Source organism: Saccostrea echinata, unplaced genomic scaffold, assembly GCF_033153115.1.
Source record: "Saccostrea echinata isolate AGI-Se365-2 ecotype Australia unplaced genomic scaffold, CSIRO_AGI_Sech_v1 ptg000006l, whole genome shotgun sequence".
Taxonomy (NCBI): Eukaryota; Metazoa; Mollusca; class Bivalvia; order Ostreida; family Ostreidae; genus Saccostrea; species Saccostrea echinata.
In genome coordinates this window covers 13,621,719-13,693,807 of record NW_026889755.1, presented here as the reverse complement: position 1 = coordinate 13,693,807, position 72,089 = coordinate 13,621,719, and the positions used below count along the sequence as shown (strand labels likewise).

General features: G+C 33.4%; 1 protein-coding gene and 1 long non-coding RNA gene across 2 annotated transcripts in view; both read left to right on the top strand.

Moving 5' to 3' along the window:
- Positions 1 to 26,265: 26,265 nt before the first annotated feature.
- Positions 26,266 to 62,864, top strand: LOC133180118 (uncharacterized). The gene is made up of 7 exons (XM_061314693.1): positions 26,266 to 26,358; positions 26,534 to 26,565; positions 26,661 to 26,758; positions 43,155 to 43,385; positions 47,719 to 47,970; positions 55,345 to 55,482; positions 62,722 to 62,864. Exons 1-7 carry the CDS (start codon positions 26,266 to 26,268, stop codon positions 62,862 to 62,864), a joined length of 987 nt encoding a protein of 328 aa, XP_061170677.1.
- A 7,929-nt stretch (positions 62,865 to 70,793) lies between these two features.
- The window catches only part of LOC133180541 (uncharacterized), a 4,946-nt gene continuing 3,650 nt past the window's right edge, over positions 70,794 to 72,089 (top strand). The window contains exons 1-2 of the long non-coding RNA XR_009720357.1: positions 70,794 to 70,873; positions 71,057 to 71,092. This is a non-coding gene — a long non-coding RNA (uncharacterized LOC133180541). The remainder of the gene's footprint in view (positions 70,874 to 71,056; positions 71,093 to 72,089) is intronic.

The window sequence follows — 72,089 nt, the reverse complement described above, 5'->3', positions numbered from 1 at the left end:
TTTATTCGAGGCACGATAGAATTTTCAAATACGAATAAAATATATAGTTAACTTTTTCCCGTCATAGTCTTTTTAATTATAACTTTGATAAATTAGCAGTCGTTCAGTAGTTTTTGTGTCCGAGATAATTAGGCAATGGCTCATTATTATTTTTTTTTTAGATAGAATCGTAATAAACTTTGCTTTATGGCATCGTATCTGCCTCCAACAACTATTTTATTAATTGATTATCGATAAGATGTGATCATTTTTTTTTTCTTTCCGAATATATATATATATATATATATATATATATATATATATATATATATATATCTAATGTATTATCGTCAACAGATATTAGAAATTCAAAAATCAAAAGACATCGTAAAATTACAATTAACTTTAAAAGTTTTATTGTATAAAATATCCACAAAACGTCTCGAATACAAAAATTTATAAAACACGCAATTCCGGAACAAGGAATGTGCAGTTCTCGAATCATATTGTACTTTTGGAATTGGAGAAATTTGGAGACCGACGCTTTCCTAGCATGGGGTATCACATAATCAGGGAGTATCAAATTGGGAACGTCTCGTAATTACCGTTTGTCGCATACATGTAACTAAGAAACCACCGTGCGTGTGTTTAGCAATTATAATTATTTGATTTCAAAGTTAAAATATGAAACGAAAATTCTCAAATATTTTTCCCTTAAATATTCCGACTATTGATAAATATTATTTAAATTTTACATTAACACAACGTTACAAAAAGCACTTCTGTAGTTTGCAAATGAATATACGAGTCAGTCTGTGTACGAATTATTGTAGGTCGGCGTAATTTAATGAATATTCATGAAGCGAGAAATATCGATAATGGCAAATATCAGGAATTAGCTTTGTGTCCATCAACAAAATGTCTTTGAAATAACTTGAGAGTATTTGTTAACTATGTGCATTTTATTTTCAAACATCGAATCAACCCTATTTTTATTATTTTGACTGCAAAAATCGCCGCAAGGGTCCCCGTGATTTTACATTGTTGTTATTTATAGCCCAAAAGCAGCAGCAATACCCTGTGGCTATAAATAGCCACCGTCTAAAAATGAAAGAAATATGATCCTACTTAAACATTAAAACTTACTGACTCTCAGACTATATCGGTCTTATATATCTACATAAAACCCATTGCTAGCGGGGAGCAATGCAATGAAAACAAATTTGTTATGTTATCAATGTAAATTTACGTGAAACCACCCCCTTTCCCAAAGTTTTTGACTCCGTTCAAAAAGATTAAACAATATATAAGATTAAATAAATTCAAAAACTTAAACATGGCGCGAACTCTTCAAAAAATTATATCTTGCCAGATCAGTTATCTTTCTCTAATGAATTTATACTGACTCCTACATATCGTTAAATAAGAAAGGATTTATCCTCAACGAACCTAGCCTATGAAATCATAATTAACGTTCCGTCAAAATAAATATGAAAAATATAAACACGCACGATGAGAAAACATAAAAATAAATTATTTAAATAAATAAAAAAAATGTACATAGTACCTTGTTAATTATTTTACAAGTATATATTCAGAGTTCACAGGTATCGACTTCACGGCCGCTTCATGTTCAATTCATTACAGTTTATTTGGATATATCTTCTTTCACAACGCGCAAGGAGTCGCGGAACTCCGACAAGGATTTCTTTCGCCACCTCTGGGAAGTCGACTTCCTCAGGGTTCACATTCTCTGAATCAGCAATGTGAGAGTCTCTACTTCTTTTTTCCGGACGGGCGGGGTTAATCCTCATTGTCTTGTTCATTACTAAACAAATTGGAGAAGTTTCGACCCTCACACGATTGTTATTGGAATCTACATCACATTCTTCTACCGACATGTCCGATGAAACTATTTCACAACTGTCCTCATATTTCGTCTTGTGGAACGATAGTTTCTTCCATTGGTCGCGTGTCTTAAACTCTCATTAACGGACGTGTCGTCTATTTCTGGCAAGTCTTCCGAGTCAATTAAGATGAAGTCTAGTTCGTCAGTATTATTAGTACTCAGCAGTTGCTGTCAGAAATGTCAGATCCGTTGACTGTGTCAATGTGTGAGAAGTAATTTGAAACTTTTTTGGTTGTCACAAATTTTAGAGATACTATTCAAGATGAAAAAAGACTGTGTTTGTTCCCATAATTTATTTGAATAAAAAATATAAGAGGAAAAACTTTGAAAAATTTATTTATGTGTTAGGCATAATTACAGTGCAAAACGGTCATATTAAATGCTTCGTAGCGCCAAAAGAAGCGCATTGACCGCCATTTTGGTTTTGATTTTTAATTAAGCTATGTGTATAGATTTCAGATATATACTTGATAAAAAATCTCAATACTTTTGATAACAGGATCCAACCGCCTTAAAACAGAATGAAATAAACATGCATTTTTAGTGTACTATAGACGCACGGTGCATTACATAGCAGATAGTGTAAATCCATTTGTCCCATCGGAAAAAAGAGTGGATATGCATTATGTTTACGATTAAATAAAGAGTTTAATTTGGGAAGCTGTTAGATCATCTCTAATCTAGCAAGTGTTATCTATATCTACTGGGAAATTGACAGAAGAATTAAAGATCTCTGACCTCTCTCTTAATTCTTAATTATAGTCTGTCAAATTAAAATACATAAGTACTGGAAGACATGCCTTTTATTTTTCAAAATGAATTTGGTTTAGAGTTATGAAGATTTATTTGATATTGTATAATAATATTTTTAATTTGTTTGGTTCAACAAATAAATTGCGGAGTGTCATATTTCACAAAGATGACAGACAGTTAAATTTATTTGTTTTTTAAACAATATCATTATTTAGTTTGATGTTTTATTTGGCTGTGCCTTAGTTCATCAGTCCTTTAAAAATGTCGAGCAATTAAATTTTCAATGTAAATGTTTAAACAGTGTTGAGTTGAATGTTTAAACAGCTTAGTGATTACCTCTTATATTCAAAAAATATATTCAGTGACTTGGCCCCGTTTCCTTAAAAAAAAAACAGCGGGGAGGGGGGGGGGAAAGATTTGTGCATTTTTGGCAGTTTTAGTAAGCGCTTGTTCATATTGTTCAACATTTTCTTCTCTTCGGTTATTAATTCCCATGAATATTAAATTGTCTCTCGTGGACCTTGCTTGTAGTTTATTTTTTGCGTCTTTTAGGTTGATTTTTTTTCTGTTTGGTAATATTTGCCATTGGCGCTTGGCGAAGGAATATTTAACAACTTTAGTCGGTCGCGGTCGAGGCTTGAACCCGCGACTTTTCGATCAGGGAGTGAGCTTTCTACCGATGAGCGACCTTGAAGGTTTGGAGAAAGAAGCTTCAATTCCTCAGTTTATGTAAATCTGTAATTTGCGCTTTGGTCTTCATAAAAATGAATATGACTAAAAAGACTTTTTACTAGAACAAAAAGTCTTGTGTCCATTAAATGAATTGGAGACCTTTTTTGGTCCTTGTTTAGGAGGTCTGGAGAGCCCGAAACTGAGGGAGATGAGAGGTAAGAAATGTTCTAACAAAAATGTTGCATCGTGTATTGATAAGAAAGATGTCATTACGTGAATTGGAGATTTTTTTTGTCCTTGTTTAGGAGGTCTGGAGGGACTGAACCTGAGGGAGACGAGTGGTAAGAAAATGTTCTAACAATATGTCAAATATTTGACAGTCAAATATTTTATTGATGCATCTCTCCAGAGGATCGCGGCCTTGCGTCTGGCTAATCTCATTGGTGAAGAAAAATGACACATGTGGCAATCATTTAAGGGAGTCTTCTGAAATGTGCGCTCCCGCCACCTCTAGGAGCAAATCTGCGTCATCGTGCAACATGTTTTTTTTTTATCCATCGTCATCTCTTCCAATTTCTCATTTGATTTTAGTCTTGCCCACTGTCAAATTTTACGATTTGTTCATAACTTTCAAGATAGCAGTCTTATTTTTTTTAAATCGTGTCGCCTGTAAAGAATAGTGGAACTGGCATCTGCAAAAAAGGGTGCGGGGGTCTGCAACGTATTATACACCTTCACAAATATATATAAATGTAGTGCGAAATATGAAGTTATAATACTTAAAGAGCAATAATGAAATATGCATGCTACGTTCATTTCAGTTGTCTCAATCAGACTGATCACAAGTGCCTCAGAAATTTCCCGACAAAGAATATGGCAATCAACCGAAATAAAATAATTCATGGCTTTATTCACAAGGTAAAAGTAGAACTCATCAAATCATAGGTGTAAACACATAATGTTCCAGCACTCAGTATTGAGAAAAAGTATATTTTTACCTGAGTGATATTATGCATCTGCCCGGGTTGGCAGTAGAATTGAAAGTGAGGCTTGATGTTTGCATTATCATATATCACTGAATGTTTATAAATCGGTATTTAATACTATTTATTTAAAAGAGATTGAGATTTGTAACATACAATTTGGTGCTATTTTTCAGAAATCTAAACAGAAAGTACTTAAATTCATTCACTTCAAAGGAAACACGGGGCCAATATTAACCAAAATTAGTACAAAGCATCCTTGGGCTAAGGGGAGTTTCAATTGTTAAAAGGGCCAAGCCCCCTTCCAAGGAGAGATAATCAATAAAATACAAAAATAGGGTGGGATCATAAAAAAAACTTCTCAAGAACTACTGGGACAGAAAAGCTTAAACGTATGTGGAAGCATCCAGGGGTAGTGTAGATTCTAAATTGTTCAAATCATGACCCCTTGGGCTAGGTTGGGGCAACAATAAGTATTGCAAGAGGGAAATCACATAAAGAACAACAGGGCCAGTTACTCAGGTGAGCGTTTTGGTCAATGGGCCTCTTATTTTTAATTAATTACTTTCCCAATCAATAACATTCTCATTTTTTCAAGATAGATGCATTTTAAGAAGAGCTGGAGCTAAAACGGATGCGACCACAGAGAAAGATCTGTGAGAAATGCAGAAAATACCAACGACGGGTTAACCTGTTACCTTTAGCAGAAGTCTCTGATGATACTGTAGCTCTACTGGTTGTACTAATAATTGTTTGTTTGTATGTTGTTTAACGTCCCTCTCGAGAATTTTTCACTCATATGGAGACGCCACCATTTGCCTGTGGAGAGCTGCAAATTTTGTCCTATACTCGGCACATACGGCCATTGCGCAGTGAGGGGTCTTTTTCGTGCCAGCACCTACTGCGACACGGGACCTCGGTTTAATACGGTCTCATCCGAAGGACCGGTCTGCACGTCCCACAGTGGGATTCAGACCCGCGACGTAAGGATCAACTCCTTACTTCGCGACTCTAGAGCAGGCGCTCTAACCACTGCGCCACGCGGGCGACGGTTGTACTAATAAAGGAAGATAAAAGTAGCACTTGGACTTGAAACTTTGAAAAAGCAATAAATAGAATAATGATCCTTGGTTTAGTCTGTTTTTGTGGCTTATAGCAATCAGAATAAAACTGTAGGAGGAGTAGCATTTAAAAATTCCAGGTAAATTTACAGAAATTTCGATTTAAGTAACCATGATAACATTCAACAAAATCAAAAAGCAATTTTGTGTATGCTGAAATCAGACAAAACATGTAGGAGGAGAAGCGTTTTGAAAGTATTTCAAAAACAATCTATTTATAGTAACCATGGCAACATCGTTCATCAAAATCCAAAGCTGGTAAAGAGAATTATGTATCTTAGTGAAGTCTACTTGTGTGTCAAGTTATACTAAACTCGGACCAAAACTGTAAGGGGAAAAGCATTTTGAAAGTATTTAAATGAAATTTCTATTTTTAATAACAATGGCAACACCGTTCATCGAAATCAAAGACGGATAAAGAGAATTATGTATCTTTGTGTACACTACTTGTTTGCCAAGTTATATTGAAATAGATTAAAACTGTAGGAGGAGTAGCATTTTGAATGTATTTCACAGAAATTTCTATTTTTAGTAACCAAGGCAACGTCTTTCATTGAAATCAAAAACCGATATACAGATTTATGCATCTTAGTATAGTGTAGGAGGTAGCATTTTGAAAGTATTTCAAGGAAAATTACTATTTTTAGTAACCATGGCAACACAGTTCATTAAATCTAAAACCGATACTAAGACTTTTGTGTCATAGTGTAGTCTACTTGTGTGCCAAGTTATTTTAAAATCAGACCAAAACAGTAGGAGGAGTAGCGTTTTGAAAAATTGTTTACAGACGGACAGAAACAACCATTGCCTTGTTTATATAATATGGTTGAGAGAAAAGGTACGTGTGATTCTACGCAAAGCGCAAAATTTCTGTTAAGATACTGTTATGGCTTTGTACTCTTATTATCTCTTCGTCGTAAAATAATTTGGCAATCAAGATTTAATATCTTTGAACAGACATCTTAGAGATAAGCTTCAAGTAGTAGGCACCTATTTTAAAAATTTTGGATTAGAATGTATTTTTTAATATTTTAATTTTTCAAAATCAGATCATTCAGATTTTTTACCCGAACGTTTATATGTATTAGACTTTCTAAATATTCAACCTCAAGGATCATTAAAAGACCTGGTCAGGAATAATTTTATCAAATTTTTACTCGATTTCTGTAACATACTGATCTATTTAATCTAACTGGTCGTATGGGAAATGATACGGGTACTGGTAAAACTACATGTAAATGTATTAGTGTCATAAATTATTGCATAGGTAATACTGAATTTTTTACTGTTGTTAAAAATGTTGAAGTTATGATTTCTCAAATGTATACTCTGATTGTCACAATCCCATTAAAATGTTAAATAAAAATTATCGTGATATCTTTTTCACAAAAAATATGAAGACACGGGTTCAGGATTTAAATGTGTTATATGTTTTGTGCATTTTCAACATATAAAAGAAGAATATATTTTTTGACCTCCAGTAAGCAGCATCCAGTGAAAATAATGAGCAGAGAAGAACGCATTAAAGGAGTTAAGATTGTGCTAGCCTGTTGGTCTGCAGAAGTCGCAAAGAGCATGTTATTTCTTTCTCATGCAACAGTGATTCATTTTGAAAATGGTTATCATGGGTCCAAAGGACCCTTCTTAATGACAACAATGAGTCCCCTGCCAAAATCAATGCGTCCAAATCCAAGGGGACCGTATATTAGATGTTACAGAGGAAATTCTGGTGAAATAAAAAAAAGTGTATTGCACGAAAGTGCAAATGTTTTATTGTAGCTGTGAGTGATTTATACTTTTACTATCAATTGTCCAAGTAAGAGTACATGATTTTGTGTCATAAAAATAATATATTGTCCACTGTGCACTTTGGTTCTATTTTTAGATCGTACATACGATCTCACACATTGTATCAGTCATAAAATGCACAAAAGCAGAAAGAGGTATAAACCAGGTCCAGTTTAATAATCTATAAATAAGGAAAAAAGTTTTCTGTGCAATTCCATTTATATCATCTTTTTTTTAAATTCATTATCATAAACTACATTTTTAGCGATCAGTAATAACATTTTTTAATCAAGAAAGATGCATTTAAAGAAGAACTGGAGGTTGAACGGATGCGACCACAGACAAAGGTCATTCAAATAAAGCAGGAAGAATACAAACGGCTTACTACTGTCATCTTTCAGAAATAAACAATGACCTTGACTTTTGACGTTCGTGAGAAAACTAATCGTACATTCCCAGTCAAACGAAAAGCGCTACATTTCTGTAAAGATACCTCTATTATTTCGGAGAATCAGTCATTATTCTTTCGTCGTAAAATACTCGGCAATTAAAATTTAATAACTTTGAATACATTAAAACATTTTCGAGATAAACAATATGTTTTTATTTACCTACTTTTACAAGTATTTATTAAAACTAGTGTACCCCTGGCTTGTATTGTTTAAGAAAAAGTCGATCACGGTACTGTAGTAATAGGGCGTTAGAATGCGTGATCGGGAGGCCCGAATTCGAGTTCGCCGCGTCAGACGTAAACCTGGAAAAAGACTGCTCCTACGCCAAATGCCGGCATCTAGAAAAAGTCGTAGTTCTTTCCGTACGTAGAGACCGAGGGCCCTTGTCACGGTAGATGTTGGCACGATGAAGAACGCTCACTACTCAGTGTCCCCGAGTGCCGAGTATATAGGTCGTAACGGTAATTGGTGACGTCTCTTTCTGAGTGGAAAACTCTAATTGGACGTACAATTACAATCAATCAATTTAAAAAACTATTTTCTCTCTAAGGCATGAGTAAAATTCTTCATAATTTCCAACTTTCTATTAGAGATGATTTAAGTATCAGTGTATTATATGAATAATTACCGTTTAGTAAAACTGAAGGAATGTTTCTTGCTTGCTTTTAATTAAAAGAGAAATGCTATTCCGGACAGTATGTATTATATTTTAAGTAAAAATAAACAGCTTATCAGAAGTAAAAGGGACAAAGAGTCGTATATAGTCAAGATGACATCATTTGATTTTCCAAACCCACCCAAAATGTCATTATGTATGTCACAGTCAAGGGGGTCTCTTTTTTGAAATATTGACAATTTATTTTTTCTTTATGGTTGTGGTAAAATTTTGTTGTCAGACTGATTTGCAAAAAATAAAGAGAAAATTAAATATTTCAACATTTAAACAAAACTTACCGATTGAGAACGAGTACTTGCAGTCGTTGGATCATCAATAAGGAGTCCAGGTGCTGTAATGCAAATTCCAAGGGAGTAGTGGGTATTTGTAGTTGGGCACCAAACATCACAGGTGGTGAAAAATCAAGTCTCAACCGAGACTCGAACCCAGGGCCTCTAGCGTACCGTGCCAGCGCTCTAACCACTGAGCTATTGAGACCCGATATATTGACTGACTTTCACACACCTGTGAACCTGCTGACATAACCATTTAAACAGCTTTGAGATCATAACCCACATTTGTCTCTTCAAGAAATAATATGTCATATCCAAACAATTCCGACAAGAAAAAAATCATCTTCCAATTTATTTTCTTCTACGGTAATTATGGTAATTAGATTCCTAATATTCCAGAAACAACTTTAACTTCATTAAAGGAATGCATGTTAACTTAGCATGCATATACAAACTGAATCAACCTTTAAATCTGTCTAGGTAACTAGTGTTGTTTATACCTCAGTAAGACAGTTATTATAGTTTAACGCCCATGTTTGGGATGGGTTGGTTTGGTCTTTTTTTTTTTATCTGCGATGGTAGGTGTTCCAATCATTTCGTCACTCATAGTCACGGTAGTTGCTGTATCTAGGGTTATGGTTATTATTGGTGTTCCAGTGGTTTTAGTTTCAATAATTACGGTATTTGGTGTTCCATTCGCTAACCTTAGCGTTATTGTTTCTCTGTATGTGTAATTGGTGAATTTCTAGCGCTGAAAACACTGTATTCTTCAGGTTTGCAGCCAGTCTTGCTGTGCCTTCATTTGGCAGATGATATCCATCCTGTTCCAATAAATTAGTTTTAGCGTAAGTGTCGCCTAATTAATCGGCTTTAGAGTTTACACGTTCTTTAATATGTGTAAAATACAGATTGTAAAATGTTTAACAAGTACCTCCTTGGATATTAACATTTGCGTGTCGTAGAAAAGTTAAACTTGTCCAGTCTCGCATAGACTCGGCTATCAGGTTCATGCTGTATGGAACCAGTTTTCGAGACAAGTTATCTTCAACATTTCGTACGGGAACAACGAGCACATGGCTGACACGTCGTCATGTTAGCCCACCAATGGTGCAAAAAATATAAACTAATCTTACTTATAGACAGCAACTGCGAGTAAAATATTCCCATATTCATTCAACAGTTCAATAAAGCAGCTAAACATACTAAAACCATTTCCTAACTTTCGGAGAGGAAATATTCTGGTTCCGAATGGAAAATCTATCTTCCGATTTTCGCCGGAAACACTGTAAACAATAATGGTTATTCATTAAAAGGGGGGAGCATTGTTGTATTGTGGGGTGCCGCGTTCCTAACTCCAAATCAAGCAATAACCGCAGGGGGAATAGCTATTTTTCTTTTCCAACTAATGACAAAGATTGGAGATCCAATTAATTACAGTAGTTAACAGATCGGATCCATCTACTCCTTTCGTAATGAGATTGTGATGAATATTCATATCGGATCCAAAACGAGGCTAGCGTTGGTAGAAACTATGGCGGTCGAAGTGAAAGTGAAAACGTCAACTCGTGATTTATCTATCGTACCTGCGATTACCTTCAGTTTTGTCCAGGAAATTGTAGGAAAATGTAAAAGTGATGTACGAAAGAACTTACCAAAGGATATAAGTATTTCAGTGAGAAATACTTTACAGACATCAGAGGTAACTACATATCATTGAGATGGTGGCCATCTCAAAGGGCCCCCCTTTCAGCAACGAACATGAAAATGTAAGGTAGTTGAAAAGGGTTTATTTTGAAGAGGAACATTTGTGTACTATTAAGGGATGTGTTGTTTGAGTGTAAAGGACTTGTATGTCATCCTTGTTTTAATAAAAAATGGCACGAAAATCACGAGTGCTCCATACCTTCAAAAAAAAAAACAAAAACAAACTAGAAATATGTCTATAGGACATGAATGCCCCGCAGAGGGTATATTAGTAATGCAACATTTTAAGACAAATTGAGAAAAGTGAGGTCAAGGTCAAAGGAAAGGTCAAGGTGTAAAAAAATATTGATGCAGTTGAATAGCTTACATAAGTATGTATTAGCATTTGAAGTTTGATAAAAATATTATGAATGGTTTCTTTAAAACTGAGCTAAACACTAATTTAAGAAAAGTGAGGTCAAGGTCAAAGGAAAGGTCAAGGTAAAAAATATTGATACAGTTGAATAGCTCTCATCAGTATGTATCAGCATATGAAGTTTGATAACACTACCTTGAATGGTATCTTTAAAACTGAGCAAAACACTAATTTAAGAAAAGTGAGGTCAAGGTCAAAGGAAAGGTCAAGGTAAAAAATATTGATACAGTTGAATAGCTCTCAACAGTATGTATCAGCATATGAAGTTTATTAAAAATATCTTGAATTGTTTCATTAAAACTGAGCTAAACACTAATTTAAGAAAAGTAAGGTCAAGGTCAAAATGTTGATGCAGTTGAATAGCTTACATCAGTATGTATCAACATATGAAGTTTGATTAAACTATCTTGATTGGTATCCTTAAAACTCAGCTAAACACTAATTTAAGAAAAATGAGGTCAAAGGAAAGGTCAAGGTCAAACAATGTTGATGCAGTTGCATAGCTCTCATCAATATCTATCAGCATATGAAGTTTGATAAAAATATCTTGGATAGTTTCTTTGAAACTGAGCTTTGAACAGAGCTAAACGCAAAGTGTGACGGAAGGACAGACGGAAGACGGACATGACAAACACTATATGCCCCGGCCATATTCATGGCGGGGCATAAAAACGGCACAAAAATCACGAATGTTGCATATCCTCTATGAAAATTGTTGCATATCCTCTATCAAAATATGGAAGGAAGATCACAAATGTTCCGTACCCTAAGTCAATTGGTAAAGTTTGAGGCTGACTGGACTTAAGGGAAAGAAATTAAGCACCGGACAAAGATTTTAAACAGAGAGGCTATTTTTGACCCCGACCCTTGACCTAGAAACTTCATTCACTGCACATCCATTGACCAGTGGCACACTGTAAGTGAAGTATGAGCCACATTGGACCTTGGGGAGAGAAGATATGCTCCGTAAGAGGATTTTTAGCTCTACTGGTCAGAGACCAGAAGAGCTTATGCGATAGTAAGGTGTCCGGCGTCCGTCCGTCTGTCTGTAAACAATTTTTCAAAATGCTACTCCTCCTACAGTTTTGGTCTGATTTCAATATAACATGGCACACAAGTAGACTACACTAAGATACATAATTTAGTGCATCGGTTTTTGATTTTAATGAACGGTGTTGCCATGGTTACTAAAAATAGAAATTTCTGTGAAATTCCTTTAAAACACTACTCCTCCTACAGTTTTGGTCTGATTTCAATATAACTTGGCGCACAAGTAGACTACACTAAGATACATAATTTAGTGCATCGGTTTTTGATTTGGATGAACGGTGTTGCCATGGTTACTAAAAATAGAAATTTCTGTGAAATTCCTTTAAAACGCTACTCCTCCTACAGTTTTGGTCTGATTTCAATAAAACTTGGCACACAAGTAGACTACACTAAGATACATAATTTAGTGCATCGGTTTTTAATTTCGATGAGCAGTATTTCCATGGTTACTGAAAATAGAAATTTCTGTGAAATTCCTTTAAAACGCTACTCCTCCTACAGTTTTCATCTGATTTCAATATAACTTGTCACACAAGTAGACTACACTAAGATACATAATTCAGAGCATCAGTTTTTGATTTGGATGAACGATGTTGCCATGGTTACTAAAAATAGAAATTTCTGTGAATTTCTTTTAAAACGCTACTCCTCCTACAGTTTTGATCTGATTTCAATTTAACTTGGCACACAAGTAGACTATATTAAGATACATAATTCTATTTATTGCTGCATGTTTGAAAGTTTCAACTCCAAGTGCTACTTTTTCTTTGTTATATGTATATGTACAGACCAGTAGAGCTACAGTCTCATCAGAGACTTCTGGTTCATATAATTCTGCTATGACCTTAACCTTAGACCTAGAATGAGTAGGTTAGACTGTTGACTGCATGGCAAATATATATATACAAATAGTTAAAAGCCTTGCTGCCATGCAGTCAACAGTCTAGCCTACTCATGATAATGAGGTCATATCGTGTTGAAATACCTGTATACGTAGGTGCGTCGTGATAAAATGGAAACTTTGAAAATTATTAAATATAATTATTAAATATTATTAATTACATTAATTAGTCAAGTGACGCTACGCTACCTTGATGCAGGTGTTTCGTGATAAAGCAGAATTTTTAAAAATGAATATATTGACGGCTTCAATGTGAAAAGGTCTTGTATGTTACAAATATCAAGGGTTTCATAGCACGTCCTAAAATTGTACTGACATTTGACAAGCCGTCTTTTTGAAATGATAAAATATTTGACAAATTACATTTCCCTGGGGTATAAATATGAGGGGTAAACTTAACTCCCCAATCCATTCCTCACTTCACTCGACTATTGAGTTGTTCAACTTGGACGCTCTAGAAATGACTGACGAATACACTGAGTTTCTGTAAGTTCTAATTAATTTATGATATATTGATACATTAATTGAAAAGATAAGGGAAAAGATTGAATACTTAATATTACCGAATTCATTACAACTTTAACTGCGCACAATTAAAATTACTATATTTCTTAAAATAAAACAAGAAAGGAAGATGAATTATCTGCAGTTATTATTTATTTCCACAAAATCATTCAATTAAAATTACATACAAAAACAATTTTAATTCGTTTTTTTCCTTTTGATTTTGCTGTCGTGCCTTGCCTTGTCCCTAATATGATTTTTTTTTAAACTTTAAAGAATATAATTTCGGGTAAATTTATATTATCACAGTGACGCAACAAAATCCAGGGATTCATTTGCAGACTTTGAGAAAAAGTGGTTAGAAATGGGAGAGGAGTTGGAAAGGGCAGCATTTCCACCTCCGTAAGAAATTTTGTTAAATGTTAATTAAAAAAACCCTGGTCAAATCAGTTTTTCATATTTAAAACAAGCGTTATCGCTCTTTTATTGATATGTCATTTAAGTAAAAGGCAAGTTTTTTTTTCCTTTAAAAAGATAAATGTTGCAAGTATTTTATTTTACAATTTTTTTCTTTCTCTCTTTATTATCCCATCCTCTCCTTCTCAAAGCTACCATACCACAATAAGAACGACATCTGTTGTCAGCGGCGAAAATTCTTCAAACGAGCCATTTCGAAGGCAAAGATTAGTTTTCTGTGTATCATAAATATTACCAAAATATTTACGTTGATTGTAATACGTGTATGTATAATCACATTGTTAACTTTCTTAACTGTTGACTGATTTTTATGTGGTTAAACCAAGTAAGTAATTATCTTTTACACTTCAAACAAAAGAAAAAAAACAGGTTTGAATAATTTCGGTAAAATTAGTTTAACACAGTAGACATTATAAGTGTCCCCCCCTCTTATTAGACCCCTAAGTCCTACACCGGAAATCCAGGCTAATTGTAGCTTTACTCCGGTTGTCTGTTACTCGGCGGCCCAAGATTCAAACTGACCACCAACATTAAATTCAAGCCATGGATTCTAATTGGTCATCAACACTAGAGATTGGCGAGAAACCCTTGACCCTCCTAAATGTAGAGGAGAAAGAGTGACCTAGGATATAAAACAAATGACAATAGTTGTAAACTATTTGGAGGACAAGCAAGCGCCACCAAAGAAAAGAGTTAAGTTCACAACTTTGTGACTCATTTGTTAACCAGTGCACAAGTCATCCTGACTGTAGACTTGCCTGTTCTCTGTACCCCTTACTGCTATCAAGTATTAAAATATGTCAACTACTTCTGCACTTAAACTTATAAACTCCTTTCTTAAATCAAATGACCGTTCACGGTAGCTCAGTCGGTAGAGCGCTCGCTTCGTGATCGGGAGGCCGTGAGTTCGAATCTCGGCCGCGACTGACCTAAGTCGATAAAAAAATGGGTAGCAACTGTTCCTTCGCCATGCGCTCGACACTTTGAAGTGAAAGTTGCGGGTCCTTCGGATGAGACCTTAAAAGCCGTGGCCCCGTGTCACGGCAGGCGTTGGCACGATAAAGATCCCTCACTGCTCAATGGCCCTGAGTGCCGAGTAAAGGTCAAAATTTGAAGCCCTTCACCGGTATATGTTGACGTCTCTATATGAGTGAAAAATTCTCGAATGGGACGTAAAACAACATACAATCAATCAATCAATCTTAAATCAAATGACATGCCGTCTTACTTAAATTCTCACTATTTTTTTTTAATTTTCTTTGTAACAACCGATTTCGAAGAATGTAAGGCAATCTTTATCATCATCAACTCAACAGTCTACTTCTTTTACGACTATTTCAAGGTATAAATTTTCTTTTTACTTAAGTCCTAAAACACATCAATTACAAAGAGTTCCTTTGATTTCTTAAATATTATCATCATGTCGACATCAACGTAATTTTTTTTTTTGATTCTTATATAGATCTCCTTCATCTGTTTCCTCTAAGATCTACTTCAACAGAAATAACATCTCCTTCTCATAAGCATTTTACATTTAGAATTTTCCCGCTTTAATTTAAACATTCATTTCAGTTTGTAATCTATTATTTTGACTTCTCCACTTTCATTTCTTTTTTTCACAGACTGATGATTATGGACTACTTGATGTAGACCTAGGTTCTGATAATTTGATTCTGTATAATATGCCAAGAGAACTTATATCAAGGAAAAGTATTCAACGAAATTTAAATAAGAAGATATTACTAAAGATCTCAAAAATTAAACATTTTGCAAGAGGACCTTAAAGAAAAATGCATAGAACTAAATTTTAAATTATAACTGTTATAAAAAAAAAACAATACCCCTACTTTTAAATGGCTGTTGTTTTCGATGATTGGAATAAGTAATTAATCTTCCTTTTTTCCTGTTTAACACAATGCGGGGACTTCTTTGTATATTAAATCCGAACCTTGTCCGGGAAGAAAGAAGAGTTGTAGATGTGCAAGATAAACGTTCACAAATGTTTGGTGCCATGTTACGAAACTCTACGAAAAATCTAAGGTCCGAAAGTGACTTCATTCCTGTCATCATACACTCGGAATCTCCGATCTCACCTATTATTGGACCTTTGCGGAAAATCGGATATATGACACCACAGGTCATTCTGGATCATACTAACCACATTCTGGCCAGTCATGAAGCCTTTGGAATGAAAGTTTTTATTTAGATATTGATACGGAGCAGGTGCATATCGGTAAGTGTTTTTTCCTCTCCAATACCTAGAAAAGAAAGATAACTATAGTTACTTTTTTTGGTAACTCACATTTTATTGATTTAAATGTGAACGCGGACGATCAATACAGCAACTTAATGGGCCTAACACTTCAACTAGGACAAAAAGGTCTATTGTCGCCATTAATAAACAGGACAATACCTGCTATAACTATGGTATTTGACAAAGCCAATCAAGTCAGTACAACGGAATAGCATTTATTCATCGAGGGTGATGACGAGTGAAGTATGCAAAAGTTATTTTGGAAGTATATAAAAAGGTTCCTCAATGGTATTTTTTTTTTTAAAAAATGCGTCATCAACAGGATCCTGTACACCGACAGACTAAACTCAATACAGAACTCAGTAGGCTAGTCGGGGTACCTACAGATCGCCCACCAGCCGTTTCGGATATTAATTTCTGGATGTTGATATTTTAGTGATAAGGGCTGTAGGAGGAAATAAATTTATCAAAACCCCTCTCAAAGATAGTGGAAAACAGCGTCTCTGTTTATATTTATCAGATATAGAGGAATACAGATATATAAAAATACCGGAACCAAAAGTCCCCCATTTCGATGCTTTTGTTAATATTTGTTTCTTTGTTTTTTGGCAAATCAACGTTTTGCTCGCATTGTTTAATTCTGTATAAAAAAAATTACACCGAAACGAATCATCGTTTTGTGTATGCAAAAGAAAAGTGTACACGTTCAAGCGTGGAATTGAGTTGCAAATTAAGCCATATGACTTGTAGGTCGCACTCTTGTCATAGATGTCATTTAGTTCCGCAAGGTAAACTAAAGGAATCGTCGATTACCAGGTAAGGGAAGCGTGTTTCATGTCAGAAAGTGATAGATCTAAAGGTGCTTGATCCCGAACGAAACGTTTGTGGTGAGTGGTTGTGTAAAAGCTAGAGTACGTTCAGATGACCATCTGTGTTTCATACGCCCAAAAGATACTTATCAACTGCTTACAGTATCTTCATCACGAGTTAAAAGTATATCCTATTGAATATTAAGAGCTCATTTCAATGTGCAAGAAGAATCAAAGTTGCGATTGAGCTCATCTTTGTTTCACCGGAAGAATGATTGAAGGATCGTTTCAAAGTATGCTTCTCTCTTCTTGTGGTACCTCGTTGTCGCAAAAAAGTAAGGGCAAATAATTGTTTCCAATCCAAACTCTCATTTATTATTGGATTATTGTGAAACAGTGCTAAACATAATTTAAATACCAGTGTTACACAGGGCTTACCTCCACACAGACTTCCTTATCTGTTCCTGATTGTAATGTTTATACTTTTAAATTGAATCTGTCAATCTATAATTAACAATTACAAGCCAGCATCAGAATGTTTATGTTTAATCTAGCACTGCTCTCTAATGTTATCAATTCTCACAGTAAACTTCCTCTCCCTAGAATCATCTGTATTGGTATTTTCTAAGCCTTTTAAGTTTTTATAGGCCTGTACATTTTTTAAAAATATGTTTTTTTTTGTTTTTTTTTTGGCAGTTGAATAATAAATAATCATTCTTTGCATCATTATGAAACAGCAATAGTGGCGAAGGTTCAAAATTCTGCCAACGTTTCCCTTGATACCGGAACCTTGGTTTTCAAGAAAATATCTAAAAAGTGGTTTCCTGTTTCCATTTCCAAAATTAACACACTACACTAGGCTGAGCTACATATGTTTAACAGTATAAATACAAGGCTGCTACTCAAAGTTATTCACTAATGCTACTTAAAATGGGACCTTTTAAAAAATCAGAAAAAGCCCCCCCCCCCCCAAAAAAAAAAAATAACGAATTTCAATTTCCTGCTCAGGTTCACCTAATAGCTGCAAGATCAAAACTGCAGGATTAGAAATTCTGATGTTGGTTATACATATTCATTCAAGTCAGTTGTACGTTCTACACCACAAACACTTAAAATATATACAACCGGAGGATGTTGAATATCGAATATCCATTTCTGCTGCAGATATACCCCCCTGTTTGTAGATGTTTATATTTTGGATGTATTTAAAAATGGCGGAGGGTCAATTATAGATTTATGACGCAAGATTATGCAATTCATAAAATGACATCTGAGCATGCGCCAACTATCAGTGTAGGTGTTTTTAGTAAAGTGGGGCGTTTTCAGCAAGGTCTGCAAACTCTACCAGTGGGCGTTTTTTTAGCATGATTGTGCAAATTCATTAGATGAAATTTGAGCATGCGCATTTCAAAAAATTATAGATACCATTCAGTACGTGCGCACTTATTATCTTTATAAAAAAAGTTTTTTAACTGTTAAAAATATCAATCTGTAAAAATGGGAAGACAAGTATTAATCGCCAAGAAATACGACGACTACGATACTTCAATTATAAGTATCCGTCACTATGAAGATTGGGACGCTGAGCTTAATTATGAACAGCGTCCTCCTGGCAGGATAATTTTGAGAGATGGGGAGTACGTTTTTGAATTTTTCCATGAAGAAAAAGAAGCTAAAGAAGACACAAAAGAAGAAGATGAAGAGAAGACAAAGAAGAGACCAGAGAAAATTTAATGGTTCCATGAACCAAAACCCAACGGCCGTTTTCACGGCCACCTAAGTTTTCACGAAAAAGTACCTTCTGATACAGAAGAAAGAAACGAAAAAAAAAATTAAAAATTCATAAATAATGAAAATTATAAAAATGGTGGTAATTTCTGGTTTTATCAGAATACGAAAATAGATTTATGACACAAGGTTATGCAATACGTTTATATTAAAATTCATATATATTACCTCTACACTATAAATATCATGAACAATATGATTTTTACGGCTATAAAGAAAAGATGCTGTCTGCTGACAACTCTTTACAAAATACTAGCATATCTGTTAAAAATTATTTATTTAGAGGTGATCCAATAAGTGTGGTGAGACAGTTCGCAAAATGAAATGGGGATATTGATACTGACAGATACAATTAATTGTACTTGTATATCTAATTATGAACTGTTTACCAATGATTTGACAGGTTTATAGATGTTTAGTGGTCAGAAATTGGGTATTAAGACCACTGAATCAGCGAGGATGGAGACAGGCACTGTAAGGAGGGAGAAGCTAAAGGAGGTAAGAACTGAGGTGTTGAATTATTTAAAATTATTAAATGATGTCTACATTTAAATGTATTAAAATTTGATGTATTTTATTAAAAAAAAAGAGATTATAATCCTACTATCTAATGAATCTCTCAAGGTATATCTTTTGAATCTCTCAAGGTATATCTTCGGTTAAATATATTTTCAAATATTTTTCTTCTGTATTGTACCTTGAGGTCCATGTAGTCTGCACTTTTCATAACTTTATTACAAATGGCTGACACTGAAGGAACTTTAAAGAGACATGAAGAAACCTCCTCTTATTATTATTTACGAACTTCAGACTTTGTTCTCAATATGTGTGAACGATCTTCGGTTAATGTAAATTTCCAAATAAGCAACCCTAGCAATTTTACAGGTATCTAACATAAACTCAACCACACCCAATATGCAAACAAGTAATGTTGATGTGGATGCGAGGTACACATATATTGACGCAGATGGGAAAACAATGATCATTCTTGTTAGTAAGTATATATGTATATAAGTTAATGCAACAAGGATGTAATTAATTTAGATCAGTTTTATTACGCACTAACAGAACTTATACTAGGGTGGATATGTAAAGTTTTTTGCACCCCGCTTGCAGTATCACCGCCTATTTTTCTTCCCTATTCTGAACTTTGAGCGACTTGCTGATTTCCATGACATCAAACATGCAAAAAATTGAGACAGAGTTTTCTGTCGATGGAGTATCCTCGAAATTTTCATTGAAGGAAAGTGAGAGTTATCGACGCGGGCATTACGAAGGTGTATTTGCATAAGGTACAATGTAAGAGTCTCTCGCTCTCTTTCTCTCTCGTTGTAAAATTCAAATATGTATTTAAAAGGATATTAGCTTAAAATGTCTTTATTTTTTCGTTTATTTTGATATATTTCAAGAGACAAAGATTAAATATTACAGAAGACATTCAAGCCAGAACGGATCTATTGAAAAACCTTTCAGAACCACCTAGTCCGACGATGGAATAATCGAACGTTGTACGTGTGTGTGAAATCGTCACCACCCCTTAATCCTATTTTTTAAAAGAAAAACAATCTGTTGAATTTTTTTTTTTAAAAAATCACTGCTCAGATTCCGACTCTTTCGCCCAAGAAGAGGAAAAAAATGAAAAGAGCAATTACAATCGATAGTGAGGACGATGATCTTTAGATCTAATGAAGCATTGGGAGATTACACGGTTGAAGTTTATAAGTGTATGCAGTCTTTGGCAAATTTTCTTTACTTAATAATATAAAGAAAATTTACCAAGTTAATCTGTAAGGTCATTTTTAAAGATTATTTGTAACTACAGATCGTCCACTAGCCGTTTAGGATATAAATACATTTGAAGAATATCTGTATGTTGATATTTTAGTGATAAGGGCTGCAGGCGGAAATTAACTTATAAAAGCCCCCTCGATCATAGTTTGAAACGTCTCTATTTTTATTTATCAGATATAGAGGATTAAAATACTGGAACCAAAAGTCCCAATTGCTATGCATTTGTTAATATTTGTAGGTGTTTTTGGCAAGGCGTTTTGCTCGCATTGTTTAATTCCGTATAAAAAATTTACACCAATGCCAAACATCGTGCCATCTGTATAAAAGAAAAAGAGTGTTGACCTTCAAGCGTGGAATGAGTTGCAAATTATGCCATACGATTTGTATACCGTCATGGTAGCTCAGTCGTTAGAGCACTCGCTCCGTTTAGACTGACTGATCTCTATACCCCTTACTACTATCCAATAATTCATATAAGTCAACTGCAACTGCACTTCAACTTATTAACTCCTTTCTTAAATCACTAGATGAAATCCCGTGCAAGCGCGGGGAAAATTGATTTTTCACTGCTAACATAACTATTCCTAAAAATATCTTCCAGTTAATTTTTACCGACAGTTAATTACAGGCTCATAGCATGAAGAATTACTTCAAAATCCCACACTTATAGTTTAGGAACAGAGGTAAAGATAAGTATAAGATATACACACCTTTTTTACCTTAAAAATATCAAAATCATTAATTGACGTTTCATATGACATGCCGTCTTCCTTACATTCTCACATTTTTTTTATTTTCCTTGTAACAACTGATTACGAAAATGTAAGGGAATCTTTATCATCATCTACTTCACAGAGTATTTCTTTTTTGGCTATTTCAAAGTATAACTTTTCTTCTTACTTAAGTCTTAAAACACGTCAATTACAACGAGTTGTTTGTTTTCTTAAATATTATCACCATGTCGACATCAATTTTGTTTTATTGAATTCTATGTATATATATCCTTCATCTGTTTCCTCTAGATCTACTTCACCTGAAATAACCTCCTTCTCAGAGGTATTTTAAATTTAGAATTCTCCCTCTTTAATTTATACATTCATTTAAAATTTTAATTTATTATTATGACTTCTTCACTTTCAGTCCATATTTTTCACAGACTGATGATGATGGAATACTTGATGTAGATGTAGGTCCTGACAACTTGATTCTGTTTAATATGCAGAAAGAGCAAGACCGATTGTCAAGAGAAATTTAATCAAAGAGAAGTATTCAACGAAATACAAAAATGAGGATATTACTAAAGAAATAAAAGTTTTATCTCAAAAATAAAACATTTTGCAAGAGGGTCTTAATGAAAAATGCATAGAACTAAATTTTTAATAACATGTATATCTGTTATAAAAACGCATACCCTTATACTTTTAAATGGCTGTTGTCTTCGATGGTTATTATTAGTAATTAGATCTTGTCTTTTATCCTGTTTATACAATGCGGGGACTTCATTGTATATTAAATGTGAACCTTGTCCGGGAACAAGATGAGTTATAGATGTACAAGATAAACTTTCACAAATGTTTGGTCTCATGTTACGAGAATCTAGAAAAATCCAGGGTCCGAAAGTGACATTATTCGTGTCATCATACACCTTTGATATCACCTATTTTTGTACCTTTGCGGAAAATCGGGAATGTGACACCACAAGTCATTCTGGATCATATTAACCACTTTCTGACCAGTCATTAAGCCCTAGGAATGACAGTTTTTATTTAAATATCAGTACCGTGCATGTGTCTATCGGCAAGTTTTTCTCTCTTCGTTGCCGAGAAAAGAAAGATAATTCTACTTACTAGAGTTATCGATCACAAAGTTTGCGAGATGTATATAGATGAACAAATCGACCCTTAGTGTCAATTCTGCGGAACGCGATGTCCTGAATGTGATCATTTCGATCACGAAAACGATTGCTTCAATGGTGAACTCTGCGAAGAGACCTGCGGTTTTCGCGAAGCCGTGTTTAAAGGAGAAAATAAACATAACTTCGGTCAGTGTTTTTTTTTCCGAAAAAGCATCAAAATTATACCGCGCTAGCTCATAACATGAAATGAATATGACGGGTAGCTTTTATTGGAGTATCTAGTCGAGAACAATATAATACCGCAAATCATCTATTTGGGATGAAAACTAATGTAGATACATGTCGCGAATCAATGAAGTGGCCAAATTCTCGACTCCTATGCACATTTGTAGCCTGGTATCGTTTGTTTTTTTTGCCAAAGAGATTATAGAATATGGTCAAAGTGAGTTTGATATACTTCATCAAGCCTGTTTAGCGTTTAGAGATACTCTAATGGAAATTACAGGCACCGGTGAGTTTGAACTGAATGACGATGGGAATATTGAATATTATCTTAAAGGTAACGTAGATCCCTTAAAACATATAACCATTGCCAGCATTTGCATTGCGATTTTTAAGTCTAAATTTCTGCATAAGGACTTAAAAATTTAACATAGACACCAGCAAAAAAAGGGTATGGCAGAAGCCAGGCGATGGGGTGGTGAAGTTCGCGTAAACATTCCATGAAGGGGGTTGGGGGTCAACACGCAGACATTACAAGACGAGGATTACTTTGTCGAGGAGGAGCAATTTCTCGGTAGTCCCCGTGCACAGGTTTCATAATGAAGATATCATCGAGCTCAGTATAGTAAAGCTTCAATCGAATGGCTATAATGGAAAAGGAAACAAGATTTTCCTGATTCTTATCAACTGCTAACAATATTTTCATCACGAGTTATATCCTATTGAATATTCACTGAAATAGATAGATTTTCATAGCCTTTTTTCATCAGAGATCTTGCTCATCAAAACCCAGATATTGCCAAGCGATACCCAGGTATAGCCAAGTGACACCAGAGTACAGCCCAGCGTCACAAGGTTCACCAGACATGTGGCCGGGCATACCGTAACTCCACTTCACGCATGTGAGTTAAGGATAGGTATAGGCGTATCTATGCAAATGAGCTACTAAAAATGCATAAGAGGTATATTTATCATCCAGAGAAAGTGTTGATTTATTTTCTTATGCATACTTAGTACCAGCGACATGTTATAGTCAGTACACATTATGACGTCATATTATGACGTCACTGATCCTACCTACTGGAGGTAATGAAACACATCAACAAAACAGCTTCGGCGCAAGGGATTATCCTATTTATTTTTACATAAAAATTGTATAATGCTGAGAAGAATATTCTATAGATTAATAAAACTGCTGCACAAATCCTAGGCACTTTCTCATTTGATTGGAGTTTGAGGAAAATTATACCGGACTGTACATTTTACCCTTAATCAACTTAAACTTTACAAACAGAAATTATACAACTGAGCTGTTGAAATTTGTGTAGCAATAGCGGTAAACTTTGGAATATTTTGCTTCTAAATATACCTTGTTTCAGTTAAATAAAATAGAGCATGCCCTTGCGCCGAAGCATTTTTGTTGATATCCAATATAATCTTGTGTAGTAAAGAGCAATGACGTCATAATATGACGTCATAATGTGTACTGGCTATCTCATGTCGTGGGTACCAAGTATGTATAAGACAATAAGTTTTAACTTTCTCTGTATAATAGATATAGTCCTTAGGCATTTTAATTAGATTATTTACATAGAAGTTCCAATACCTAGCCTTAACTCACCTGCGCAGGCGTCATTCATGTATACCCCAGCGTCCTTACGACGTGCTCAGTTGACATCTGAAGGCACTAAATAACCTCTAAAAGGAATTGGGTGCGCTATCAGAATTGGTCTACTCAAGTAGAGTTGGTCTCTTGCAGACATCAACGCATCTGAATTATATGCAAGATTATTTGAACAACTGAAATAACTATAACATGTGCACTTAGAGACTGTGTTCGTGTACGTGGATTTGTTATTAACTTCCATAATATAATCAAATTTTCTGGTTACGCTAGCTCAAATTGATGTGTGCTAACGTTATTCATTAATGTTTATTTTTCTTTAAAAAAGGTGTATATAGTAATTGACATTTTGATTATTTTTTTTTCAAAAAGTGTTATTGTTGAAATCATTACAGAACAAGATGTGTTTGTGAAACACTAAGCACCCGGCAGCAACAAAGTTCGAAAAAGCTATTTTTAGCATATAGGTCACAGTCAAGGTCACAAGGTCATTGACCTTAGTGTCATTTGAAAGAGCTTAATTAGTGGAGTATGCATACCAAATATGAAGTCTCTATCTCTCATGGTTTAAAAGTTATGGCGAAGGTTAAAGTTGACAACAGACAGACAAACAGACAGACAGGACAAAAACAATATGCGCCCCCGATCTATCGATCCGGGCGCATAAGCGCCCCCGATCTATCGATCCGGGCGCATAAAAATCTGGTAATATCAAGTAAGTTTTGTATAACAATATATTACTTACTGGTACAATGTGCAGATATACTAGAAAATTTCGACTTAAAATTGTACATGAAACTTATCTTACATCAAGGGTGTGTGAATAGTTGCAAGTCTTCTTGTCGAGATATTTATTATTCATTCGTCACCTTTTTGGGTGGGTGTTCGGAAAAACTCCATGGCGATACTGCCCTCAACATGACTTTGATTCGTCACCTATTTTGGTGGGTTTCCAGAATTAACTATGCCCTTGCTGTCCTCATTCTGCGCTCGGTGTGACCTATGACGCCACTGCCCTCCTACTACCTTCGGTGTGACCTATGACGTCACTGTTTTCATACTGCCTTTAGACTGCCCCACTTTCTACTCTTTAAGCAATTACTAATTTTTTTTCTTGGTTGTAGAAAAGCTTGAGTGAATATCATTTGATATTTCCTTGTGGTTATCTTAATGTGAATTCATTAGATCTTCAAGCAATTACATTTAAGTTTAGAAATGGTTAGAGAATAGACTTTTAAATTATGTATTAATTGTGGTGTAGTGCTATATATAAATGATATATCCTCCAAACCTTTCGCTTTTTTTTTTATAACTTTACAATATGTCACCATACCAAGAGATCTACGAGTTTGTAATTTGTCCATATGATAAATCACGTTATTCCGAGAAGGAGGCTGCCTTATCATTTAATCAAGTGCACTAAAACAAGCACAGTGGCTCAAACAGTTATCTCATGGCAAAATAATCATAGCCATAAATTCCGTAGGAGTGAAGCTATGAACCACTATAAATGCTGTACCGGGAAAGAAACTGACGAGCTCTCGATTCAAAAATGGTCCGAGTGTGTTAGAGAAGGTGATACATTAATAGTAATTTTTCAAACATTTAGGCTTTTTAAAAAGAATGACAAATTTCATTTAAAAAATTATCTCTCTAAAATAGAAGAAGGTCGAAGACATCATCAAGTCCTCAAACAGATATATCCCCTTTAAAGAATAGTGTGACAAACTGTTTTTTTTGTTTGTTTGTTCTTTGATGTTCCTATCGAAAATTTTGTACTCAATGGAGACGTAAACAATTGCCGGTTGAAGGGTGCATATTTATAACTATACTCGGCTCTCATGGCCATTGAGAAGTGAGGGATCTTTTTCGTGACAATACCTACGATCCGAAGGACCGGTCTCCACGTCCCGCAGTGGATTGGGAACCGCGGCGTAAGAGTCACCTCCCTACTCCGCACTACTACTGATTTACGATGCACAGATGTGCGAGTAGTCTACATAGATGAGAGCAACATGACATGCGCTGACATATTCTACATTGCAAGGCTCAAACCCACTGGGTATTTAAATATGGAAAAGTGTGCAAGTATAAAGTCTCATGACAGATGCTGTCTGCTGTCAACTCTTAACAAAAATACAAGCATTTCTGTTAAAAATTATTTATATAGAGGTGATCCAGTAAGTTTGGTGAGACAGTTGGCAAAATGAAATGGGGATATTGATACTGGCAGATGCAATTAATTGTACATGTATAATATCTAATTATGAATTCTGTTAGTGGTCAGAAATTGGGTATTAAGACCACTGAATCAGCGAGGATGGAGACAAGCACTGTGAGGAGGGAGAATCTGAAGGAGGTAAGAACTGAGGTGGTGAATTATTCACATTATTAAATGATGTCTACATTTAAAGGCATTAAAATTTGATGTATTTTATATTAAAAAAAGAGATTACAATCTTACTATCTTAAGAATCTCTCAAGATATATCTTCGAAAACATATATTTTCAAATATTTTTCTTTTGTATTGTAGCTTGAGGTCCAGGCAGTTTCCACTTTTTATAAGTTTATTACATATGGCTGATACTGAAGGAACTTTAAAGAGACATGAAGAAACCTCCTCTTATTATTATTATCTTATTAATTTTTATGAACTTCAGACTCTGGTCTGAAACGGAGAAGATGGCCAGCAGACAAGCTCTTGAAATCAACGATATTTCTGAAACAGAAGACTGGGATGCGGAGACTGAAAGAGAGGGTTATGTCCATCCACGCGGGTGGATGAGATGGGTTAACGGAGAAGCGGTCTTTGAATTTCATTTTGAAAAAGAAGACGAGGGGTATTTTACGGATGATGGTTATTAAGCCATCAATGATACCCATCAATCATTTTAACGACCAGCACATTTTTTTTTTAAAAAGATGCCTTCTTTACAATTAAACGTTATTTAATCGAAGATTGTGTTTTTGTTATTAAAAAAAACCCACTACAACAATAAATAACAGTCATTCTAAAATTTTACGAGGATTTTTAAGAGAACAGATGTATAAACTTGCTTTAAAACTGCACTTAGAATTTATGTTAATTTGAGTTAGGAAATTTTTCTTTATAAGAAATATATCTTATACTTTTTATTTTTTTATGAAGAAGACGAGGGATATTTCACAGATCATTGTTATTAATATAACCCAACGGTCACTTTAAATGATATTTTTCCATATTTTACAAGGATTTTTGAGATCAGATCTATAAACTTGGTTAAAAACCGCACTTAGAATATTTGTGAATTTGACTTGAGATGTTTTTCTTAACCATGAATTTATTTTATATTCTTAAGTGTGAATCCTAGCACAAATCTTGTGGAGACCGGGAGGAAATGTGTGTAGATTATTTTAGTGTCTGTGGTCTAACCCATACGATTAACCCAACTTGCAATTTAGTGGGGCTGAGTATGGAAAAAAAATCGACGCGCTGGAAAGTCCAAGGAACTCGGATGTTTAAATGAACATTATTAATGAATTCCAAACTGGACAGATTTAACAAGACTCAAAACCGCAGAACAATGTCCCATTTGTTTTGAAAACAATGTGAAAAGTAATTTGAAATGTCAACAATGTCTTCAATTTTCTTGTTGTAGACAATGTTATAAGGGACTTGAGACGGAGCGACATGGCGACGTATGTAAAATATTAGTGTATAATGTACGTTTTATAACTATTTTTTTTATATACATAGGGAGTCGCGTTATTCAATGCCTAACAACTTCTGAGAACCGATAAGGAAAAAAGTCGATTTTTAAGAATACTCAATCCAGATAATGGCCCGTGTCATTACCATGGCATTTGCTAAAGCAAACCTAGTCACAACAGCAGAATGGAACACTCTCAAAGGGAAGACACCGAAAGTATTGAAGTCCAAAAAGGTCTATACGTGGCATTACTTTAAACTAGGCTTTCAAATTGATCCCCTGGACCGTCAGACAAAACTTAACACTGAACTATGAAAGGTATCGAATTTTGTTACCTTTTTGACATATTATGGGACAAGTTAATAAAAACTCCTCTTGAAGACAGTCAAAAGCAGAGTCTTTACTTGTTTTAAGAAAATGCTGCAGATAAGGAAAACACGAAGATTTCTTATGTAAATGTTAACATGTAAATGTTCTACTACATTTCACTTAGTTTTAAATAAAATAAAAATACATCGTTTCTTTACGGAGTTGTGTGACTTATAAGGAGTCAACTTTCTTGAAAATTAATAATAAATTGATAATCAAAATAACTGTAAGATATTTCTTTCTATTAAGCATTTCAACTCGAAACCAGTAAAAATAATTTCATATTTTTTTTTAAATGCCATAAGATATCACTATACACATAATAATCCGGAAAATAGGTCTATAAAAAAAGAGAACGAATTTCCTAAAAGCTTCAAGATATAATCGGTAATAGTTTAAACAATTCACAATTCTGATGTTGGTTATACATATACAAACAATTCAATTGTAATTTCTTTTCCATGAAGACCTAAATTCTAAATAAGCGGAGGTGGTCTATGAAATTTCTTCGTCCTCCATAATTAAAAAAAAAAACTGAGAAATCTATAAATACCAAAATGCCTGTTCGTTCTCAGTACTAAAAATGTCCCCACATACCCGCCATCCCCTTCCTTTTAGCTCAATATTGAGCGAAAAATCAACAGCTGGTTTCCCTAGAAATTGGTTAGTTTAGCAATAGTCAAGTCATATTTGATCAAACGTGGCGATTCATCGTGACTGACAAGAGGATAATGAGGAAATGTTGTATAACACAGGAATAGATAACGAAGGCTAATTAATCAAAGTGACAGGTGTAAAAAACAAAAGATGGGGCTCTAAAAGGGAAAGTCGTCATTTATTCACGTTTAAAATTTCGTTTTTATTATTTTAGCAAACTTTTTTACCATAAGAAAGCGCGCTTAAAATCTTCGCGTACAACATCTTTATAATCAAGTTGCTTTTCTGTTATTTCAAAGGTCTTGTTTCAATCCACTTCACAAAGAACACATATTTTTCCGGAATTAAGTTCCTTCTTAGATAATATTCTAAATGTTATGAATTATTTCGAATTTCAAGTCGTTCAACATAATTTCCATCTTTTATAAAGTGACAGAGGACTTTTTTTGAAATCGAAATGTTTGCTTGATGTTTCCTTTAAATTTAGCTGCTTGTAAAATGTGGATTGGAAACTTTTCAATGCTCTCTTCGTGTATCAATAACCATCGGAATTTGAAGCTTTTAGGAATAAAACATGTACAAATTACATATGGAATCAAAATCTTCGCATAGGTACATGAAAATTTAGCCAGTTTTCAATGTTTAATTAGATTCGCAATAGCTTCCAAGCCTGTGCTAATGCCGTAAGCTGTTACTATGTGCGTAAAAATGAACAGATAAATTTTATATATTGAGTTCTGTTTAATTTATAGAAAGTTTTATTGTACAATTAAATATATTGACCAGAAATAATAAAAAAAAAAAATACGCCTCAATCAGCAATTTAAGAGTAGATTCTGATCATGATCCCCGTGGCTAGGGTGGGGTTACAAAAAAGAAAGAAAATACCTTGAAGTATATAAGAAAAATCTTTACAAATCTTCTCTTGAACCACTGGACCAGAAAAAATTAAACTTATCTGAAAGCTTCTTGAGGTAGTGAAGATTCTAAACTGTACAACTCATGATCCTCAGGGGTAGCGTTGGGCCACAATAGGGGGGCATATATTTACAGACAAAAAACTACAAAAATGCTTATTTTTTCACCAATTTCAAAGGGTTTTACAATTAAAACATTGTATTTGATTAATAATATATGTTCAATTTTATATGCGTAAAACATAAGAAAAGATATAAGGACCATTTATTCATATCCAAGAATATTTTAAAAATGTGTTGATGCTTGAAAGCCCGATTTCAATGGAAAATATCGTCTAACCCCCCCCCCCCCTTATTTAAAGAGCTGCAATTAGGGGTAATTAACTATTTAACACTGGCATTGAAATTATCAGTCAATTACCATTGAACTGTCCTTTGCATTCAACAAAGAATTTGCGGCCAAATTGCCATTGGTGTTGAATTAAATCGGTGTAAAATGTAGGCGGGAATTGAGAGTTTGCGTGCATAGTTCTTTCATAAATTGATATAATGAGAACTTTACTCTAAATACTTAATTCACAAACTGAATATGATTTTTACATGTCTGAAGCTATAGGCATTCTCCACGCCTTGTTCACCCATCTCCTTAACAGATTAACTTTATAGATCATGCAAAAAAAAAAAAAAACATCCATAGATATTGGGACTGCGATAGAATACAGTTTAAAAGTAAAGTGTCAAGAAGTCAAAACATGTAATATACATACATGGTAGTATAATCTCTTCTGATAACTAGGTCAGTATAACGATCCCGAGTTATTGTCATCCTACTTACAGCATTCATTTGTGTGGTTAATGCACTCGTATAATTTTACAATTTGAAGTCAGGTGTCATGAGGTCATAAACATGTAATATATATCCTAGCTAACAATCAAAGAGAGACCTCTAAAAAGGCAATGAAAAACTTAATTGATTTACATAAACGTTTCGGAGTACTCTCGTAAAATAAATCATAGGTCAAGTGGATGGTAACGCTGGTATTCTTCAAACTTTCCTACATATTTACTACAAGCAGTTAAGGATAAAATATCATTTCCTAATCTTTTATTGGGTTGCACATTCGGGTTGGTCATATGATCAAATTCCATTACTTTTTTTTTTTACCGATTTATAACAAATATTAATTACAAATATTTGTGTACTAAAGCTTTAAACACATGAAACGATTTATTTTTTAAACGTTAAGGTATGAATGGAGTGTGTGATGGACACGTCGACCTTTTATGACCTCACTGTGAAATAACGTTGATAGTTTATGACTTAACAATGAATTTATGGAAAACTAATGTGCATATTGCGTAAACAATTGAATGTGTGATGAACACATCGACCACTTACAAGTGTATGACCTTACTGTGAAATAACGTTGATGGTTTATGACTTAACAATGAATTTATGTGTAATGTGCATATTGCGTAAATAAAGAATGGACGTCATAATGAAAACTGCATCCTATTTGATGTTACCATTTGTATTTTTCAAGTAAAATGAGACCAATGTCAGATTCAATTTCATTGAATTTAATACACAACATTCAGGCGCGGATCCAGGATTTTGGATTAGAGGGGGCGCCATTAGATTGCGAGGGCCTTGGGTAATCTTCGTGGTCCCTAGCGGTCAAGGACAAAGCCCCCGTAAGCTCATTAGAATCAGCATTTTAAAAAAAATGTAGTTTTGACACACAGATAATTGTAACTTTACCTGTATTATATCGATGAATTGCATTGAAAATATTATCTCAAATATTTTTTGCCTCTATCCGCGCCACACATACACTTTATAACGTCCCTATATGTATGTCCTGTCCTTACTTCTTAAATTAAATTATTGAAAAAAATGTTGTCTTCAGAATTCTGAAATTAATATTATTTGTAAAATAATCATTTATAATCATGCTACAATTCAGACTCCAGAGACATATTCATTTTTTAAAAATTATTTCAATTGATTATATAAGAAGCTGTCATATTTTCAGCTGGCTTTCCGCATTTCTGATCTTCTATGCATTTGAAGCTAACGCATGTAACCCTTACACAACCACAGCTTTCCAGCATAAATCAATCACATTAATTTGTTTTCCTTATTAACTTCATATTTATTTAAAATCATTTAAAGAATGTTTAAAATCATGTCATTTTAACTTCTTTCAAATGATATCCACAGGCATGTACATTCCACTTGTATTATTCTTGAGATAAAACAATAAATATCTTTACAGTCTGCAAAATATAAGGAAATGAAATATTTCGACCCTCCAACAAAAAAGGGTATGGGAACGTTTATCACTTATCATGTTTATACGATCGATGTTGATTTAGTCAGGCAAGCTTTCTGAAAAGCTATAACTTGTTCATGCCCAAAATACACACGAATTGAAACCCCATAAAAGGTGTCAACGTATCCGTTTTTACCCTGCACTTCTCGTTCTTATCTGATTCAAAACATTAATAAAAGTGTTCGAGATACCTGTGGGCTGAGCGACCTTTCTTTGCGAATTTATTGCATTATTAGGTAAGATCAATCTTTTTCTATATACTTGTTTAAATTTGAAACCACAAATATGCACATAGATTGTACATTCAGGATTTTGTCTTAAAAAGTTTAGTTTCTATATTACTTTATATTTAATAATATAGAATACAAAATGTAGTACAAATTACAAAAGACGTTTCAATAAATTGGAAAAGAATGGAGGCGTACACGGCGAGGACAATTCCCCGCTCTGAGAAAAGACATTTCTTAATTCTTAAAGTTCATGAAAAGTTATATTTTTTTTTCAACCGGATGTCTCTGTCCAGACTGTAGCTCTACTTGTTTGTACTTAAAACAAAGGAAGAGAATAGTAGCACTTGGACTTGAAACTTTGCAACAGCAATAAATAAATACATGTAATAATCCTTGTCTTACTCTCTTTTTGTGGCAAGACGAATTGCAATCAGACTAAAACTGTAGAAGGATTGGCTTTTTAAAAGAATTTTAGAGAAATTCCAATGTTAGTTACCATCGAAACTTCATTCATTAAATTTAAAAAAACAACAATAAAGACAATTATGTATCTCACTGTAGTCTATTTGCATGCCAAGTTATATTAAAATCAGACCAAACTGTAGGCGAAGTAATGTTTTGAAAGTACCGTATATACTCGCCTATAAGTCGGTCCGCCTATAAGTCGGTTGTATTTTTTGAGGTTATTTTAGAGGGATTTGCCATTTACCCGCTTATAAGTCGGTACAACTTTTTGTTAGAATCAGTTGACAATTTCAAACCAATGCTTTGATGTTTCAACCTGGTTTCGGTTAATATTCTTAGAAATGACACCGATATTTAATTTTAAATCATTAAGAAAAATACATAATGCACATTTTAAATAAAAATAAAGTTACTAAAATATGTAAATACTTGTACTTTAGGTATAATCTTAGAATGCATAAATGATATGATATATCCATACTACATTTCGACATCCAGATAATACTAATCTTTTTGTGACTCGCCTATAAGTCGGACCTAGAGTTCTGGACCAAAATTTAACTCCCAAAAAACCGACTTATAGGCGAGTATATACGGTAATCAAAGAAATTCCAACTTTTTTTTTGTAACCATGGCAACACTTCACTAAAATCAAAAAATGGATATACAGAATTATGTATATTAGTGCAATCTACCTGTGTACCAAGTTATATTGAAATCAGACCAAAACTGTAGGAGGAGTATCGTTTTGAAAGTATTGCACAGATATTTTATTTTTAGTAAGCATGGCAACACCGTTCATCGAAATCAAAAACCGATAATCAGAATTATGTATCTTAGATTAGTCTACTAATTTGAAAAATTGTTTCATACAGACAGACAGACGGACGGACGACGGACACCTTACGTATCGCATAAGCTCTTCTGGTTTCTAACCAGAAGAGCTAAAAATTGCATTGTCAATATCATCTTTTACAAATTTGCTTCCTTTATTAAATTAATAACTTCCTGATAAATAATTTATTTTTTACTTATCTTTTTAAGGTATGTGAAAAAAAAAATAGCTTCACAGTTGATTCGAGCTCTCTCCAAAGCTCACGGTTAGGGGTAAGAATGAACGCGTTAACAACCTCTCTACGAAGTCTTCTTGTTTATGATATGTGTCAGTGTGATTAAACTAAACGAATTTTTTTTTCAATTTTTTTTCCCAGAAATGCTCTTTTCATATAGAATGGGTTCAGACTCCATTTTTCGAAACATAAAATATAATTTACCGTTACTTTTCCATCCTTTAAACGTTAATGTGAAATGGACAGTTGACCTATTCATATTCAAAATTTTTTATGGCTCCAAGAAACCCATTTTCCACTAAATATGCTCAACTCTCAACTTAAAAAAAAATCAACCAAAAAGTCATTCAATAAAATACTAGTAAATGAATCAAATATGTTGAAGATGACGTTACTGTCAACATATTCTTAGTAAAATATAACTTTTCTGTGAACTTTAAATAAGAATATACTGTCTCAGAGCAGGAATTGTCCTCGCCTTTTACGGTCTCTTTCTTTAATGTTCCGAATGTATTTATGAGCCCCTTTTCCTGAAAGGTTTAAGAACAGATCGGTCTAGTTTAAAATTAATATGTTGATCTCTCTAGTTTACAACAAATAAACAACAACAAAAACAAAAAGAAAAAGAGTTGAGAAAACCTACTTTCCGCAAGTGTCAAAGCTAAATAAATCAAAATAGACATTGAGATCACTGTGTATGTTTGAATTTATTTATTTGGTCCTTTTATGGTTTTCTTTCATTGGTAGCAATAAAACTGGGGCCTCTTTGTCAAAGTTATCTTAACTCACTTCATTCGAATCTTTTCTGGACACAACAGTTAAAAATGTTTGTGTAATCTTGTTCATATTTTATCTTTTAACATATTTATTTTTGAAACTTTCATGGCGATATTAATTTATACTTCTCGCTCAGCATATGAGCCTATTTGACAAGGCATATCTATCCTTCATTACCTTTCAAAAGAATAAAGACATCATATTCATTGAAACAACATTTTAACTTTCTATATGCGAATTCATCTTTGGAGAGCTTATTTTCTTAAATTAGGTCATTTTTATTGCATTTCTATGCACTTACAGAGAATTGCTCTTAAACCTAATAAAGATGTAATAAATTCCATAGTTAATAAATTTTTATTACTCATTTTGTAATCAGTTCAAGTATTCTTGACATTTTATTAGGTCAACATAAATTCATTAAACACGCTATTTGCATTTATTTCCCCATTTAAGTAAGCAATATTATTTTCTTCTCTGCTTTTAAATACTTCATTTTTTCTGGAAGTAAGTGACTGAAACTCTTTACTGAAAATGAAATATTATAACTTTATATGTATAAATTTATTCGCATTTATTTTCTGAATTTGAAGAAAACACAGACCTGCCTACCCTTTTTATTGCGGAAGTGTAATCTAAATTGTCATTTTGGTGGTATTTTAGAGACACAGGCGTAATTTATCTCCTTTTTTCCTATTGAATTTCTCATTGTGATTCTATATAATCTAAACGAGAATCTATGTTGTACACTGTATATAGTAAAATAATGGACGTAAAAATTATTTTCAAACCATTTATTGACATAAATCCTATGTTCTGTAAACACGTAAAACATTTTCATCCAACCATGTCTAAAACTAATAATAGCTCCACAATGACGTATTCGGTCAAAAGCTTGCATATTACAACTAATTCAGTCTTAGTAGTAGTATTAAAAGCATATATGAGAATAATCGTTTAAAATTCTGACGTATTTGCATCTACTTCTCCTTCCAAATTTTCGGCATGTGCTGCGTGATTAAGTTTGGAAGCTAGCTTAATTTCGATAAATAATTTTCTTTACTGTGCTGGTAAAGAACTATAGCTACATGTATCTTGATATATGAAATGTTTTACAGATCTTCTGTATGCATAAGTAGGTAGTACTTGTAAACTCAGAAGTAGTTGGTTACTTTAAAAAACACAGTTAATAAGTCTGACACTTAAAAAGCATAAAATTGATTTTAATAGAGTAATTAAGTGATAAAAAGCGGAAGGGTAGGCAGATCTGAAAACGTTTTGCATGAGTGTAAAGAGGGCCCTTGTTTACTGTTTGTCTGCATGTGCCTGTAACATCATAATCATATGTCTGTGTATCTGTGGTAGTTCACAATAATATGAACTTTAAAATTAATGTAACTACTGTCTGCTATAAAATGACACATGCATAATCGCTTATACGACTTGGGATGAAATACACTTTAGTCTTAAAGTATATCACTATGACCAGTTTTGTTTTAAACTTAGGGTAGTTTTAAGTAACAAATACTTAACTATCTGTAGAACTGAAGCTGTCTACAGGGGGGATCCAATTTCAATATAACTTGATAAAAGTTTCGATAACCTCAGAAATAACTTTTTAAAAGGAGAAATGTTTAAAGATAAGACAATTCCCCAGCATTAGAGAGCCTTCTGGAAAAGTTACAAGGTAAGTAAAATTAGAAAAGAAGCAGTAAAAATACCTTTTAATTAATTTACGTATCCCTTGATTTAGGCAGAGACTGCTTCAATGCAAAAAATGATACCATAACAATGTGGTAAAAAAGTGTCACGGTTAATCAAAGGTTTACCGATGGATGGAACTGTGTTTCTCTGGAATGTCCCTCCGAGTTTTCCCCCAAAATACTACAGTTCTGCAGGTTCCTGCAAATAAAAAAAACGAAATTTAAAAGAAACAGGGTCTAGGTAACTCAGGTAAACCGTACTGGCCCATGCACTTCTTGTATCTTAAAATTTTGGACTCTGATAACACAAGAATATTTGAAATTTAAATCAAATTCCATAAGCCTTTATATTTTACCCAGTAACGCTTATATTTTCATGTGTAGTGCATGCTTTAGTACAAGCTTTTCTATATGAAGAAATCTACTTGTTTAAAGCAGAAATGAATCAGAAAATGCATTCCTGAAATGTATTAATACTTGGACTATGATATTAAATGAGTATTTGATTTATAAGATTTTCAAGGAATACACAATTGTTCTATAAAATCGATTGAAATTTTTTAAAGTTTGACGATGACACGATGATTCTCAGCTTTGTCCATTTCCTCTTGTGTGCGGCATTTACTCGTGCGATTGGTAAGAATATTGCCTATTTGCAAAAGATATTTTTAAAAATGTAAAATTCAAAAAATATTTTTGCAATATTTTCATATGATAGTCGCCTCTTCAACTTTGAAGAGAATATTGTATGCAAATGTTACAGTTTTGAGAAAGTTTACGGTGCAACTTCAACTTCACGTCAATAATTAAAATTAAGCCTGTGTCCTTATTATTTAAATTTACTGAATGTTGATTTTTATTTTGCTAATGCTGATTTATGTAACAAAATTAGTTCCCTGCATTGTTAGTATTGCACAATTTCGTTATCACTTGATGTTGCCAACACTTTATGAATTTTTGTTGTGTTCTATGGTTTTAATTTGTTTTACTGCAGTCAGGAGTGCAACAAAATCGATTTATAAATCATTAATAATCTTTTGCTACCTATCCTAAAAAATTAACTGCAGAAAATGTTCGATACTATTTGTAGTTCAAATCATTATGTCGATCAACAAAATACGATATTGTTTGGATATTTTACAGACAATTCACAGAAAAGTTTTCATCACTAAACATATATTTTTAAATATAAATTACACAAGCAAATAATCACATTTTGAACTAGAAAATATGAAAAACTTACCATAACTAATAAAATATAAAATCGACAAACTAATATACAAACTTGGAATGAGTTATTGTGTGTTAGAATTTCAAAAAAAAAAAAATTAATAAAATACACATCAGATGTCAGGAGTGCAACAAAATAAAATAAAATAGGATCACTTCAAAATCTAGTATTTTTTTAATTTATTGATTGATTGTGTGTTGTTTTACGTCTCTATCGAGAAATTTTCTCTTATAGAGACGCCAGCACTTCCCGGTGGAGTGCTGCAAATTTTGACCTATGCTTGGCACTCAGGACCATTGAGCAGTGAGGGATCTTTATCGTGCCAGCACCTACTGCGACACGGGACCTCAATTTATACGGTCTCAACCGAAGGACCGGTCTCCACGTCCCACAGTGGGATTCGAACCCGCGACGTTAGGATCAAAGTTCTCCTTACTCCGAGATTCTTCAGCTGACGCTCTAACCACTGTGCCACGCGGGCGACTTGTATTTGTTGTAAGAAAATTTGTATATCAAAAATTTCTTTTTGGTTTAGATGTAAAGAATTTACTTAAATGGACAAAAATATTTTGGGGGAATTTACTGTATCATATTAAAACCAAACCAAAGTTGAAAAAAAAAATAATGTAAAATAACAATCAAAAAAGCAAATATCTTTCACATATACTATAGACAAATAATCCAATCAAGCTTTAGATCTGATCATTTATATCCCTGACACCATTTTACAGCATAAAAAAAAAAAATTTCTTTTGATGAAATATTTTAGAAAGTCTTTTAGGATGACGTAATATTTTCTTTCTTTAAATAAAATTTTACTTACCGAATTCTCTACTTTTTATGGAATTGTCTATTTTATTGCCACTTCAGGATTTTTAGCTAGAATGTATGTACAGTATGATGATATACGTGAAAGAAATGTTATTGTTAGTTGAATTTAAAAAGAAAAATTCAATTTGGTGGTCATTTTTTTAAAAATTCATATTTGTCTTCGTTAAGATGAATATGGCGTGATATATTAGATATCCAGCTATTCATTCCTGAGAACGAGCGAATTTTGCAGTAGGTCGTCAAGGGTTTGTGGAAATAAAATTGAAAAATTCCCTTCACAGGGGACGATTTGCATAAAAAGGAAACAATGTCCTTCTTCCGACTATTTACTTTAAAACTGGTTAATTAATTTTGAAAAATAAATGAGTTACAATTCACAACTATTGAAGAACTAATGGTTGATCTCCATACGAGTGAAAAATTCTCGAGAGGGACGTTAAACAACAAACAAGATGCCCAAGGGCCTTAACGGTCACCTGAGTATAACACAACAATTTAGAAGTTAAATACACTGATAGATGAAACATTGTTGCCCTAAAGCAAGAGAAGAAGGAAGATCAGGATCAATAAAATAATTAGTCTAGTATTCAGTATCAACTCATAAATTAAGTTCTAATCTGTCCCCCACTTAACACTATCACCATGCAGACTATTAATAAACTATTAGTGCTTCTGTACTATTTTTAAACCCATATTAAGACCTCTAGCATTGACCTCTCTTATGGTCTTTGAAGAACTTTTAATAAGATAAGTTATTTTTGTCTCATTTTTATTTATCTTTTACTTACAGGTCTACCTGATTATTAAAACTAAGAAAGTACTTTTTTAATTATACGATAAACATTCTTGCATAATTATCTTATTCTATTAACCTTTCAAATACATTATTTACAGTGATTAATTATCAAAGGTGAATGGAAAAGGGGAATAACTTCTCTCAGTAGAATACAAGTTAATAGAGCCCTGGCCAGGACCAGAATGCTTAGACGAATAGTCCAGATGTTTAAAACTCTGGTAGAAATATGCTTACTCATATCATTTAAACTTTAACTCAGTTTGCTTCCGATATGCCCAGAAGCAGAGAAGAATATCACAGGTACAATGCATTTTCACTACAGATTCAACAAAGCCTTACCCTAACACCAGAACCCAAGACCAAGGGTAAAAAAATTTACAAATTTGGAAGAGTTACCCTCATCATCATAACTATGGACTTCAAAGAATTAACACTTTTGCACTATATTATCAAAAGCCCCCCCCCCCCTTTCGTTATGCCAGAACCCCTGACCCTAGGACCAAAAGATTTAAAAATTCTGTTCAAAGCTCCCATTTTCATCATAGCTAAGCAATTTATTTATCAGCTCAACACTAAGGAGCAGACAGGATTAGTTAATGATTAATTAATAGAATTAATGCTTTTTCACTATATAATCAATAGAGCCCCCCCCCCCCCGTCCTCAAGAACCCCAAAAACTGAGGCCATATATTTAAAAATTTTGAAAGAGGCATCCTTGTCTATCATAATCATGCACTTAGTTTGTTTAAATAATCTCCAGTAGCAGAGAAGAAGATTTTCAAAGAATCAATGCATTTTCACTATATAATCAATAGAGCCCCGCCTTAACACCAGAACCCCGGACCCTGGGGCCATGAAATTCACAATTTTTGAAAAGACATCCTTATGCATCATAACCATGCACTTAGTTTGTTTAAATAGTCTCCAGTAGCAGAGAAGAAGATTTTCAAAGAATCAATGCATTTTCACTATATAATCAATAGAGCCCCGCCCTAACACCAGAACCCCTGACCCAGGGGCCATGGCTTTCACAATTCTGGAAGAGGCCTACCTCCTCATCATAACTATGTACTTAGTTTATCACCTTACTGCCCAGGAGCAGAGGAGAAGATTTTCAAAGAATTAATGCATTTTCACTATATAGTTGATAGAGCCCCGCCCTAAACCAGAACCCCTGACCCTGGGACCATGAAATTCACAATTTTGGAAAAGGTACTCTTGCTCATCATAACTATGCACTTAGTTAATTTATTAAATATCCAGAAGCAGAGAAGAAGATTTTCAAAGAATCAATGCATTTTCACTATATAATCAATAGAGCCCCGCCTTAACACCAGAACCCCGGACCCTGGGGCCATGAAATTCACAATTTTTGAAAAGACATCCTTATGCATCATAACCATGCACTTAGTTTGTTTAAATAGTCTCCAGTAGCAGAGAAGAAGATTTTCAAAGAATCAATGCATTTTCACTATATAATCAATAGAGCCCCGCCCTAACACCAGAACCCCTGACCCAGGGGCCATGGCTTTCACAATTCTGGAAGAGGCCTACCTCCTCATCATAACTATGTACTTAGTTTATCACCTTACTGCCCAGGAGCAGAGGAGAAGATTTTCAAAGAATTAATGCATTTTCACTATATAGTTGATAGAGCCTCGCCCTAAACCAGAACCCCTGACCCTGGGACCATGAAATTCACAATTTTGGAAAAGGTACTCTTGCTCATCATAACTATGCACTTAGTTAATTTATTAAATATCCAGAAGCAGAGAAGAAGATTTTCAAAAAATTAATGCATTTTCACTATGTAATCAATAGAGCCCCGCCCTAACACCAGATCCCCTGCCCCTGGGGCCATGAAATTCACAATTTTAGAAAAGGCACTTTTGCTCATCATAACTATGTACTTAGTTACTTTATTTAATACCCAGGAGCAAAGAAGAAGATTTTCAAAGAATTAATGCTTTTTCACTATATAATCAATAGAGCCCCGCCCTAACACCAGAACCCCTGACCCTGGGGCCATGAATTTCACAATTTTGGAAGAGGCACTTTTGCTCATCATAACTATGTACTTAGTAACTTTATTTAATACCCAGGAGCAGAGAAGATTTTCAAAGAATTAATGCATTTTCACTATATAATCAATAGAGCCCCGCCCTAACACCAGAACCCCGGACCCTGGGGCCATGAATTTCACAATTTTGGAAGAGGCACTCTTGCTCATCATAACTGTGTACTAAGTAACTTTATTTAATACCCAGGAGCAGAGAAGATTTTCAAAGAAATAATGCACTTTCACTATATGATCTATATAGCTCCACCCTGGGGCCAGAACCCCTGACCCTGGGGCCACGAATTTCACAATTTTGGTAGAGGGCTCAATGCTTATTACAATGATGCCAACAGTTTGACTGCTTGATGTTCAGGAGTAAAGAAGAAGATTTTTAAAGATTGCATTATTTTTGGTGGTTTTAGTACCACCCCTCAGGCCCTGGGGGGGGGGGGGGGGGCAGGGACCATGAAATTCACAATTTTTGTTCCCCTTCACCCATAGTTGCTATATACCAAATTTGGTTGAAATTGGTTGAGCGGTTCTAGAAAAGAAGTTACAAATGTTCAAAAGTTAACGCACGACGGACGACGACGGACGAAAACAGATAGCAATAGGTCACCTGAGTGACTCAGGTGACCTAACAAACATGGTTGGATATGAGATCTAAGTTAGAATATCTTGATTGAGGCCAAAGCATTTGAGAATCGTGTACAAAACGTATGAGAGCCATGTACAAATCTTTACTTGCAGCGTTTCGTGCAAAACCTTTAGTGTTTTCTGTAAAACGGTACAGCGTTTCGTATCAAGCGTGTACTGTTCGTGCAGCATGCAACTGGGGTAGTACGGCCTGTACTTTATCATATCAACGGGTATCATCTATATTCATCTTTGGAAAAAGCTATTGTTGCGAAATAGATCCTGTTTATATTAAAGGGGCAAGTACATGTAACTAGGTCAGTAGATAAAAAGGGCAAAACATTATTTACCGTCTGTTTTACGTAAATTGGATCATAATTAAGGTGGTATTTTTCTTTCTTTTTTGCTTCTTAGATATAAATAGTGAAACTCATGACTTATTTCATTTGACAAAGTTGTGCTAGAACAATTGCAAAAACTAAAACTGGTTCACGTCAAAGTTAACAATTAATATTGTATCACTTACAAATATCTAGCGGCATATACACGTTTATCTGTAGCATCAAGTCCTGCTGGCTTCATGAAATTTGATCACGTAGCTAATCTATACCTTTTTTTCCTATCACGTTTTAGAGAATGACATACCATATAGCGGGTTATTTTAGCGTAATGCTTATTTTTGGCGTTTTGGTAGTAGTCCGCTAAAGTGTTAATCGCTAAATATTCAGTGTTCTTCTTAGTGTTATTTTGCAAAGAGTTGGAACCCTGTGGTTGGGGAAAAAAATTACGCCAAAATTACTGGCATACCTTTAGCCAAGAAAACGCCAAATTTTACACCCGCCAAGAAAAACCCGCTTAACGGTATATTCACATTTAACTTTAGGGAAACGGCGATCTGTAAAACGTTTTGGTCATCCCAAGACATCGGGCAATGTGTAATGAGAAAAGCTCACTTGAGCATATAGCTCAGGGCTGAGGATCACGTAACAGTCTAAGGCTTAAGTCATTTTTTCAAGAATCTGTGGTGTTTATGAGACGTCAATTCAAACCTTGAATTTGCAGAACAATGTAACAACCTTTGGTGTTGCAATATTGAATAATATTTTTATTTGGTCTGCTTGACTTCTACATGTACATTATTCCAGCAAACAATATAGATTTTGAGTAATGCAAAAGATGGTCCAATTTTGAGATGAGCTAAAAAAAATGTACAACTATTACAAACTGTTCTGGCATTGCCATATATGCATGATATTGTTGGTTATCAAAACTCAAACATTGAATGTAAATGGGATATACATTAGTATCTTGACCGTCGAAACTAAAGTTGTTTTTTAGAAAAGTCGAATTACGGAAAATATTATTTCAATTAATTTATTTCTGTAAAGAAAATTTAGCATTAGGGAGACCTGCCTGGCAACAAAACGTTATTCCCAATCAGTCTACAACTTGGGGAGCAGCGAAGGCGGTAGATGGGAAATATTCTGACCGTTCATCAGCAGGAAACCAGTGTACAATTTCAGCATCCGGATATAATACAGCAACATGGAGAGTGGATCTACAGAGAGTGGTGAGCATCAGTCACATCAACATCTACTACAGGACGGATAATTTTCCCAGTAGGTATAAACGGTAAATGTAACACAGAACAGATATTTTTCCTTTTGCATATATATTTTGAAAACGTATTTATGAAATGTAACAGAGATATATTCTAATGGGTTTTTTTGGAAAATGTTTACGTTGCGCTTGGCTGAGGAACAGTTGATACCTATTTTTTTATATACATACTTAGGTCAGTCGCGACCGGGGTTTGAAAACTCACGATTTTCCGATCACCGAGGATTAGAATAGTGTATTGCTACATCAATAAGGAAGGATGACGATAGATATAATATCAACTTGTATGCCTATTTTCTGCCTCTGTTTAGAAAGTGATCGTACACAGATGTCCCTGTGTATAAAAACAAGGGAGAAATAAACACCACTTGCAGATGATGAAAGTTATTGATTGATGTTGTTTTAAGTCCCTTTCGAGAATTAGTTTTACCATATACAAGTGAAGGCCTTCAAATTTAGATCGTTACTCGGCATTCAGGGCCATTGAGGGAATTTATTTTTCCAACGTCTGTCTAGACACGGGGGCTCGGTTTTTAAGGTCTCATCAGAGGGACCCGCAACTTTCACTTTAATTGCCGAGTGCCTGGCAGAGGAACAGTTCGTACCTATTTTTATCGACTTAGGTCAGTCGCGGCCGGGGTTACAATTACACCGTTACAATTAGAACTAGGTTCATAAATATTTTAACTCCACGTTGTGGACCAAAATCTAGACTTAAAGGAGTTAAGATTTATTCAAAGTTAAATCAACGCAACATTGGGATGCTTTATTATCAATACGATCATCATGGTTCAGTTGATTTTGAGACGATTTTTTTTTCTATACACATCCATTATGTAAAATTTGTATCTCTGATTTTGACTGAACTCTAACCACATGGTTCACAGTAAAATAATCCTTTCAACACATTTAAGACATGCTTCTCTTATTAATAATATTTAAAGTGATATTTCAACTCTTTTTAAAGTTTTTGTTCTATGAACTTCCTTGTTATACTCTGATCCCTTATTAGGTCACCTGACTCACTCAGGCTACCTATTGCTATCATTTTTGTCTGTCGTCAATCAGTCGTAAACTTTTGAACATTTTTAGCTTCTTCTCTGGAATCACTGAATCAATTTCAACCAATTTTGGCATACAGCATCTACGGGTGAAGGGGAGTAAAAATTGTGAAATTTATGGCCCCTGCCCCCCTGGGGTTTGAGGGGTTGGGCTAAAACCATCAAACTTAATGCAATCTTTAAAAATCTTCTTCACTCATGGGCATCAAGCAGTCAAACTGTTGGCATGATTGTAATAAGAACTGAGCCCTCTACTAAAATTGTGTTTTTCATGGCCCCTGGATCAGGGGTTCTGGCGCTAATCGGGGTTCTAATGATTATATAGTGAAAATGCATATATTCTCATCTGATTCTAGGTATTTAGCCGATGAACTAAGTACATATATATGATATGAAAGAATGCCTCTTCCAAAATTGTGAATTTCATTGCCCGTGGATCAGGGGTTCTGGTGTTAGGACAGAGCTCTAATGATTATATGGTGAAAATGCATTATTTCTTTGAAAATCTTCTCCTCTGCTCCTGGGTATTAAGCTGATGAAGTAAGTATATAGTTATGAGGAGGAGGAGTGCCTCTTCCAAAATTGTGAATTTCATGGCCCCAGGGTTCAGGTGTTCTTAGTGCAGGGCTCTTATAATTATAAAGTGAAAATGCATTAATTCTTTGAGAATCTTCTCCTCTACTCCTGGGTAATAATCCAATGAATTAAGTACATAGTTATGATGAGGAAGAGTGCCTTTTCCAAAATTGCGAATTTCATGGCCCCTGGGTCAGGAGTTCCTTGGGGGTGGGGGCTTATTTATCATATACTGAAAATAAATTAATGCTTTGAAAATCTCCTCTGCTCCTGGGTATTAAGCCGATGAACTAAGTACATAGTTATAAGGAGGAAGAGTGCCTCTTCCAAAATTGTGAATTTCATGACCCTTGGGTCAGGGGTTCCATTCGGGAGGGGGGGCTTAGTCTTAGTATATACTGAAAATAAATAATTAGAATAATGAGAAAATAAATAAGAATGTTGCCAGCGTCAATTCCTTTGATGGAAAATTTAAGTGTAATCAAACTTAGTACATGTATAAAAGCAATGACCTAACAAATGGTATGAAACGTTAGACAAAATATGTCTCAACGATAGATTGTATTTACAAAATGTTATTATTAGGACCGTAGATGTTGCTAAAAGCCGACTCTTTACTGGGTTGTTCAAATCCTTGTAAAAATGCGTAAAATAAATTGGGTTAAGATTTTAAAATATTGTCAGAGATTCCGATTTACCGTTGAATATTGTAAAATCTACAAGTCATTTTGAAATACTGCCATGGAAATTAATTAAACCAGCTAAAACATATCCCTTACCGAATTCATTAAGTCAGAAACGTAATCCCATTGTTTTCAAACAGAAATAAGCTGAAATATTCTTCAATTAAGATCTATACAGATGGTTCAAAAGGCGATAATAACGTTGCTGCCGCTCCAGTGGCTAGAAATAATGTGTTCTATACACGACTTCCGAATGAAGCAACAATTTTAATTTCACAGCCGAACTTGCATTTGAATTTACTAGTTTTCAATCTTCAAACGACAAATACTTTACATTGTTTCAGACTCCCTCTCCTGCTTACAATCTATACACATTATGAACATTGATCACCCATACATTCTTGATATAAGCGTCTGCGAGGCGCATTGGTTAGAGCGTTTGCTCTAGAGTCGCAGAATAAGGAGTTGATCCTTTTTTTTCTCTGGTTCGAATCCCACTGCGGGTCGTGGAGACCGGTCCTTCGGATGAGACCGTATAAACTGAGGTCCCGTGTCACAGTAGGTGCTAGCACGAAAAAGATTCCTCACTGCTCATTGGCCCTGAGTGCCGAGTATACGTCCAAAATTTGCACCTCTTCACAGGCAAGTGATGGGGTTTCAATATGAGTGAAAATTTTTCGAAAAGGACGTTAAACAAAGAAGCAAACAGACATTCTGGATATATTTACAAAGAACTATCGTTTTAATAAACAAGGTAAAATTGTGGAATTTTGCTGGAATCCAAGTCATATTGGTATCCTTGGAAATACTGCGGCTGATAGTGCTGTGAAAAATGCACTTCAGTATTAAAGTGTACACTTTAAAAATACCTTACACTTATCTGAAATATTTAATGAAAATTTATGTTAATTCTCTTTGGCAAATATATTGGAAATTTTGTGATAATCATAAACAAAGCTAAACAGTCATCTGATTTCGGCCTGAAACGTCAAGACGAAGTCGTTATATCAAGAATACATATCGGACATTCAAGGTTTACTCATTCATATAGGTCTCCTGAACAGGGTACATCAACCTGAATGTATATCTTGTGACAGTGCAATAACCATAAACCATATTCTAACAGAATGTAGATTTTTCGCCTATACAAAATAAGTTTTTTAATAATGCAAACAATGCATGATCTTTTTACAAACATTAATCCTTGTACAATTTTAAAACACTGTGAAATCACGTATTTCAAGGGGTTTTTATTTTCGTTGTGTTCGAGGTTTAAAGAGACCCACGAATTTATGTCCATCACGAAATACCGGATGGGACGTTAAGTTGCATCCTGTCTCAAGGATAACAACCTCCTTGGCAAGCAAAAAATCTTTTCTCTGGTTTTCAAAAAAGAATAGCTCAATGGGGGCCGCCAGAGAAACCCAAAAACTATCAAAACCGGCCACAGAACGTCGAAATATGGCTGAAAAATTCCCGACTCGACAATTTTTAATAATAATAAATCATAATAATATTATGATTATTATTATTAATCTTAATAATAATTAATCAATCAACCAAATCCTTAAAACATAAACGTATTTGTCAGTATCTTGCCTCAGTTTAAATATTGATTGTATTTTGAACAAGCCCCTTGAAGTAAAAGATCAGTTATGGCATTAACGCCATATCCAAAGTGATGTAAGAATACTACTTAAATACGATAAGTTGATGATGGAAAAGATCAAGTTATATCCATTGTCATACAGTTATTAGTTGACCATTATCCTTTATAGACAATAAAACATAAAAATATGAAGCGGACATGGAAGAATCTATTGCGTCTTTTATTTTGAGTTCACTGGGTAGGTGTTGAATTCATTCTCGTACTTTATGATTACTTTTACTCAACATATCCTGTTACGTCACTTTTCATACAAATCACATTTGAAGATTGTGGTATTTTCAACTATTCTTATAAGATAACTCCTTCACCTGGAATTATGAATTTGAGAATGTATCCTTTTTAGGTCCAAGTGGGTACGTTAGTCGATTCGCTGGGTTTTTTCTCTATGTTTCAAAGACTACATCAAGAGAAGACGGAAGACTTTGTTTCCACGAATTACAGAATGTGAGTGGTACACCTACAGAAGACCAGAGGATCAACTGCTCAGTGTACGGCAGATACGTTATATACTACAACGAGAGGAGACCGGATGTCACATATCCTAGTTACTACTCTGAAGACGCATTTAACGAACTGTGTGAAGTGGAAGTCTATGGTGAGCTCCAACACATTACTGTTCGTATAACCTGTATTTGATAACTTTCCGTTTTGTACATTTTACCTTAATAATGCGATTTTCTGTGTGTCTATTATTGACGAAGGGAGATGAAACACTAAATTGTTCCACTAATCAGGAGTATAGAATTTCATTTCTTGCAAAGGCTGCCCTGTTCCTGGGTATTACGGAGAAAACTGTAGCCAATTATGTTCAGAAAACTGTCAAGGACAACAATGTGACGCCGTCACCGGTAACTGTGTAAATGGTTGTACTCCAACATATGAAGGCCCTCACTGTAGTTATGGTAGGCTGTTCCTGTATTTCTTTTCCCTAACAATTAAATACTATATCCTTCTCTTTTTAAGCTGTCGTCTAATCAGACACTATGATATTTATGTTTAATTTCAATTTATATTATATATTGATTATTCGTCACAAGTTAATCTAGCTTTAAAGAGACCTTCCTGGCAGCAGTACAATTCGCCAATTCAACCTTCAGCTTGGGGAGCAGCAAAAGCGGTAGATGGCGAATATTCTGATCGTTCAGCTGGGGGTAACCAATGTTCAATATCCGATGGAAGACAGACAGCAACATGGTGGGTGGATCTAGGGAGTATAGTCAGCATCAGTCACATCCACATATACTACAGGACAGGAAATGCTCCAAGTAAGTATTCCGTTCGTCTCTGTAACCTGCATTCATTTATGTTTTGTGTGATGATGGTGAACGGTTTGCAAATTAAGTGGGCGGAGCATGTACATTTTAGAATATGATTGGTAACTCAGTAAAATCACTTATTTATTCATTCATTCATTTTTTTTTATTAATCTCTTCATTTTATGTTAATGAAAGGACAATGTCGCAAGCATTTAGTAAAAAGTTGCTTTTAAATAAATTATATGTGGTTTTAGTAAGAAGTTGTTAGTTCGAGAATTTTGTCACGAGCTATTGGTGAACGGCTTCAAAATTAGACTTAAACTCGGTACTCAGGGTCGTTAAGAAGTGAGGGATCCTTATATTGCTAACGCCTGCTTTGACTCGAGGCCTCTGGTTTTAAGGTGTCATCCGAAAGACCCGCAACTTTCACTTCAAAGTACAGAGCTCTTGGCGAAGTTTAATATTATAAATCCCCCATCGCTCTTTTATTTCGTCTACCGTTCTTTTTAAGTTCTTGTCGTTGCTGCTTCCTATAAAAAAAATAACATCTATTTCTTGACAGATTATTTATTTCTAAAATTTGTCTTTGCAGTATAATAAATACATTGTGGATGGAATTGTAATTGCCTTAACCGATTTCTTGATTAAAACTTAAAAAAAAAAATAATGCGTTTTTACACATTGATGAAATATTGAAAAAAAAATAATGCGTTTTTAGCACAAAAAATAAAGTAATATTTTATACTAATTATGTTACTTTTACTTTTGAATGTTTTTTTTTTTCTAGTGAGTCAAACACCAAAAGGATCAATTTAAAAATTACATTATAATTGCTCACAAATAAAAAGATCACAAGCACAAACCGTTGATGCATAACGACTAAGGAATCGCCTCGCACTCTGTCGAGTTGTTTTCATGTCTCAAATAGTTTCGATTAGTTTCTTTATATTAACATATTTAAGTCCAGATGCACGATACCTGACAAGAATGTTTCGAATCGTTAGGGATAATCTCCGTCCTCCTTTAACGGACGCTATTGAGAGGAAAAAAAGAAAAATGACCGATTTGTTCATTGGACGGTTTGGAACGCTTTTGGGGTGTGGCTTGCATAATAATTTCAAAAACGATTGATGAACGGTACGTTTCGTTTTGTGAACGGTCAGTTTCGCTTCTGGCAAAGTTCGTTTCGTTTTGTGAACGGTAGGGTTCGTTTTGTGAACATAACGATTCGTTTGTGCGCTGTTCGTTCTGTTTTGTGAACTGTATGGTGTGTTTCTTGCACGGCATTGTTATTTCAACTGGTACAAAATCTGGACCCAGGGCCATAATCTGAGGCTAGAATATAGTGAATTCTTCAAAAAGTTTAAACTTTTGATATTATTTTTTCGAGGAGACATCATTTTTCAATCATGTGCAATTAAAAAATAATTGAGGTAAATATATTTAAAATCTACAGGATGCTTTCAAATATCTGTTCTCATTTTGTGGTCAAAGGGTCAGCGGACCTTTTTAATTGAAACATTTGTGAAGTAGCTTGGTCGAAGAATTTTAAAGCATTTTTACGGAATGTGTGTCAAAAACATTTATATCTTATAATTCTTAAACAACGTATTTCTTCGCTCATTTTCATTTAGTTATTTTGACAGGAGACGTCATCTCTTTAAAAGGTAAATAGTTCAGTAAAACCACGTGTTAATTTACATGTACAGTTCAATTTGAATTACAGATAAAAGAATAAAATCTAGAGGCCTGCTTACACAAACCTCGAGGAGATTGCTAGAGACCTTTTGGCAATTTTAAACTCTCATAGCTCTCTGAAACCCTTACTTTTTCTATGTTAGGGAGAGAATCACAATTCACCTGTTATGTGATAAGCAATTGATGGTATTGCCGTAGCAGTCGCTCTCTGCTCAGGTCTTGAATCAGTGTTCAGGACTACTCATAGCCCTCTCAATTATCTATTAAGTAGACTTTGATCACACATAGATATAAAATACGATGCGTTTTTCTGTACGCTTAGCTGGTTTCTCTGCGATATTCCAAATTGTTCTCAGGCATGTATTCCATATGGTGTTCAAAACATTATGGGTTTATTTTATAAGACTCTCAAAGGTCTTTGGGAGATCGAAGATAACGTTGGACGAACTTTCAGAGATTTTTGGGCGAAAGGAAGTTGTGGTATTTCTGACAATATGAGGAAGAAGCAAGAGCGAACAAGTATGATAAACGGACGGACGGGGTACATTAAATCTATAAAAACAATATTAATATTGATAGATAATTTAATTTTTAGGCCCTGGTTCATTCTACAACAGATTTGCTGGATTTTTCGTTTATGTTTCGAATGATGCTTCTAAGGACAACGGTAGTCTATGTTTCCATGAATTACAAACTGTAGACGGTACACCCATTGAAAACCAGACCATAAGTTGTCCATTACACGGAAGATACGTTATATACTACAACGAGCGGAGACCAGACATGACATATCCCAGCTACTACTCACAATATGCATATAATGAATTGTGTGAATTTGAAGTTTATGGTGAGTTTAACGATATTCCCCTTCTGTACATAATATAGTTGTATACTTACTAGACTTTGACCCGTGCGGGCACGGGTTGACATTGTTATGAATGCATCCATGTGCATATTGGACATTTACAAAATAGATACATCGACACATTCATATTGTAAGGTACTTTTGAAATAAACAATGAATGTGAATATAATTCGGGGGGGGGGGGGCTGGGGTTGCAAAATTGTTGCGTATCGGCGTAGCGCCAGAATGGGTCTTTCAAGGGGAGATAATTAAGAAATATTGAAATTTGTTGGTAAATCTTTAAAAATCTTATCAAGGACCATTTGGCCAGGAAAGTTGAAACTTATGTGGAAGCATCCTCAGGTAGTGTAGATTCTAAACTGTTAAAATCATGACCCCAGGGGTAGGGAGGGGCCTCAATAGGGGGTTGAAATTTTACATAGTAATATATAGGGAAAATCTTTAAAAATCTTCTCAAGAACCTTTTAGCAAGGAATGTTGAAACTTATGTGGAAGCATTTTCAATTTTGTTTAAATCTTATCATGACCTTTCATGACCCCTGGGGGTAGGGTGGGGCCACAATTGGGGAGGGGTATCTATGGGAGTATTTATAGGAATTTTTTTTTATGAATTTTCTTTTCCAAAACTTAACTATTTGACCAGAGAGATTTTGTGAAAAGTAAATTCATATAATGTACATTCAAATTTGATGATGACGATCACAGGGGGTCATGATAGGGTACAACCACAATGGGAGAGGGGTGAACAAAATATTGACTGTTATGAAAATCTTTGAAATTTTTACATGTAAAAAATTTAATATAAAAAACTAAATTTGTACAGATATTTTTGATTTGTTAAAGCTGTTTGGGTTAGAGTAATTGACCATAGTTGCTCAGGTGAGCGATGTTGCCCATGGGCCTCTTGTTTATACTAAGTATAAAAATATATGGGAAACATAAATTATCATTATCTTAGAAATAGCCAAACAAGGGTAACTATCCTAAGTAGGAACTTGAAAGTCAGGGGTGTGCAATTACAAAACTTAGTTACTAGCCCGTCGGGCTAGTGGCAGTAACAAAGTTACTAGCCAGAGGTTGCCAGTCACTGGCCCATTAACTACCGAAAATAATACATGTATAGGTATACCAAAAGGTACAAAAACATTTTAGTTGAAATAAATAAAACAAGTAATGATTTGCACTTTGTTATTGTCAGGTGCTTCTCCCTATTTTCATTGACTATAATTGTCACTGAAACGACTGGCGTTAGCCACACAATACAGTCATATAGGCTAAAACGAATTAAAGATTATGATTTTACGACAAAGTTAATTCATATATCAATTCAGTCCACGTTAATATATCTAAACTTTCCTTTTAGATTTACTAGCCCGACGGGCTAACGCAGTATAGATTTATGATAGCCCGACCTCTAAAATTGGTAGCCCCGGGCGTCGGGCGATGGTAATTGCACACCCCTGAAAGTACTTCTTGTTGTTATAATGAAGCCTTTTCTTGGGGGTGGGGGGATACACCCTTTTTTGGATCATACAATATCATTTCCAGTTTTTAATTGAAATCATACAATGTAATCAGAAACATTTTAAAATAAATGTTTCTGATGTAAAATATTTAGTAAAGTCGGAGTTTACCGCAAACTTTAAAGTTTACTGAACCTTGACCGATTTTATTTTGGGACAGCCAATGAGAATTTGGGAGCGGATCTTGAACTGAATATGGGAATTTTTCTTACTTCATACGTAAATAATGCAACAAAAATAAAATACACACCTCATAAACATTCATATATCTGTTTAGTGATACCAAAAGCTAATCTACTGCAGTATTAAACGTTTTCAATCAAAAGTCATTACATCACATGAGAACTGTCATGGCTGCTGAAGAAGACAACTTGTTTTCACGCAGGTGTATTTTTTTCTTGTGGCGATTTAATAAAACGTTAGTTTGTTTGCTACGATTAAATATAATTCATTTCATCAATGAATAAATATTTTTTACGATCTTAATTTTGTCCCACCTCATAGTTTTGAGGTTTACTATGCATGGATTATATTTTACAAACGATCGATATTTTACCAGCATTGATAGAATGAACTGTACGGGCCGCAAGGGCTGACTTCAGACTACCTATCAAGTGTAGTTACCATGACAACCTTTACATATTTAGAAGAACAGACTGTCCCTTCTATATAACTTACTGAAGATCAATAACAATAATTTACATATTTCACCCACTTTTTTTTTGAAAGTTAAAGAAATTTTTGGAGGTGAATTTAAATATAAATAAAATGCTTTCTTTGATGGTACACGTGGGAGGTGCACGGCGCAAGCATTGCAAATTTTTGCCAGAGACATAAATGACATATAATAAATGTGTCTCAGAGATGGCGAATGATTACCCACGTGGAAACAATATCATATTTGCATTGATAAACTCAGAAATGATAATACAAATACGTGTTAATTTTCATTGGAAATTTGCTATATATTCTGTTCATATATATTTTTGATTTCTTATTAGAGAAATTATAAAATAACAAATATATATCTACTTAGTACTTATGTCTTCTCTGATTTGAACACCGTGATTTAGCGTGAATATAATGCGCACGCGCAAGATTGTAAAATCCCAAAAATCCAGATGATTTCCGGAATTTTCGTTGATTATTAATTAGCAAAGCTTAACTGAGAAAAAATTAAAACAAATTGGTAATCCTCAAGTACCAATGATGTTTAAAAAATATAAAACAAAAGACATGCAGTACTCTTCCAATTTATCGGCATTTAAGGACAAAAATTCGAGTCTATAATTTTAATATAGTAGTATAGATGCAACAATGTTTACATTTGTTCTATTAAAGCATTTCAAATTCTCATTCTTCTAAAATAAGGTTTGATTTAATGTAAAAACGGAAATTATGTGTACATTTATGTCAATATATACATCAATGTCAATGGTATATACTGTTGTTGTGAAATAGGAATTTATACTAACTGACATGTTAGGATGAACTGAGTTCAGCTTTTCTGATCACACGTCCCCAGCGTCCCCTGTCTGTTTATCTGTCTGTCTGCCCTTCTGTACACTTATATATTTCTACTTTCTCTGAAGAAAACCCGGTAGAATTTCAACAAGACTCGCTGCAAAGCATCCTTTCAATTTAAAATGAGAGAATATATTCTCTTTCAAGGGGATAATTTTAAAAAGGTAAAAATTTGGTAGCGTCCTTTGAAATTTTATTCAAGGAGCTCTGGACAAAACAAGACAAGTTTAATGATACGGGTTTTTTTTTATCATATGATAATTTAAAATCATTCAAGACATAATCCCAGCATATAGGATGTGGCCACTATAGAAAGTAAAATTAATACACTTGATTATAGGGATTTTAGAAAAATCTATAAACAACTGGGCTTTGATGTCATATCTTGAGGATGAGAAACAAGGCTCCTGCGGTAGGATGAGCCACAATAGTTGATCAAAGATGTACATTGGAATCAATGGGAAAACTCTTCAAGAATCATAACAAGTTATATTAATGTGCAGTCAATCCCAGATTGTGCCCAGTTTGGTTTAATCAATGCCCATTGGGCTATGGTGAAGCCATAATAGGGTTAAAGTTATTTTCAAATTGATAATTTGTAAAAATCTTTGAAGGACATGCTACCAAAAAAAAAGAAAAGAAAACAGATGCATGGATTGGTTTATATTCTTGATTTTTTTGTTGTTGTTATTTTTATTTTTTTCGGTTGTAAATGATGCATAGAATAAATCTCTGAAATATTACGAAATAAAATTCTTTCTTTTTATGTTCAAATATCTTCTTTTTTTCGTCTCCTTTAAATTTATACAATGATATTTCACTTTTTAGGACATTATTGAGAATTTGTCAATGAAAAATGAAACTTTAAGCAGCTAAATGTATTCAATTTACTTATTAAAAAATCATTTTTCAAAGAATATAACAATTATTTAATCATATATTCAGTGGTTATATTGAGTATGTTTGAAAAAGAAAACTTGTAACATTTATCCTTCCAAGTAATTTTCGGACTGACGGCAAGACCAAGATGGCACAGGTAAGCCTTTTATTTTGTTGACCTACTGATGTATGTAAAAAAATTAAATTTTCTTGTACTTTAACAGGGTGCCCTGGTTCTAAGTATTACGGAAAATATTGTGACCAATTATGTCCAGAAATGTGTCTTGATCAGAGATGTAATATTTCTTCAGGGAACTGTCTCGAGTGTATACCGGGATATAAAGGACCTCGCTGTAGTCAGAGTAAGTAAAACTTATGTTAGTAGCTATATAAGCATCTGTTTCACAGAGAGAAATGCAAATCGTGCTTTAGGTACATGTAGCTCAAGAGAGAGCACGTGATTTCATGTTATTCCTTTTACTTAAATTTGTTCCATCCAATGTATTCGTATATGTATCCGTTTACATATCGAATTATCACCATTTCTTGTGATAACAGTGTGCGCCACAATGTTTTTGTTTAGCAAAATGGCAAAATTTTACTAGCCCTAATAACTTTTTTCTAGCTCCCCGAAAGTGTGAAATCTAAAATGACAGTTTTCTTTCATTCCTTTAGATTAAATCAACAAAGCTCATAATTTGATTTGAAAACTTACAGAACAAGGTACAGTTTCAATGAATATCTTACCCATTATTTTTTTAAAAGATATGAAAGTGATAAAAGAAATTAAAACTCGTGCTTTCTGAATCGTTGAAATCTACGAACTAAGACCAAACAAATCGTTTCCTCCTATGACTTTCTAAACGCTTATTGTGACGTCATGAAGTGCGTTTTGTCGTATTTTCTTTTTTTTTTAAATTGCGGAGAACATCAATTTTCAGTGAAATTTTCTTTCAGATAATTTATATCACAAGCATCGCCCACAGATATTTTGAGAAGTGAATTTTCAAAGAATTGTACACACCATATCCGAGTATTGAGGTGGGCAAGGGCTATGGACACCATTTTCGATGATAATAATCCTGAAATGGGACATGTTGACGCTTTTTCTGCTCAAAACTTCGAAATATGCCAAATAAATGACATTATATTTCCAGAATTGTCCTCCTTCATACCATAGTCTTTCATGAATTATCACTCTAGTATACTCAACTCATTCTTAAGCCAATTCCAACAGTTTTTGAAAACATCTTTTTAAGGGAAAATATAGCTAAAATAGTACCTACTTCTTTCAATGAACCCTTTTTTGTCAGTTATTTGATCCTGTTATTAAACTATTTTGCTTTACATAATGATACAGTCTCATGCACTATATTACAAACATTTTTAGGAGGCAAGGCCCACTACCCACCAATCTTTCCATTGTTAGAAACTCAGGTGCGCTTTAATTGAAAGCATTTCTTGATGTCAGTGACGGTCTCTTTCTTTTCTTTTTCTTTGCATTCATTACATGTAGCCATTCAAACGGGGAAACCGGAATCGACAAAATAGATATAACCAAATCAGTATGGGCAAAAAGATAAAAATATCATTAAAAATGTTGGAAAAATCAATCAAAAAATCATTCTTTTTAGACAATTATTTTTACTGTTATTTATAATACTGAGATTGAGGTGGATTAATACAGGTGGAAATTCTACTAGTTCGGCTAGTGCCGGTCTACATTTACTAGCCCGATCGAATTTTTACTAGTGTTTGGGCATCAGTCTAGTGCTTTTGATTCACACTGTGATGGCATAACGGATAGATTTGAAATACCAAAAGAGAAAAGAAAGAAAAGAAAAATTTATACATAAAGTATAAAGAAAAAAATATGAAATCTATTTATACCACATTCTTTTAATTCATATACAAAAGTTATTGTGATAAATGTAGGCTTTTTTGTTTTATTGATTTTTTGTCGCATGTGGAAAATGATAGGATACTCAAAGTTAAAAAAAATATAAGTATTTATCAAAGCTCAAAGTATTTTTTTTAACTATAAAACATGGAAAAATGAAACAATTTTATAGCTTTGCTCAGAAATCATCTCATTCCGCATTTTTTTGCGTTGAATTTCATTATACTTTATAAATATAAACATATACATTTGCGGAGAAGATCTGATAGAAAATATCGTGAAAAAAATGTGTTTTAACACATAAAGCCTGCATAAACTTTTCTTAAAAATCTGTTTCAAAAGAGTTTTAGCACCCAATGTCCTTAAAAGAACTGCCTTCACTACAGAATGTCATACTTCATTCAAATAATGTATGCATACAATCAGTAATTTATCAAGTGTTTTATATGATTTAGAATGTGACGGTGGAATGTATGGAGCAGCCTGTAGTCAAACATGTGGTCATTGTCTTGGGAACAAACAGTGTCATCATGTTAACGGTACATGTCTAGAGGGATGTTCTGCAGGATACGAGAGACCTCTTTGTAGTAAAAGTGAGAATTTTGAATTTTTAAAACAAAGTATTTTAAAAGTTTCTTTTCATTTTCATATTATTTGCAAAAAATATAACTAGAATGCACTCATATTTCCTTGGGTTTATTTAGTACTTACTGAAATGGAAACCATGTCAATATTTCGTTAAACTTCTGAATTTGTTTAATGGTCATACAAACAGACAGGGTATTTATCAAGGCTCCAAGTATTTCTGTTACAAGGTTAAACTTGGTAATATTAAACGAAAATTATTTTTCATTTTAGCATTTTCTTGCAATTTAAGAAATTTGGAGAGAAAAGAAAGCAATGCCGGTTTGATAGGAAACTTTCATGATAAATATGTGTTTTGGCACTAATTTACCCTTTCAAGATAACTGCGGTACGACTCTTTTGCAGGGCAAATTAAAACCGGTTGGGAACTCTTTTGGTGACAGATGATTAAATGACGTATAATACACAATTGCTTTTCGGTCCCATTTCACAACACTATATTATTAGCTATATAAGCATCTGCTTCACAGAGAGAAATGCAAATCGTGCTTTAGGTACATGTAGCTCAAGAGAGAGCACGTGATTTCATGTTATTCCTTTTACTTAAATTTGTTCCATCCAATGCATTCGTATATGTATCCGTTTGCATATCGAATTATTACCATTTCTTGTGATACTAGCCCTAATAACTTTTTTTCTAGCTCCCCGAAAGTGTGAAATCTAAAATGACAGTTTTCTTTCATTCCTTTAGATTAAATCAACAAAGCTCATAATTTGATTTGAAAACTTACAGAACAAGGTACAGTTTCAATGCATATCTTACCCATTATTTTTTTTAAAAGATATGAAAGTGATAAAAGAAATTAAAACTCATGCTTTCTGAATCGGTGAAATCTACGAACTAAGACCAAACAAATCGTTTCCTCCTATGACTTTCTAAACGCTTATTGTGACGTCATGAAGTGCGTTTTGTCGTATTTTCCTTCTTTTTTTAAATTGAGGAGAACATCAATTTTCAGTGAAATTTTCTTTTAGATAATTTAGATAACAAGCATCGCCCACAAATATTTTGAGAAGTGATTTTTCAAAGAATTTTACACACCATATCCAAGAATTGAGGTGGGCGAGGGCTGTGGACACTATTTTCGATGATAATAATCCTGAAATGGAGCATGTTGACGCTTTTTCTGCTCAAAACTTCGAAATATGCCAAATAAATGACGTTATATTTCCAGAATTGTCCTCCTTCGTATCATAGTCTTTCATGAATTATCACTCTAGTATACTCAACTCATTCTTAAGCCAATTCCAACAGTTTTTGAAAACATTTTTTTAAGGGAAAATATAGCTAAAATAGTACCTACTTCTTTCAATGAACCCTTTTTTGTCGGTTATTTGATCCTGTTATTAAACTATTTTGCTTTACATAATGATACAGTCCCATGCACTATATTATAAGCATTTTTTTAGGAGGCAAGGCCCACTACCTACCAATCTTTCCATTGTTAGAAACTCAGGTGCGCTTTAATTGAAAGCATTTCTTGATGTCAGTGACGGTCTCTTTCTTTTCTTTGCATTCATTAGCCATTCAAACGGGGAAACCGGAATCGACAAAATAGATATAACCAAATCAGTATGGGCAAAAAGATAAGAATATCATTAAAAATGTTGGAAAAATCAATCAAAAAATCATTCTTTTTAGACAATTATTTTTACTGTTATTTATAATACTGAGATTGAGGTGGATTAATACAGGTGGAAATTCTACTAGTTCGGCTAGTGCCGATCTGCATTTACTAGCCCGATCGAATTTTTACTAGTGTTTGGGCATCGGTCTAGTGCTTTTGATTCACACTGTGATGGCATAACGGATAGATTTGATATACCAAAAGAGAAAAGAAAGAAAAGAAAAATTTATACATAAAGTATAAAGAAAAAAATATGAAATCTATTTATACCACATTCTTTTAATTCATATACAAAAGTTATTGTGATAGATGTAGGCTTTTTTGTTTTATTGATTTTTTGTCGCATGTGGAAAATGATAGGATACTCAAAGTTAAGAAAAAATATAAGTATTTATCAAAGCTCAAAGTATATTTTTTTAAATATAAAACATGGAAAAATGAAACAATTTTATAGCTTTGCTCAGAAATCATCTCATTCCGCATTTTTTTTTGCGTTGAATTTCATTATACTTTATAAATATAAACATATACATTTGCGGAGAAGATTTGATAGAAAATATCGTGAAAAAAATGTGTTTTAACACTTATAAAGCCTGCATAAACTTTTCTTAAAAATCTGTTTCAAAAGAGTTTTAGCACCCAATGTCCTTAAAAGAACTGCCTTCACTACAGAATGTCATACTTCATTCAAATAATGTATGCATACAATCAGTAATTTATCAAGTGTTTTATATGATTTAGAATGTGACGGTGGAATGTATGGAGCAGCCTGTAGTCAAACATGTGGTCATTGTCTTGGGAACAAACAGTGTCATCATGTTAACGGTACATGTCTAGAGGGATGTTCTGCAGGATACGAGAGACCTCTTTGTAGTAAAAGTGAGAATTTTGAATTTTTAAAACAAAGTATTTTAAAAGTATCTTTTCATTTTCATATTATTTGCAAAAAATATAACTAGAATGCACTCATATTTCCTTGGGTTTATTTAGTACTTACTGAAATGGAAACCATGTCCATATTTCGTTAAACTTCTGAATTTGTTTAATGGTCATACAAACAGACAGGGTATTTATCAAGGCTCCAAGTATTTCTGTTACAAGGTTAAACTTGGTAATATTAAACGAAAATTATTTTTCATTTTAGCATTTTCTTGCAATTTAAGAAATTTGGAGAGAAAAGAAAGCAATGCCGGTTTGATGGGAAACTTTCATGATAAATATGTGTTTTGGCACTAATTTACCCTTTCAAGATAACTGCGGTACGACTCTTTTGCAGGGCAAATTAATAACGGTTGGGAACTCTTTTGGTGACAGATGATTAAATGACGTATAATACACAATTGCTTTTCAGTCCCATTTCACAACACTATATTATTTTGCCCCGCAAATGTGCAGTACCGCAGTTACCGTTTAACAGTCTGTAATGTCTTTACAAACTGTTTGTACAAATTTCTCTAACTTGTCCTTTTTGAGTATCCTATGCCCTTAAGGTAGAACACAACAGATGGGCCTAATTTTTTCTCAAATTCAATGTTTTGAAAAGTTTATATTTTGTTCTTTACAACATCTCCCTCTATGTGTAATATGAAAGAAAATCAGCCACAGATCTTTTGCCCACAAAGTTTGAAATATAGCCTAGACTCCCGAAAAAAAAGGGGATGCAATCGGACATTCGACATACGAATATTGATTGTTTAAAACTACCATAAGATGTATTACAAATGTTTGTGATGCTATTTATAACCGTAATCATTTTGTTTCTAAAATTCAGTGTAAAAAATATTGATATCTGTATAACTTTGAGTATACTTTGATATAAAAATAGAACATATATAGGATATATATATAGCTCGGTAGTTGCAAAATGGTAAGTCATTATGCTATAAGATCTCTTTTATGTAAAATGAATAATTCAGATTTTACACAAAAATCTACAGAATAATTAAAATGAAAAATAAAATGTTAAAGGATGTCAATATGAGGAAAATTGAATCATGAATTCAGAATTTCAGATATTTTAGAGACTTAAAAAAAATCCAAAAAAGGAGAGAGAGTCAGCAGATGATGTGAAAATATTTGACATTTGACCTCTTAATACTACTTAACCTTTATTCATTTGTAAGAATGAATCACAGGTTACACTTTATGTGAGAACGGACGGCTAAATCGCATGTAGATCTAAGAAAACAAATCTAAATGTAGCCTCCAGTATGTCCAATATAAGGGATGTCTCAATTTTTCCTACAAAATAGTTCAAATATATGCCATGTTTTATAATGATTTTTTAAAATATAATTTATAACTGGCATTATAATAATTTAATTCTTTTTTTCTGGTCTATTTTAAAAGAGATGAGTTAAAACAAATTTTGCAGGTGTTTTCTACTACCTATAAAGAACTGACATCGCAATAGGATTTCATACTTTATTAAACCGATATTTAAATCGAAAAGATAATTTATCAAGTGTTTCTATATTTAAGTATGTGACGGTGGAATGTACGGAGCAGTCTGTAATCAAACATGTGGTCATTGTCTTGGTAATACACAATGTCATCATGTTAACGGTACATGTCTAGAGGGATGTTCTGACGGATACGAGGGATCTCTTTGTATTAAAAGTGAGAATTTTGAATTTTTAAAAACAAAATATTTAAAAAAAAAAATGAGTAAACTTATAATCCCTGAATCGATTTGGGTTTTACTAAACTTGAAATGGTATTTATATTTCGTCAACTTTTTTAATTTTCTTAATGACCATACGAACAGGAAGAGAACAATTCAAAGAAAGGTTCTTACAAAAAAGAAAAAAATTGAGATATAAAAAAAACCCATCAATTTTTTTAAGGATGTGACGATGGAAAATTTGGCTTAAATTGCAAAAAAATCTGTGGACACTGTCTTGATGGGGCATCTTGCAATCATATAAACGGTACATGTTTAAATGGGTGTTCTCCTGGATATAAGGGATCCATGTGCATGAGTGGTAAGTGAATTCCATCATCTTCAATTATAAACAATTTAACCTCCAAAGCAGATATTTATGTTTCTCTTGTAATTAGAGTGTGGCGTAACTTCAGGGGACGCCTACTCTTCTAGGCACCTTAGACATTCTCTGGAATTTCCAGGAGTCCATGTTTTATAAATTGTTCACAGATTTGTATTGTTTGTAGGTTTTTATTTTCGGTCACTGCTCTATATCGTTAGATGTTTCATGACTTTAAGGTATCGTGCTATATATGAAAAAAATACAGTATATTGTGTAGAAAATGTTCTTTGCTAAATCAAAATTGAAAAAAGATAATATCTGTTACAAATAAAGTCTATGTAGTGGTAAATGTCAGTAAATAATACACTGCGTCACCATATTGACTGATAATACACTGACATTCGGGATTTACTAAAACCTTTTCTTATGTCTCTTTAAAAGAATGTGACGGTGGAGTATTTGGACTGAAATGCAGCCAAAGTTGTGGACAATGTCGAGACGGGTCACAGTGTCATCATATAAACGGTACTTGTTTAGATGGATGTTCTCCTGGATATAGGGGATCCCTCTGTATTAATGGTTAGTGATAGCATTTTTTTTAAATTAACCAATCTTAACAGCAGACATTGCTAAAAGAAACCTGATTGGGGTACTTGAGAGTAAAAAAAAATATTCTTATGTTATATAGTTTTTAGCTCATTTGAGCTGAAAGCTTAATTTATAGCTTTTCTGATCACCTGTTGTCCAGCATCCGTTCGTCTGTCTGTTCCTCCGTCTGTAAACTTCTGATGAAGAACCATTGGGTCAATTTTAACCAAAGATGGTACAAAGCATCCCTGGATAAAAGGGATTCTAAATTGATAAAATGAAAAGCCAATTCCCCCTCCAAGGTATAGATAATCAAGAAAAGGCAAAAATATGGTGGGGTCCTTATAATCTCTTTTCAAGAACCAACAGGGCAGAAAAGCTGGAACTTACCTGGAAGCTTTCTTATGAGATGTAGATTCCAAATTGATCAAATTATGGCCCCAGAGAGTAAGATGGGGCAACAAGAGGGAATAAAAGTTTTACAATGAAATATATAGGAAATAAAATGTTAAAAATCTTCTTTTGAAGAACTATTATGTTAGAAAAGTTGAAACTTATATGAAAGCTTCTTAAGGTAGTGTAGATTCTAAAATGTTCAAATCAAGGCCAAAAGTAATGGGGGGGGGGCACAATAGGGGATCAAAGTTTTACACTGAAATATATAGGAACATCTTTAAAAAAAATTTCAAGAACCATTGGACCAGAAAAGCTGAAAATTGTGTTACAGCTAACTGAGGTAGCCTAGATTGTAAACAGTTCATATATCAGATTATGGTCCCCGGGGGTAGGGTGGGACCACAATAGGGATTATATAGGGAATTTATTTTTAAGTAATTCTTCTCAAGAACATTAAAGCCATGCTGAATCATACGTGAAAGCATCCTCTGGTAGTGTAGATGATTTATTTTTGTTCAAAATCTGCCTCTGTGTAAAGAGTGGGCCACAAAAGGCAATCGAATTTTTACACAGGAGTACATATATATCTGATGCAGAACAGCAAGGGCCAAAGTGACCCAGGTTAAGCCTCTTATTTTTATGAAATATAAAGGAAAAAAAGGTAACAGGCATTTATATCTCATGTTAAATATTGACTTGGATGCGGTAGATCAAATTAGGTAAGAATAAGAATGTGTGGGTGGATTTTTGGTGATAACTATAATGCAAGTTGTATAAACAGAATGATTTTTGTTGTGGTCATGTATTTTCTGGTCATCTCTTAGAGTGTGACAGTGGAATGTATGGTGTTAACTGCAATCTGAGGTGCGGGAACTGTCTTGATAATACACAATGTCATCATATTAATGGTACTTGCTTACAAGGGTGTTCAACTGGATACAAAGGGTATTTTTGTATTGAAGGTAAGAAATGCTCATCGTTACTTTTAACACCATATGGGAAAGTTACAGACTGCACAGAGTCAGAAATATTTTTTAAAAATGAAGACAATGAAACAGACAGTACCATGACTCAAGTTCAATATCCGCCATTTTTACTGCGACATGCATGATAGCATAATAAACTAATCAACTAGAAAGATTTATCTTTGCAACGAAACCAAACACACACACCATTGAAAGTAAATATTTTAAAACCTGCATTTTAATAAAAGAGCATAAAATGAAATAAAATATATGAGTTTCGTCCTTGTCATGTTTAAAATCAATTTAATTTTTATATTAGAATAATGAAAAGTATGATTTGATTACATTTCCATGTAAACCTTAAATCACATTGTCAAAATCGGTCCTGCCTTGAATCTAGTTGACACCATCCGTGGGAGGTGGATTCACATTTTTTAAAGTTTTGATTTTTTTTTCAAATCTGGGTTTGATTATAAGGTACGTATTCAAATTCAAGTTTATTAAAAGTTATATAATGCATTGCATTTAAAGATTATCATTTAATTATACGCGATTTTTGGTGACGCATTTTTAAAGAAAGTTTTAACTGTGCTAAAATGCTTTAAAAGGGTTGCAAATTGATACACCATAAACATGAAGTATAATTTCATTAAAAAAAAGTTTCATTTCACGTTCTTATTCTTTTTCAGTAAACTAAAGTATTATCATTCTATAATAATTTTGACTTCAAGTTTCTGTTCTGTTATTTTGTCTTTACTTAAATTTTAAATAGAACTTTTTTCTCCTTTATTAAGATTGACTGATCATTAACGAAGTTGACATATTTATTATATATGAATTTTGAATTGTTCTTATAATGATTTTGTAATCTCCTTGCGCTTAGCTGAAGGCCATTTTTAGATAAGCAACTAAAGCGAGCAAATCCACACCTTTATTCGTCATAGTATAATTAATCAATCATTTCAAACAATTGAGGAATCTCCATATTCTCAATTCATGCTTGTTTTACTCAATATATGTCTGTACAAGTATGTATGCTAAGATAAAATTTAACACACTGTAAAAAAAAAACATGAATACTGTTTTAAAGAATGTGACAGTGGAAGATTCGGTGATGAATGCAGTCAAAAATGTGGTCATTGTCTTAACGATACAGAGTGCCATCATATTAATGGTACATGTCTAGAAGGGTGTTCAACTGGATACAAAGGATCTCTCTGTATAAATGGTAAGCAACTGCTACCTCAGGTCTTTCCAATCGAAAAGAGCAATTGCATTTCATTTATCGAAGTTTTGCCATTTTTTCTTGAAAAAGTAGAGGAAATTCTCCTGGAGGAGGACACTCTCTTTGTGATGCTTTTCGATATACATGTACATGTATGTACAGTTTTCTGGGACAAGTTTACAAATTTTAGTCATCGTACCTTAAACATGCATATCGGCTATCAAAATTGTATTTTGCGACATTATGTCCATGCATTATATATATATATATATATATATATATATATATATATATATATATATATATATATATATATATATATATATATTCTTCCTTTAAAATATGAATTTGAAATCAAAAGTAATAATATAGGAATAATATTCATGGTTTTTAAATAATTTGAAACTATTCGTGAATTAAGTCGAAAACCTTGTGCAAGAAATGTACATAATTCAATTTTGTGCTACTAATCAAATAGGTTGTTATTGTAACAAAAGGGCAAAAATATAACAACTGCATTTTTGAGCTCTAATATTAAAAAAAACACATTCACTCATTATATGATGTTAAAACAGGTCAAACTGGGGGGGGGGGGGATCTGACATTATGTCTTAAGCCAGTTATTTTCATTGTGACGTCATAAATTAGATATGACGTTAAAAAATTACACAAAGTCAATATTTTACTTATTTTGAAATATAAATAGTGTATTATACGTCGATAATTTTTATATATAAATATTGAGCACTGGTCTGTTCAGGCTCAATTTTTTTGATATATTGTGTAGAATGATAAACATAAAAATGTGAAAATAGTTCCTAAGCAAGTTTGCGCTCAATAACATTAAGTCAAAATTGAACAAAATTAGTGCATTTTTCTCTCTTTTGAAAAATAAAGGGAAAGCTCAATAGTTTGTGACACAAACAGAGACGAAAATGCCAATATTTTCCAAAGTAAATAACATATTCTGTTTATTCAGATATATACATGTATACATATTTATACAAAAGTGCACATTTCAAGAGGCGTTCAGAATTTGATTTTTATGGGGACAAGAATACGCTTTCAGCGTATAAAATTCTTTGTAAATGATACAGATTTTTTTCCCCTGATACATTGTTTTTAGTATTTTTATGTTTTAGAATGTGACGGTGGAATGCATGGTGTTAAGTGCAATCAAAAATGTGGTCATTGCCTTAATGATGCACAATGTCATCATATTAGTGGTGCTTGCTTACAAGGATGTTCACCTGGATACAAGGGAATGTTTTGTACTACAGGTGAAAGATAATTATATTAATAAATCATCGCTTTTGTTATAAATAACTCCAGACGTTATCTCCATGATTACATTAATGTGTCATTAAATATGTTACTTCATTTCTTTTTTTAAAAAGTTCTAAAGTAACATATACAAAGAATGAGTAAAGGGGCTCGGACGTAGATTTGAAGTAAATGTTTTCTAACACTTTGGTATAACATCATGACCAACACGTTGGTGAGCTTTTCGGACCGACATATTAGAAAAGCCTGTTTAGATTCTTCTTTTATCTAAAAATTTTTCAAACTACTAATTTTGGGACGCGTTTGATTGACGCATATCCTGGCACTTTCACGAAGTTAAATTTATCCTTAATTGGTAAGAAAAGTGGTAAATATGTTGTGAATCGATGTAAAATATTAAAACTGTAATCAAGAAAATAAATTCTGAATAGAAATCTGAGAAATCAAAATCAACACACCATTTTTGTCAGTTCGTATTATTAATGTGTTCATAGTTACTGATTTCAACACACCCAGTAAAACGTAAGCGTTAACAAAAACAGAGCCTGTACGAATGTTGACCAACACAGATGCTTGACGTATATTTTGAAGAATGTTGTTGTATTGAATTTTAAGCACTCTTATGTAAGCTCAATACATTAAATTTAGTTAATTTTTTAATAAAATAGAAAAATAAAATGTAAACAAAACAGCAATGCCACTGGATTCAGGTCCCTTTAGAGGCTTATCTCGTAACTTCTTAGGTGCCTTTTTTTACACATGATATCTGCTTTAATAAAAAAATGATATCGAATTCTTATCTCTTATTATTATTATTTTGGTTTTAAAAATTTATATTTTAAATGAGTCAAATTCATTTATTTATAAAGTTATGCAAGTAGTCCTCCAACATTTATAGGAATAACAGTGTAAGATTATGATTGCATCATTACGGACTGTTTTATTCCTTACTCCTCATGTTTACAGCGTAGTTAGAATAGGGATAAAGGGCATCTACAATTTTGGGGTGTTTGGGGAAATAATAATGTCAAAAATTATATCATTAATAAGTTTGTAATAATTTCTGAAATATCTTATCCAACCGACTTCTTTTAGTATTGAAGTTGATATAGCCCATGAATGTGAATGACACATGGTCAAATATTAGTGTCAAATATCGAACTTATTGATATGACCATTAATATGGAATAAAATTTACCCTTTTTTATTTTTATATATTTAATTAAGATACACTGTATATACAGATGTCAGAATTACTTCGTCAAAAATATGACCATTGTGATGCAAAATGTTGGAGTTACATTTTGTATGTGTTTTGATTAAGAATTGGCATAAACATCTCTGTTTTTTGCATTTCACGAAAAGATAAAGAGTAAATATTTTTATATATCTCTGAAAATTGGATAATATATTAGCTCGGGTATTTTAGAGAAGAAAAAGGTCAACAGCTAAGATGAAAAGAAAATTAAATATTTCACGTTTTTTCTCAACTGGAGAAACATATGGACTGATGGATAATTTTATTGATATAATGATAAAACAGGCCATTGTATGACCTTTTTAGTTGTAAAATATTTATTTCTTATCAAAAAGGCTGCAAATTGATGTAGTGGGTCACTCCTTTCTGTACGCTTCATTCATATCATCTTGGAATTAAACCGTTGTGTATTATATTTATATTTTATTAAAAATATTCAAAAAGCATATATTTAACAAATATATATTTATCTTAAGAATGTGACAATGGAAGGTATGGTTTTAACTGTGAACAAAGCTGTGGACATTGTCTGAATAATACACAATGTCACCATATTAACGGGACATGTTTAGCAGGATGTGATGCTGGATATAGAGGACTCCTGTGTACAGAAGGTGAGTATTAACAATTTTCTCATACGCAGGAATGCAGACGCTGTTGTAAATAAGATAACTTTATGTATATTTTAAATATTTAGGATTTCATTATGGCAAATTTGTTTGTCATATTGCTACATTTGTACAAAAGTATTGATTTTAAAAAAAAAGAAGAAAATATATAGCATTGTTCGATTTTACATTCTTGCCAAACATAAAATTAGGAAATTTATAATCTTTATTGCAATTCTTTCCGTAGAATGTGGAGTTGGATTATACGGATATAACTGTGATCAAACTTGCGGCCATTGTATTGATGATACAAACTGTCACCACGTCAACGGTTCCTGTTTAAAGGGGTGTTCCCCTGGATACGAAGGGTCGCTCTGTATTAAAAGTAAGAATATTTACTGTACGTTCTTCAATGAAATTGTATTAAAGTTACATTGTGAGTCAATATCATGTGTTTATTTTAAGATAATTGTATCAAAAAGCTAAAGATTTGTGATAAATATGAATAAGGCGAAGTTTTGAAATCTCGACTGCATGGTATAAGCAAGAAAAGACTGTAAAATGCAAGTGCTGGAAAAAGAAAAGTTGTATTTATGGCGTGGTTGTTATTGTCAATGTCAACAATGTCAAAGTCATGTGTCTTTTATTTTAGGCGTGAAACCTGTAAACAACATTGAATTGGAGCAATCAAAAGTGATGAATAAGTTCTGTTCATCTTTTTTGAAGATTATATCAAAATCCTCGGTCATCCGTCATTTATATATATGGAATTGACACCATGGTAACTTCTTCATCTTTTCTGCGCATGCGTACCTTAAAGAGGCTGAAGTGAAGCAATATTTTCGTACTGGGGCAAACTAAAATTAATTTTACTTATATTTTTCTCCATATAAGTAGATTTTTTAGGTTCTGAAACCTGTAATTTTCTGAAACCTAATACTTTCAAGAATTGAATAAAATTTGAATGTTTCTTGCAAAAATTCTACTTTTGTCAGTTTTCCCGTTTTTTTTGTCACGGTCTCTCTTTAAAGAATACAACACTAAATTAGATACTGAAACATTTTTTGGTTAAAAAATCGTCCTTTTCCTTTCAAACTTTTGGTAAATGAGAACACATATGATATGGTCTATTTTGAAAATTAACTTGAATTACCGTATATACTCGCCTATCAGTCGGTTTTATTTTTTAAGTTTAAATTAGAGGGATTGACCTGCTAAAATACCACTCTTTTTATAACTCGCGCATAAGTCGGATAAAGAGTTTTGGACCAAAGTTTAACTCCCCCACCCCCCAAAAAACGACTTATAGGCGAGTATATACGGTAGTGTCTGGGTTTTTTCTTTTTAAGAATAAAGCTACAGTGTTTTATCCTTATGCACCATGAACTGATTATCGTAATACATATCGTTTTGGAAGGTCCGTTTATCGTTAAAGCTTTAGTCCACTTGTATAAATAATAAAAAAATATTTACAATGACACCTCTTGTAAAATATGCAACTTTCTGATGCAACTTTCTGTTTGGTCGAAATATGATTGACTTTTTCTTAATGAAATCACTTATTGTTTTCATTCTCATTTGTGTAAGAATATTGTTTTGAACTCTAACTGTGGCACTCTTTACCATCCCTGATAATTCTAGTGCCTTATTTTTACCCTGAATGTATATAGTTTTCTTCTGTTATGAACGTGATCAGTGCACATTAATACCCTTTTTGTAGTTTGTGAACGATCATATTGGGGTCTCAACTGCAAACAATCCTGTCGCACAGATTGTGTAAGCAAGACTTGTCATCACGAGTCTGGATCTTGTTTAACTTCCGGTAAGGTAAGTTATCTAACAAATACAAAAATCCTGTGGAATAATGTCTGTCTAAAGAAGAATTGATATTCATTAGTTTGTTAATCAAAGAGAATACTATCTGTAATCACATTGTCTAAGAGTACTTAAAAGTAATTTTCACATTTATAACAAGCATAAAATAAATGAATTTAACTTTAGTTATCTCTTCTAAAGGAAAATTGCATCCGTCTGTTTTATTTGATAATACATGTATTAGCTTTAATTCCTTTGGTGGAGGTCAATTATAATGAAAAGTGGCACATGTTTTAGAAATCTTTAATTTAAACTATAATTAGTGAAATATATTTGCAGATGTCTGAGACGTGTAACAATGATCACACATATATCATTATAAGTGTTGTAGTTTCTCTCTTCATTGTATCCTCTGGGTGTTTTTTAAACTACATTATATGGAAGCGAAATCAATGTAAGTATATGATTTTACCGTGATTTATAAAGTATTTCTAATATGTATGTGATTAATAAAGTATTTCTAATGTTCGTTTTTATTTCCTTTGGGATATAAACATAACGAGTTTTCGAAGTGAACATTGAAAATATTGCAGAAAATATTATTACTGATTATCAAATATGCGAATTTTTTTCACAGATAAAGCTACAAAAGTCAAGAGACTTGGACAAAAAGGTAATTTAAGCAACTTTCAAGTGTCAATATTGCAGGTAAATGTACTCGATAATAAAGCAGAGATAGAGCATGTTCAACTTTATCTCCATACTTTAAGTTAGATTAACAAAAATAAAAGTATTTTACTTCAATTTATTAAATTCAATTCCGCTTCATGCTATGTGCGTAAAATCGTGTAAAAAAATTTAAAAAACGTCTGTTATTCAAAAAATCTGTCAAAAACAAGAGACAATTAAAATAGGTTGATGGTCTAAAACTAATAAATAACAATGGTCAAATCCGTTGCCTGTCTCTATCTTGAAGAGTGTGTCCATTTCAGAATATTCAGAATAGGTCGATTATCTATACCTAATAAATTCTCGTTGTAAAACGTTATATCGAAACGTTGAATGTATTGATTTATTACAGCCCCACTTTGATATGGGTGTTTGAATGAAATTAAAAGTCGTACACCAATCCTAAGGCCAATATTAGAATATATATACAGAGTATTCCAGCATACATATCCCGACTTTGTGCTTTCCCAAAAAAAGTTATCAAAGATTTTTAAAAATAAAAATTTTGCAACAGAGAATATATCCATACAAGTTTATCAATATGAAAGTGAAAAATTCTTAAAACAGGCATTTTTAGAAAATGGACCTAAGAGGCAGTTTTCGATTTAAGGTATGTCACTCGTGAAATTTGTTATATCAAGGATTTTTTGAGAAGTATATTTTGGATAAGTACTCATATAGTATGACTCAAAATTGCGGAGAAAATGGGGGGTCAGTGTGCATCTAACTGAGCTACGGTACAATTAAGTTGACCTTTTTGCACTTAAATTGTAACTCTTTGGTTAATCACTTTATCCGTTATCATATTTTATAAGATGTAACCATGGCAATAAACATAATCTTATTTTACGTAAAATGGTTTGAATAAATAAATATTTATTTTTGAACAAATCATGCAAATTAATGCGCGTAAATTATTGTGTGACCTTTTTGCACTAAAA

Excerpts from the sequence above, each read along its gene's own strand:
- LOC133180118 (XM_061314693.1), top strand. The coding sequence starts at position 26,266 with ATGAATTCTGTTAGTGGTCAGAAATTGGGTATTAAGACCACTGAATCA. Across the intron at positions 26,359-26,533 it reads GGAGGGAGAATCTGAAGGAG|CTTGAGGTCCAGGCAGTTTC; the intron begins GTAAGAACTGAG and ends TTTGTATTGTAG. Across the intron at positions 43,386-47,718 it reads CAGGACGGATAATTTTCCCA|GTCCAAGTGGGTACGTTAGT; the intron begins GTAGGTATAAAC and ends TATCCTTTTTAG.